This window comes from Cervus canadensis, chromosome 20 (genome assembly GCF_019320065.1).
Source record: "Cervus canadensis isolate Bull #8, Minnesota chromosome 20, ASM1932006v1, whole genome shotgun sequence".
Classification (NCBI taxonomy): Eukaryota; Metazoa; Chordata; class Mammalia; order Artiodactyla; family Cervidae; genus Cervus; species Cervus canadensis.
This window is the reverse complement of record NC_057405.1, coordinates 6,184,986-6,257,074: the sequence shown is the minus strand read 5'-3', so window position 1 is coordinate 6,257,074 and position 72,089 is coordinate 6,184,986.

Below are 72,089 nucleotides of genomic sequence, written 5' to 3'. Positions count from 1 at the left end.
CTACGGACTGATCTTAGCCATAGAGCCGCCAACACTTGAGCCTTGAGGGGAAAAGATAAACACTACCTGAAAGTCTTTTGGTTGTATATCAGGAAGACCTGGGCAGGCAGAACCCTTTTTCTGGATTGACTCCACCCATGCTTTTTCCCTGAAGTCAGCAAGTCTCTTGCCAGTAAGGGGATTCCTTTTGAAGTTTTGTTGTTTTTCATTTGTTTGTTTGTTTTGCTTTAATTAGTCAATGCACCTGGCCAGCCAGCACTTCATGAGCTTAATATCAAAGGGGCTGAAGTCCTCTACTTGCCCCAAACACGGTTCTCTGATTCAGACTCTAGGTCAGGGGGCCACAAGGACCTTTAAGATTCATTACACACAATGCTCTATGGAAAAGATTCTCAACATTGTGGGAGAGAACCCTGATAGAGCGTCATGAAATATCTGAAGTGATGACACCATTGAGAGTGTTGTTGTTTTAGAAAAAGCCACGAACGTCATTAAGCCCAAAACAATAGATTATTGCTGAAGAAAGCTGTGTCCAGATGTGCATCACTCTACTGGATTTAGGACACAGTTCATCAAGGAAATTATGAATGAGATTGTGAATATGTAAAATATATATATATATATATATGTGTGTGTGTGTGTGTGTGTGTAAGTGTTAATCGCTCAGTTGTGCCTGACTCTTTGCGATCCCATGGACTAAAGCCCACCAGGGTCCTCTGTCCATGAGATTTTCCAGGCAAGGATACTGGAGTGGGTTGCCATTTCCTTCTCCAGTATATATATATACTGGAGATATATATATATATATATATATATGGAGGCCAAAGTGTTTCAAGATATGGATCTTGGAGAAATTCAAGAGCTGATAGACATCACATCACAGGAGTTTACAAAAGATAGGTTGGTGAAGATGAGTGCTTCCAAACCAATGCCAGATGAGGAGGAAGAAGACAGAGAGAAAACGGGGCCAGAAAAAAAAAAAAACCCTGACACTAGAAAATCAACTTCTTTTATGATATAAATCTTTCTGTGAAATGAGCACTGAAACTAAAGCAAATAGTGGAAGGAGTGGTATCATGTAGAAATATTTTTAGAGAAATGAAAAACCAAAACTTTCAGGCAGAAATTATAATGTATTTATTTCAAGTTATACCAAGTGTGCCTACTCTCCTATCTCCCCATTTAACTCTTCCACTTCTTCTATGCATGAAACAGCAAGATCAGGTCTTCCTCTTCCTCCGCATTCTCAAGATGAAGTCTATGAGGATGAAGACCTTTAGGATGGCCCACTATTTAAGTAATAATCATCATGTCCTACAGTTAATAAACTTATCTGTTGTGTATGTGTGTGAGTGTCTTCCTATGAAAATCTAATAACTGTATGTCAAGAACTGTATGAGACATTACTGTGTCATCATCATTGTCTAAGTATTCATCCTGTAGAAGATCTTGTGCAAATATTTACATTGAAGTGGATAGCCTGTTCTTACATAGGCATATTCTTACATAGCTGCCATTTCACTCAAATGAATAATGTTTTAGCTTTCTTACTGTTTATAACTTGACTTTCAAAGAATTAAATTATTATAGAGTATGCCTCTCTCTTGTAATTGAAGGGACTATCAGCCTATTATCACAGGTGTTTTTTAAAATGTAGCAATGTTTTCAATATTGCATTATGGATAAGATTCTATGCTATAGAGCTTTATTCACAGAAAAACCAACACAACATTGTAAAGCAATTATCCACCAATTAAAAATAAATGAAAAACGATTCTATGCCATAAAAATGTTGCAACAATTCATTTACTAGTCTATAGGCTAGTGTACCGTGAATCATTATACCTGTAAATACATATGAAGTTATTTTTCACAGTACCCTATGTCTAGTATTAGTAATTACATATAAAGTGTACCGTGTTTTGTATCATATAAGACAATATTGATGTAGGTACTGACAGATGATTCATCTTGTAAACAGATTACATAAATGGCATAAACACAGAGTGTGCATGCTGTCACTTCGGTCATGTTCAACTCTGTGTACAATGCTGTAATTGTGTATTCTCTTCCTTATGATTTGGTAATATTTTCTTTTATTTAGCTTCTTTTCTTTATACAATTCTTTATATTGTAAGAAATCTTTTCTTTATACAATTCTTTATATTGTAAGAATATAGTATGGCTATAAGCAGTTTGCCAACATCCATTCGGTCATCAAAAAAGCAAGAGAGTCCCAGAAAAACATCTACTTCTGCTTTATCGACTATGCCAAAGCCTTTGACTGTGTGGATCACATCAAACTGGAAAATTCTTCAGGAGATGGGAATACCAGACCACCTGACCTGCCTCCAGAAAAATCTGTATGCAGGCCAAAAAGCAACAGTTAGAACTGAACATCGAACAACAGACTGGTTCCAAATCAGGAAAGGGGTACATCAAGGCTGTATGTTATCACCCTGCTTATTTAACTTCTATGCAGAGTACATCTTGTGGAATGCCAGGCCGGATGAAGCACAAGCTGGAATTGACACTGCTGGGAGAAATATCAATAACCTCAGATACGCAGATGACACCACCCTTGTGGCAGAAAGTGAAGAAGAACTAAAGAGCCTCTTGATGAAGTGAAAGAGAAGAGTGAAAAGTTGGCTTAAAACTCAGCATTCAAAAAACTAAGATCTTGGCATCTGGTCCCATCACTTCATGGCAAATAGATGGGGAAACAATGGAAACAGTGACAGACTTTATTTTTGGGGGCTCCAAAATCACTGCAGATGGTGATTGCAGCCATGAAATTAAAAGACGCTTGCTCTTTGGTAGAAAAGTTATGACCAACCTAGACAGCATATTAAAAAACAGAGACATTACTTTGCCATCAAAGGTCCATCTAGTCAAAGCTATGATTTTTCCAGTGGTCATGTATGGATATGAGAGTTGGACTATAAGGAAAGCTGAGCATGGAAGAATTGATGCTTTTGAACTGTGGTGCTGGAGAAGACTCCTGAGAGTCCCTTGGACTGCAAGGAGATCCAACCAGTCCATCCTAAAGGAGGTCAGTCCTGAATATTCATTGGAAGGACTGATGCTGAAGCTGAAACTCCAATACTTTGGCTACCTGAAGCAAAGAACTGACTCATTCGAACTGGGAAAGAGTGAAGGTGGGAGAAGAAGGGGACGGCAGAGGATGAGATGGTGGGAGGGCATCACTGACTCGATGGACATGAGTCTGAGTAAGCTCCAGGGACTGGTGATGCACAGGGAAGCTTGTCGTGCTGCAGTCCATGGGGTTGCAAAGGGACGACATGGATGAGTGACTAAACTGAACTGAACTGGTAAGCAGTTAAGTTTTTAGAGAGTCAACATTTATACATAGATTTTTGACAGCATGAAGGTCAGTGCCATAACCATGTTGTTATTTAAGTAAGTAAGTAAGTAAAGTCACTCAGTCGTGTCTGACTCTCTGCGACCCCATGGACTGTAGCCTACCAGGCTCCTCTGTCCATGGGATTTTCCAGGCAAGAATACTGGAGTGGGCTGCCATTTCCTTCTCCAGGGGATCTTACCGACCCAGGGATCGAATCTGGGTCTCCAGTTTTGGAGACAGACTCTTTACCAACAAGGGTCAACTATAAATTGAAATTAAAAAAAAAAAAAACAGCAATTTTTATTGAAAATATACTGTAAAAATTAAAAGTGAATTGTGATGGTTTATACTACAGGTGTTCTGCCCATAGTCCGAGTCCCCTGTCGGGAAAGAAGACTCCTCGAAACAATGCAACTCGCAATAGGGGAATTTATTACTGACTCGAGCCAGGGCCTCCCGCCCTCACCAGGTGTGTGAGGACGAAAGGCCCCGAGCCCCAGTTCTCTCGGGTATTTATTAGGTCAAAATAAGCAGCAGGTAGTTGGTGCAATCGGATTGGTTACACAGTGGGTAGTTGGCGCAAGCTGATAGGTTACACAGTTGCAAGGTAATTTTTGTTGGCCCAACGTGGGGCTTTCAGCTTTCCCCTGATAGGTTCCCTTTTCTCTGGCTAGGCATATGTTGATTGGCTGGCTCTAGGAGGCCTGATTATTATGTTACCCTGGGAAACCAGGCCTACTCCTAATCTAGGCTGCCTGCCATGGCGTTTGCCGTGACAGCCTCACACAGGCAGGACCTTTTCTAGTATCTAAGCATGGTGGTGGGAAAAATTGGATCAGATCATACCTAGAACATACTATTTCTTTCCAGCAATGAGATTTTAAGGGAAATACTGATATAAACAGGACTCTCTACACAGCCAGGCTGATGAAGGGATCAGACACTAAGCCATAATAGAATTTGGGGTGTTTATTCTATCCCAGGGCATAAATTGTAGCTGTATTTAAATATTCTCAGAGTTGACATAAAGACAGAAATTAAAATTGTTCTATATATCTTAGAAGGAGCTGGACTTTACCCCAAGCAAATTAAAATATCATGCAAGGTGAAAAAAAACTGGCCTGTATAAAGAAGATATTTTTAATATTCAGAATTTAATGAAGATTGGACAAGTTTTCAGAAATATTGGGCTCCCCCATCTTGAAAATATGTGAATTTAGAAAGTTACTGTACATAACATTTAAAGCAATTTATTATTTTATTCTGAATTTTATGATACTAAAATGAAAATATTTTATTGCATTCAAATTTTTATGTATTTTTGCCTATCACCTCAAAGAATTAGGGAACTTTTCCCTTATTTATTGAGCAAAATGACATCAAAATGTTATCATTCAGTGAAATTATGCATACTTTTTCAGCAAACATGCATTGCCATTAAGAAATATCTGGGAAAATGATGACTGTTTTGTTTGACACTAAAAAATACTGCCTTTTGAAGCCAGGAGTAAGCAAAATTCTCATCACAAAAATGTCCAAATATTATCATTGCCATAAAAGAAGAACTGATAGAAATGGTGTAAGCCTATATCCTCATTCTTGAGAGCTGCAGCTTATTTGCATCAAGTAGAGATAATGTTGTAAAGGGAAGGGAAATAACCAAGTAATTTCTCTTGAGCACAGTAAGTCCTTCTTACCATTGTAACTAAGACTTAATGCTATGGACCAAAATGATATTTTATGAATAAATTGTTCAGAACATGCATACTTTTGACATTAACCCTTGATTAGATTCTGTGCTAAGATGAAGATGACCAAGGAATATATATATATATATATACACATATATATATGTATATATATAAGGTACAGCGTTCCTTATAAAATTCCCACTCTACACACCCAAAGAAGTATTTCTGTGTGAAATATAAGTTTTATATAATTTTCATGAGGCATGATGATGGGTGGTAGGTAGATAAGTACTCCCCTCCTTACCCTAGGGAAAACATCCTTATATCAATTTCTAAAACCTGGAAATATGCGTGTTACCTGGTAAGGGGGGATTAAGATTTCTAATGGAATTAAGTTTATCAATCTGATAACCTTCAAGAGATTGTTGTTGTTTAGTCATTCAGTCCTGTCCAACTCTTGGATTGCAGCATGCCAGGCTTCTTTATCCTTCACTATATCCCAGAGTTTGCTCAAACTCATGTCCATTGAGTTGATGATGCCATCCAACTCATCCTCTGTTGCCCACTTTTCCTGCATTCAATCTTTCCCAGCATCAGGGTCTTTTCCAATGAGTTGGCTCTTGGCATCAGGTGGCCAAAGTATTGGAGCTTCAGCTTAAAGAGATTATCCTTGATTATTTGGGTGGATTCCAATGTCATTATAAGAGAAAGAGAGAAGTGGGAGAGTCAGGGCCAGGATGCAGCTTGGTAAATACCCCACTGGCCATTGCGACTTTGAAGGAAGAAAGCCAGGAGCCAAGAAATGTGGGACTCCTTAGAAGATGGAAAACACAAGGCAATGGATCCTTCTTTAGAGCCTCCAGAAAGGAATTTAGACCTGCTAACACTGATTTTTAGCCCAGTGAGATGTGTGTCAGACTTCTGACCTCTAGCACTGTTAATAAATTCATGTAGTTTTGAGTCCTAAGTTTGTGACAATTTGTTACAAGAGATATAGGAAATGAATACAGGGGCTAATAATAGCAGAGTGACTTTGGTTTCTGTTCCCCACTTTAATTTCTTTTCTCAGAGACTCTAAGTTTTCTGCAGTAGCCTTTTTACCAGTAATTCACTTGACATCATGAAAAAAAAAGAGAATGTTTTACAGCATGGATTGTCTACTAAACAACCTAATCAAAATATTATTAAACAATTACACTGCAGTGGGCTGTTTAATGAAGTGTTTTTAGTGTGGTTTGAACACTAATATCAACCGTGTTAAGCAGCTTTGTGCTCTGTGTATCAAAGAACTTGTAATAATGTGAGTCAATGAAGAGCCAAATAAATCTTGAAGCACCTTTTACAGACAATAGGCTTGTGCCAGTCTAAATCTTGTCAGGTATTGTTATTGTGCATGAAAATGGGGGAAAAAAAACAAAAACAAAAACACAAGACTCTCAAGAGCTTCCATGTCCTGTATATCATGTTAAACTCCCTGATAACTAGGTACTTTCCACCCTTCTCTCATCAGATGACAGGCCTATTGGCTGGATCTGAATTTGAATCTGAGAATAAATGTAAAAGAACATAATCTAAAGTTAAGCCAAGTTCCCTAGAACTAATCTTTATATCAGGACCTCATTTAGAAGCAGTGGTATCCCCTGGATTGAAAAAAAAAAATTTAGAATTGAGGAAATAAAGTATAATATGATTGATGAGTAAGTCTAAATAAAACTAATACAGATAAACTTGAAGATACACTAACAGTGTGCTTTGGCTGGTTTTCCATATGACCAATTATGTTTTTTCTTTGTTTTGTACTTTTTCATGTTTTAAAAGTTCCAAGTCAGAAAGTCTTACTACTATATTCTCTTCATTGAAAAGATCAAATGTAAATTTAAAAATAACCACAAAACTAAGAAAATCCCATGGATAGAGGAGCCTGGCAGGCTACAGTCCATGGGGTTGCAAAAGAGTCAGACACAACTTAGCAGGTAAACAAAAACACAATAGTAAACACTGTTGATAGTCACAGAGAAATGTAATTAAGGATTGAATTTAAAATTCATGCAAATGGCTTCAAAATTATGAACTTAAAACTCTCTCTAGTCTAGTTCTCTGGTTTTTCCGGTAGTTCTTTTTATGAACAAGAAACTGTATTAATGTTGTTACCCTAAAAAGAAAAACCCAAAAACCTTTTCTGAATGAAAGAGACTTTTATTTCTCATCAATGTTCTGAGAGAAGTGACTCCTTTGGGAGATAATACTTTAGGAGTATATTGGAGCGCATATTGGATTATAGAACTTGAAGACTGAAATTCATCCCATCCAAGACTTGGAGAACCTTCTGGAGTGGCATAGACTAGTGATGTTTTCTGCTATGGGTCATTGCCTGACTACAGCCCCTTGGAAGAAATCTGTGTAAATTCTTTGCATTTTCTGCATTCACTGGTGCTCCAACAGAACACTGCCTGCCCCTCCCACTCCCTGCAATTTATCTGCTATGTAAGAGTAACAGGAGATTACTGCTTGGCGGTCTGTCAGTTCTCTCTGTTTGGCCCTCTTGATCCCTCTCTTCTGGATGTTTGAGCCCACTCAGCTGCTCTCCAAGCAGCCATCTCCACCTATCTTTGTCTTTGTTTCTCCTTTCCATCGCCTGTCATCCTAAATGCAGAGGTATTTTGACAAGTGGGATGAATTCTGATTAGTTGTGATTATTGAGAAGCGGACAAGAAAAGTTGAGGGCAGTGGATGATACTCTCACATTTTCCTCTCATCTAATTCATAACTATCAAGCAGATCTTAGAGTGTTATCCACTCAGCATTCTCCAAATTGAGTCATTTTCCTTAATAGTATCAGTTCTGCTGACGTTTCTCTAAGTCCAGATGATTATTGAAGAACCAGGCTTCAATTGTTAATGAATAAAGAGCTTTTTGTTTTGAAACTAGTGGAGAAAATTTTTGTTTATTTTTCAAATCAGATGGCAGAATTTTCCTATAATCCTCCATATTTGTCAAGCTCAACTTTGCCTTTTAAGTAAATGTTAAACTATGAACCCAAAGATAATCTAACAGTGTCTGAGCTTCTGTTAGCAATGGAAATGCTATTAGAAGAATCACAGATTATTCACTTATACCTTTGATGTTTCACAGAAACAAAAAAAAACCAGCTTATTACTAAATGTGAGGATCCAAGATATTAATATCTACCTAAACATGCACACTAGTATATATAATCTTTCTAGAAGAAAATCAAATGAAACCAGCAAATTAACTTTTAAATGAATAATAAATACATATGTATCACTACATCTTACCAGATGCTGAGATCTAATATATTTTGTGGAGGTTTAAAAATATTTACTATTGCTCTAAGGGATTCAATATTTACAAGTTACTAAAATATATAATTTAAAACATAATTAAAGAATGCCAAAAGCCAAATGTTTATTTTATTATATATATTAACTAAATACAACTAGGGCTTGATGTCTTTTAACTCCTCTTTCTTCCCAGAATTTGGAACTCCATGAAATCACAACAAAAAAAGAGCTTCTTGATTCCAAAATATTTTATTGAAAGTCTTCCATATAGACATATAATTTCCTAAAGTTGTTTATAAATTTCTTATGTATTTGCTCCCTTGAAGTTCCAGTGTTCTTTTTTACTTACTTTCTTTTTTTTTAGTTTGTGCACACACCAATTCCATGTTATGTTAATAAATTGATGTTTTGGTGATGGTAGAAACAAAAGATAGTATGATTTTCTAATTGTCTTAAAAGACTTTACTGGGCAAATATATATTTAGCTAAAATAAATGTTCTTTTTTTTTCTTATAGATTAGTTGGGCCTGAGGTCAGCTCCACAAACTCTGAGAGTCTGGTTTTCAAATGAATCTTCTCATTCTCAAAACACACACAGCATAGTTCATTCTTTTTTTTTTTTTTTTTCCAGTGGGTTTTGTCATACATTGACATGAATCCAGTTCTAATGAGATGGATGAAACTGGAGCCCATTATACAGAGTGAAGTAAGCCAGAAAGATAAAGATCATTACAGCATACTAACACATATATATGGAATTTAGAAAGATGGTAACGACAACCCTATATGCATAGTTCATTCTTAAAAGTCATAAGTCCACAGTAAGTAGTTGCTGTTTTAATTTCTGTTAGGTTCCAAATGTATTCTGTGTTGAAACGTTTTAAATAAGCCTTAGTTCTTTACAAATGCCAGTATCAATGACTATAGACTACTTCTTTTCAAGTTTTGAAATTGGCATCTGTTCATTATATATTGATAATTTATTTTCAAGCAGAGGTACTATTGAAACCACGTGTTTATAGATTAGTGTGGGTCTCCGAGGACAAACATTAACTGTAGTATTTTAGAGGGAATAGAAATCTTATTTTGTTTTCCTTGTTTGAGTTTAAGAAACTTTTATTTTAGAAGATAAAGAAATTAATGTGTTCAATTACTGCCATGATGAATTTGAGTGCTAATATTTACTAGTTTCTATGCTGCTTTTGTAAATCTGTGAACTTTGTGATTTAGATAACCAAAACCAAAATTTAAAAATATGTGTATATATATATTATTACTTTTAATAAAGTACCTAAGGTGTTATGAATGTATGCAACATGGGTAGTGTTTTTATACAAAGAAATATATGATATATCCAAAAAATTACTCAGAACCAGACCTAAAGTCTGGCAAAATCTCCTACATAACTGGAATGCAACAATTTTTGTTTAATTATGATCTTTAAATTTTTTTAATGTAAATCCCCTCATAATATTTAAATTTTTAATGTATTCACAAAATTCTGAGCCTATAATAAATGAGGAGAAATTTCTTTACACTTTGCCATATTGATCTTATAGTAAGAATAATTGTATTAATCTTTGTGGGTGTATTTATTTGCTTTAATTAAAATTAGAAGCATAAGCCCAAAGATGTTTTCCCAAAGAAAATGTGCAGGGGCACAGAGCATATCTTTAAAAAGTTATTTGGTGAGTGTTCAATGTGTATGGATCTTCTCTTACATATCCTTTTTCTAGATTAAAAAATGTGGAAATATCTAGTGACATGGAAATGTCTGTGGTATATATGTGGAGTTTCCTTATGCAGGAAGAATCAATAACGTGAAATAATTGAAATGACAGGTCTTTTATGTTGATGCTGAAAGAGGAAGGTGCTAGTCTTTATGTTGAATATGAGTTTTTAAAGCTGAAAGGGACTAGAAAGAAATGTTTTGAAATTATAAACTCAAAAAATGTCACCACAGAAAGTTTATACAGGTTTAGTACCTCTTTGAAAAGAAAAAAAGAAAAAAATTAGGACATTCGTTAGAAGAAAAAGAAAAGAAGACAAAATACTGGAAATATGAAAATAGCTAAAATAATAGAGAAGGATCTTCCCTGGTGGCTGAGTAGTAAAGAATCATCCTGCCAATGCAGGAGGCACAGGTTTAATCCCTGGTCCAGGAAGATCCCACATGCCTAGGATCAACCAAGCCTGAGTACCACAGCTACTAAGCCTGTGCTCCATAGCCTGGAAACTGCGACTACTGAGCCCCTGATCGCCAATACCGAAGCGGGACACCCTGGAGCCCACACTCTGTAACAAAAGAAGAGTAGCCCCCCCTTCCACAACTGGAGAAAAGTCCACGCAGAAACGAAGACCCACATAGTCAACGGTAAACAAAGAGACAAATCAATAATATGAAATGTGTATAGTGTGCATTAATTGTTTCTTTTCCGTTTTATTGAGATATAATTGATACGTAGCGTGGCATCATTTTAAGGTGTACAGCATAAAAAGTTCACTTATATAGATTATAAGTGAGTACCACAATAAGTTTAATTAATATCCACCATCTCATATAATTAACCAAAAAAAGAATAAAATTTTTTTTTCTTGTGCCAAGAAATGTTAGGATTTACTATCTTAGTAACTTTCAAATATATTATACATCAATGTTATCTATAGTCCTCACATTGTATATCTCTACTACGTATTTATTAGATAACTGAAAATTTATGCTTTTTGATAACCTTCATTTAATTACCACACTCCACCTTTGATAACCACAAATCTGATCTCTAATATTTATGAGTTTTGTTTTTTACTTTTTCAGTTCAGTTCAGTTCATTTCAGTCACTCAGTCGTGTCCGACTCTTTGCGACCCCATGAACCGCAGCATATCAGGCCTCCCTGTCCTTCACCAATTCCCGGAGTCCACCCAAACCCACGTCCATCGAGGCGGTGATGCCATTCAGCCATCTCATCCTCTGTTGTCCCCTTCTCCTCCTACCCCCAACCCCTCTCAGCATCAGGATCTTTTCCAATGACTCAGCTCTTTGCAACAGGTGGCCAAAGTATTGGAGTTTCAGCTTCAGCATCAGTCCTTCCAGTGAACACCCAGGACTGATCTGCTTTAGGATGGACTGGTTGGATCTCCTTGCAGTCCAAGGGACTCTCAAGAGCCTTCTCCAACACCACAGTTCAAAAGCATCAATTCTTTGGCGCTCAGCTTTCTTCACAGTCCAACTCTCACGTCCATACATGACCACTGGAAAAACCATAGCCTTGACTAGATGGACCTTTGTTGGCAAAGTAATGTCTCTGCTTTATAATATGCTGTCTAGGTTGGTCATAACTTTCCTTCCAAAGAGTAAGCGTCTTTTAATTTCATGGCTACAATCACCATCTGCAGTGATTTTGGAGCCCCCTCCAAATAAAGTCTGACACTGTTTCCACTGTTTCCCCATCTATCTGCCATGAAGTGATGGGACTGGATACCATGATCTTAGTTTTCTGAATGTTGAGCTTTAAGCCAGCTTTTTCACTCTCCTCTTTCACTTTCATCAGAGGCTCTTTAGTTCTTCTTCACTTTCTGCCATAAGGGTGGTGCCATCTGCATATCTGAGGTTATTGATATTTCCACCAGCAATCTTGATTCCAGCTTGTGCTTCCTCCAGCCCAGCATTTCTCATGATGTACTCTGCATATAAGTTAAATAAGCAGGGTGACAATATACAGCCTTGACATACTCCTTTTCCTATTTGGAACCAGTATGTTTTTCCATGTCCAGTTCTAACTGTTGCTTCCTGACCTACATACAGGTTTCTCAAGAGGCAGGTCAGGTGGTCTGGTATTCCCATCTCTTTCAGAATTTTCCACAGGTTTTTGTGATCCACACAGTCAAAGGCTTTGGCATAGTAATAAAGCAGATATAGATGTTTTTCTGGAACTCTCTTGCTTATTCAATGATCCAAAAAATGTTGGCAATTTGATCTCTGGTTCCTCTGCCTTTTCTAAATCCAGCTTGAACATCTGCAAGTCCACCTATTGCTGAAGCCTGGCTTGGAGAATTTTGAGCATTATTTTGCTAGTGTGTGAGATGAGTGCAATTGTGCGGTAGCTTGAGAATTCTTTGGGATTGCCTTTCTTTGAGATTGGAATGAAAACTGAGCTTTTCCAGTCCTGTGGCCAGTGCTGGGTTTTCATTTTTGCTGGCATATTAACTGCAGCACTTTCACAGCATCATCTTTGCTTTTTAATTCCTCACATAAGTGAGATCATATATCATTTGTCTTTTCCTGTCTGACTTATTTCACTTAGCATAATGCCCTTGGTATTCATCCATGTTGTCCCAAAAGGCACATTCTTTCTTCATTCATCTGTTGATGGACACTTGGGTTGTTTCCATGTCTTGGTTATTGGAAGACAATACTGCAATAAATATGGGCATGAAGATATCTCTTTAACATAGTGATATTGTTTCCCTCATATATTATTTCACAGAAATGGAACTGCTGAATCATATGGTAGTTTTATTATCAATTTTTTGAAAAACTTCCATGCTGTAAACTGCTTCTCACTGACAATGCACAAAGATTGTCTTTCCTCCACATCTTCACCAATACTTGTTATTTCCTGCCTTTTTGATAATAGTCGTTCTAACAGGTGTGAGATAATATCTCACTATGGTTCTGTGTTGCATTTATCAATGATTAGTGACATTGAGCACCATTTCACGTACCTGCTGGCCATCTGGGAAAATGTCCGTTTAAATCCTCTGCCCATTTTTAGATTTGGATCTTTGCTTTATTTATTTATTTTTTGCTCTTGCATCATATGATTTCTTTATATATTATGAGGTATTGTTGTTGCTTTGTCACTAAGTTGCGTCTGACTCTGTTGTGCCCCCATGGACTGTAACCCACCAGGCTCCTTTGTCCATGGGAATTCCCGGGCAGGAATACTGGAGAGGGTTGCCATTTCCTTCTCCAGGGGATCTTCCTGACCCAAGGGATTGAACCCAAGTCCCGCTGCCTGAGCCACCAGTGAAGCCCATATTAGCCCCTTATCCTATATATGATTTGCAGGGATTTTTTTCTTCCATTTTATAGGTTGTCTTTTCTTTTTGTTGATGGCACTTTCAATATCTTAATTTTGTCTATTTGACTTGACATTTAAACTGGATTGTCTAAACTTTATCGCTTTTGATTCTACTCTATCACTGAAAAAATTAAAATGGATGAGAGTACCTCTGAAAAGAAATACAGAAATACTTGAATATTCTCCTGTTAAAATGATTCATGCAGAACGCCGAGTCTTTGGCCCCTTTAGGAGGAAAATGTAACAATTCTGATGGTACTACAGATTACCTTGCCTCATAAGCTGGAGATGACCCAGGGAGCCTTCTCCTGGTATAAATTTCTGAATGGCTAACCTTTTTACCCCAATTGTTTGGTTAAAATATTGGATATAAGTTCCAGTGGGGAAATTCATGAATATAAATAGAACCCACAGATATTCTAATGCCATATGTTTAAAGGCACAAAAAATAAGCTTTCTAGAAAATTTTAAAATGAGAAAATAATTATTTATGAAGGCAAAGTAACTAGGGAATTTTCCTTCACATTTTGCTCAGTTATATATGGATTTTTTAAAGCACACTTTTTCATATACTCTAAAATCACTTCTCTTATTTTCACCCAACAATCAACAAATACTTTTTGTGTGGCTATTTGTCAGGAGGATTTGATGTTAATAGTGATGATGGCATCTAGTAGGCAATGAGCACTTGGCATGTGCTAGGCATGATGCTCAGGTTTTGCTGAAGTACTTTTCACTTAGAACATCCACCTGGATTAAGCACTAGGATTATTCGACTTGACAGATAATTGATTCTTAGAAAAGTAAACTTCTCTCATTTTCACACAGTTATTCAGTATGGGCTACATTTGAAGACAAGCAGAATTCTCCTTACTTTATGGAAATGACAGCATTTTTAAAACTACAAAAAAAAATTTACACTGCAGTGAAATTCCATGGATCTATTATCTAATTTTAGATATGAACTAAAAAAAATCTATGAGAATTTGAGTAAATGTATTTCATATATTTTAAGCCTTAGTTTCTTTAGCTGTACTATGATAGATTGAGAATTGTCTGTTCCCTATGTCACTTCTAGACAGAATATTCCAACTCTTTTGTTAAAGGAAATTAGTGATACAAGGATAACATTTAAAAATGTATTAGTAGAAAAAAGAAAGATAAAGTTATTTCATAAAATATGCAGTTACTTTTATTGACTCATGCATTTGCACATTAAATGGAGTACAACCTCAAATATATACTTTTTCAAATCTTTTGTATATTAAATTATATACTGTAGAGTGAGTTCTTTGTAATATACTATAATGACATAGCTAATGAATAATTACTACCAAAATTGCAGAATCAGTGGTAAATTCAACATTGTAAAAGTGGCCTGGATTAACTTGGGTAATAAGGCTACTGTGCAATTAAAATCTTGTTTTAGGCTTCATAAATCTTGTTATATCCCTAACTTACATAGTAGAAATTCATTTTATGCTGTGAAGGTTAGAATTAAATCTTTCAAAAATGCATTTTGCTATAAAATCAAAACATCCCCATTTTTCTCTCTCCGTGTACCTATTTGCTTTAATATACAACTTTAGAAACACTTTTAATTTACAGACCTCTTTGAGAAACTGCAAGTTTTCTTAATGAACTTATAGATTTTCTTTCTCAACTCTCCATGGAATTACACAGCCTATTAATCTTAGGTGATTTTAGTATCCATATTGACAATGTTGAAGATGGGTTTGGTATAAATGTTATTTCCCTCTTTGATTCTCTGGGCTTCACTTAGCCCATCTCACAAATGACTATCTGGCGAGGGACAGACCATTTCCAGCATTTCCAGCTACTCACATTTACTGAGTCCTATTTGCAAGTAAGTCTCTACTCAATACTCCATAAGCTGCCCTAGTTTTAGATATTTTATTTATCCTTGTGAATTCATGTAAATTGATGTCTTTAGCACAGAATATTTATTATGCATTTGATTTCAAAATAATCCATCTCTCTTAGTGATATTTCAGTCCAAAATAATTGTTGGTTTCCCATGTCATCCACCCCTGATTTGTCAATAATTCCCATTGTACATTCTAACAGGATACATTTCTCAGTATCTTTGCTTTGGAAAAAAAAAGAAAAAAACTCATCTTGTTTCTGATGCTATAGGTATTTATGCAATTATGTACTTTAAATTTATCTGCCCTAGCCAAATAGTGAAAGTATTTTTCTGGTATATATTACACTCATAAATTTGCCATCACAGCTGTCTAATAGAATAATAAAGATGTGCTTCAATTTTTAGGAGATATGGGAACATTTTATGTTTTTTTTTTTTAATTAGAATGTTTTCTATGAGGAAACTATCAGATATCCATTCACAGAGGAGTGTGTGTGTGTGTGTGTGTGTGAGATTTCTTTGCAACATGTAATTATGGGCTCATAAGTTTGAAGAATTTCTATGGTTCTGTTCCATGCCCACAGTAGAAATCTAGGTGAATGAGAACTCAATTTATTGGTTTAGTAACACTCATTTTCAGGGTAAAAAAAAGTAATATTGGGATGCACGTTAATCTACAGAGTAGAATTTTAACTCTAGCCTCATGAGGAACAATTGTTTCTAATCATTATCAAGTTATTAACTTTTCCTAATTCTTAAATGCCTTAATTAACATTTACAGCCACCATTGTCCCTTTACTTTTATTTATATTATTCTTAAGGTTCTTCTTAGATATAGAAAACAAACAGCCTAAGTCATATTCCTTTAGCAAGTCATCTAAATACCACAGATGAAAAATTCAGGATATTCAGGTTCTTTCTCGCTTTTCCTACCAGTACAATTTCCAGCATACTAGTGCTATGGAAATATTTGATTTTTATTTGATATGAAGTATTAGATCATTTATATGTATTTGAGTAATGTGGTAATACTTTCTATTTATATTAAATAATTTCCCCCTGGAGACTGCAGAATGAATTTCTATGTTTTTTCATTTATCCTCACAATATCTCATAGATGTTAGGGACTAATTTTTATCATCTTTATTGCTTGGGAAATATAGAATTTATTATTACTATTCCTGTGTACAGAAACAAAGTGACTAACTCTATATAGGCAAGTCTCTAGGATTGAAAATAAGGGGTTTGGTGATGACAGTTAACTGAGAATATAAAATGTGTATTAGAGCTCTCTGGAGAAATACAACCCATGGGTGATCTCTTTCTTTCTCTTTCTCTATATGTAACATGACAGAGATGAAGAAAGAGAGAGACAGAGAGAGAAATTCTTTTAAGGAATTGATTCACAAGACTGTGGAGGCTGACAGATCCAAAAGGGGTAGGATATTCTGACAGGCTGGACGCTGAGGTAAGAGTTGTTGCAGTCTTGGATCTGGTTCTGCCAGGCAGCAGGCTAGCATCTCAGGCAGGGTTTCTATGTTTCTGTCTTGAGGAAGATTCCTTCTTCTTCTGAAAACCTCAGTATTTGCTCGAAAGGCCTTTAACTCATTGGATGAGGCTCACCCATATTATGGAAAATGATCTACTTTACTCAACGTCTACTAATTCAAATATTAATCACATCTAAAACTGCCTCAACATCTCCGAATTTAAATACTAATCACATCTAAAAAATGCCTTCACAGTAACATCTAGACTTTATTGAAAAAAAAAATTTTGTTTTTCAATGCTTGATCAACCTACCAGGTATCATAGCCTAGACAAGTTGATACATAAAATAATCCTAATATGATAAGTTCTAGATTATCTTTTCAAACATGTGACACATTTGATATATTCAGAACATCTCTACAGTTAATTTAATGATGTTCTTGAAACACCTACAGCAGTATGCATCTATACACTCATGCTGTATTATTGTGAATGTATGATGAAAATGCATGTGTATTTGTGAATTTAAAAGGTCTAGCTCATCCACACAAAATATGTGCCTGACATTTTATCAGTTCTGGTCGTATAATACGCAGTTTTTGAGAGCCAGGTGCTCTGCTAGGAAGAGGAAACCATGAGTAGGAGAATGGATGCAATCTTGTACAAGTGGACCCTGCTGCTTGTTATTCAGATTCAGAATAATTACTTATATAAACATATATAAACATATTTCACTCCCAGAAATTTTCTGAAGACTGGTCACATTCTGGACACCAAGAGGGTAATATGCTGGACTAATGTAAATATCTTAAATATATTTTAAAATTATATTAAAACACAGGACCGAAAGGGAACAGACGTGTTTACTTAACAATTAGAATTTGTGTACCATGGCTGTGGTCTTCTTTAATCATCATACTCTTTTCCCATTAGCAAATGTTTTAACCAGGGATAATTGGAGACAAATCATCTTGCCTGACTTTTTATGTGTATATATTTTCTTGTGTCTTAGCCCGAAGTTATCTGTTTCTTGGACCATACTGAGAACTTTGCTGGTTTACCATTGATATGTCTGGGCTGTTTCTGCATTCTTTGTGTCTGATTACTACCCTGACCACAAAAAAGCACCAGCCTTGATTGTTATTGCTACATATACAGTTCTTACTCTGCTTTTCCTGGGCTTCTGTATGTTTCTGTGTTGGAGCATGCAGTGTTGAGGTCTTCCTTGTGTTCTGATTTGCTTTTGCTTTGACTGGCATTCAAGTCTGCACCTACTAGACATGGGTAAGGGCTCAAGCATGTTGTCCTATTCAGAATCTTGGCACCAAGTTGTCATGGAATCACTAGTCTCAGAGGTTGCACTTCTGAATATACTGCCTATACTCTACAGTCTTGTTCTTGTCCTGTGAATTTACTTATTGTCCTGTCCTTCCTTATTCCATCTCCCAGAATAATTGGCCTCTGTATAGGATGGTATGTGGCACCCACGGCTGGGCTAGTATGCATCTCAGCATTTGCTTCTGTGTTTTAAGCCCAAAAAGATAGCTCTCAAGCAGAGGACATCATTATTAAGGAGATGGCCTCAGAACAAAACTAAGAATGGGTAATTTTATTTATTGTCTTTCACTGTTACCTTTTCAAACTTTACCAACTGCTGCACTCACAGTCAAGAAGTGTACAGTATATGTAACTGATAAGCATATAGTTCTGGTTTTGGTGTCATCAAATAGTGCTCCCAATATCCACTATTTTTCTTCTTGCCTGCTTTCTATAACCAAGGGAATGGATTTCAATTAATATTGGGGAGAAATAGAATCATTTAGTACCCAGAAAAGTGCTCAGCATTATTAGCCATCAAAAAGTCAAACTTCCCATTCCTGATAACTTGAATTTATTCTTAAGTCATAGGTGTGATAGTGTTTTTATTTTTCTTAATGACATAATATCTCTTCTCTTTTTAATAAAATAAACATTTATTTTTAAATAACTTTTTATTTAAAAACTTTTATTTTTCACAATAATTTAACTGGACACAGTTAAATATTATCCTGGGAGAAGAGTTCTTTCTACATTTAATTTTAACAGTGGTGTGTTCATAGATAGAATTAAACATTACCTTCAAGCCATGTTTCACATCCATCCATTTCTCTCCATTTTAACTGACAAAATTTCAATATTACCATTATCCCTCACCTCTCTAGAAGGATAATGATGACGGAAACATTTTATATCATTGTTGCCCCACTAAGTGTTAGCTACAGGTGGTCACTGGGAACTTGAAAGGTGGTCAATGTGACCAAGATTCTGAAATTTTTAAAACTTTATTATTACGTATTTAAATTTAACTAGCCACATTGGATAGAGCAAGCCTAGATTTCACTGTCAGTACTCCTGAACCTCTTCCAGTCCATTGAGTACCTCAAGGGAAAGATAGATTCCTGACAGTTCTTCTGCTGTTGTTCAATGTGCCCCAGACCATGTGGCCATCATTAAATGCTTCTCATGTCATCCTCATCACTACCTCTGACACTCCTGGGCATTGATAAGTACATACTGTGAGGAAGACACTGTGGCAATATTTTCATATGTGTGTGTAAATGAAGTGGTTCTCTGACCTCAAAATATAGCCTATACATAATGGTTGATCAAAATTTCATATAAACAGTTTATAAATCGATAAAGGGCTTCCAAGTTAGTGCAAGTGGTAGAGAACCCACCTGCCAATGCGGGAGATATAGGAGATGTGGGTTCAGTCTCTGGGTCAGAAGGATCCCCTGGAGGAAGGCATGGCAACCCACTCCAGTATTCTTGCCTGAAGAATCTTCATGGATTCTCCAGAGTAGCCTGAATGGCTTTAGTCCATAGCGGCACAAAGAATTGGACATGACTGAAGTGACTGAGCATGCATGTGTTAAAAACTTTTGTGCTTTGCACATAATACATGCTTAGTAAATGTTAGCGATTGCTTTTTTGTTTTTAATTTATTCTTGATTCAAATTTGGAAAACCTTGCAGGAGAGAATATGTGTATAAGTGTATGTGATTACTAAATAGTAGTTGGTTAATGTGCTGAATCAATTAGGGTCTAATACGATGTCTCAGAGAACATCTGGCACATACAGGTACTAATTTTTAAAAATTAGTATTGAAAGAATAATTATCTTCCAGGAAGTAATGACTTTTGTATTATAGACTGATAATATTAACTTTTACTTTCAGATTAGTGGTAAAATATAATAATATCCTGATTTTAATTTTCTCGGATGTATGTTATGAGCTTTAAAGAAAAACAAGAAATTGGGAAATTGGGATTGACATATATACACATGTATACATAGATGCTATGTATAAAATAGAGGAATAATGAGACCCTACTGTATGGCACAGGGAACCTACTCAGTGCTCAATGGTGACTAAATGGGAAGGAAATCCAAGGAAGAGGGTGTATATGCATACATTTGGCTGATTCACTTTTCTATACAGCAAAAGTAGCACAACAATATAAAGTAACTATACTCCAATAACAATGAAAAACAAGGGGAAAAAAGAGATGAAAATACTTTAAAAGTAGAGCTACTGGCAGAGTATTAATACTTGAAATGAATGTTCCTAGTTTTCCTCTACTGCTACATCATAACATGCTCATTTATTTGTGGATGTACTCAGAGAAATTTAGCTATATCATAACCTATTTGGTGGTATGAGTAAAAAAAAAATAATGTTTCTTATAACTCTCAAGATATGGTCTAGAAGTCATAGATCTTCCCTTATCTGGATCATAATTGTTTAGCTTCCTAAAATGGTGATTTTCTATTGTACAGATTAAGAAATGTCCTTGGCTTCAACAAAACTAGAGTCAAGGACATAATCCACTGCGTTACTCAGTGATCTGCATGACACATCCTTTAAATACCTATGAAAATATCGATTTTTAAAGAGGAGCTTGCAGATTTTCTTTCCCAGACAAGGATCATAGCACATCTCTTCCTATCATTCTTACATGTTAAGTACTTGGATGATGTAATGGACTGAATTGTGTCCCCACTGAAGTCATATGTTGGAGCCCTAATCCCAGTGTGACTGAGTCTGGAGGTAAAGTTCAATGGTCATAAGGATGAGGCCCACATTTTATCAGGCTGGTGTCCTTATAAGAGTCGTCACCAGAGTCTCGTGCACTCTCTCCCCGTTCACAAGCACACAGAGGAAAAGCATACAAAGATGCAGCGAGAAGGTGACTGTCCACAAACTAGAAAGAGAGGCTTCACAGGGAACTGAATCAGCTGTCACCTCCATCTGAGACTTCCCGCCTCCAGAACCGTAAAAAAATGTCTCTCGTGTAAGCACAACATGGCATTTTATCATGGCACCACGCTGACCCATACAAATAGGGAGAGTTACATGGAATTCAGACCACACTGCTCATTCTTGGAGCCATCATTTCTTCTTTCTAAATGTTCTCTATCCCATTTTACGTTTATCTTTTTGAAAACTGGACTTTCTGCATGTGAGTATTTGAATGGCATAAGACACGTAGTCGGGTGGACAGGAGATTTTGTATGTCTCTGAATCTTCCTTGCCTTATCTGTGGGAGAAATAACAGTTCTCATTGAAGGGGTGTTTGTGAGGCCTGAGATGTGCACAAGAGCACTTTGTGGCTGGGACATACTAAATATCATGCTAAGTTGGCACTTTAGCAATTGTTATTTGGCAAAAATAATTTTGTACCTCAAGTCATTATTCTTACTAGGTTTTAAGATTAAATTTACAATATAAAAATGTGTTCTTGGAAAAAAAGTCTATTCCATCCTGGATTTTGTTTTCAGTTTGATATATTTTGCACCTAAATGCCTTTTATGAAGAAATGAGTATAGATGGGACCCTTTCTCTCCCAGACACACACACATGAACACTTGAGAGAAAGGGTGACTTTATAGTTAAAACTGTGCACTTTGGAACCAGAGTACCTAGATTTGAATACATCTCTGAGCTGGGTGAGCTGGGATTGCTTAATCCCTCCATCTCAGTTTTTAAAAGTCTGTAAGTTAGAAATAATAATAGTACTTACTTTGGGGACTGTTAAGTGAATTAATGCATTAAACATACTTTGAATAGTACCTAACATATAATAAGTATCATAAACACTTAGTTACTCTTTGCAGGTAAAAGTCCTGAGATCTTTTTATATGTCCTGATTTGGAAACTGTTCAGTTAATTTAGTTCTGACTAAATTTTACTTAATTTAGTGAATAACACACTGTTTTAAAAAGTGACTGTTTCCTTTTGCAGAAGTCACTGACTAAATGTATTTTATTTATGAACTCAAAGGAGAAAAATAATTTTATTCTAATGTGTATCTGTGATACTGCCAACACATAATGTTTGCTAATGAATTATTCCAGAATAATGGAAAACACACAGCAAGAGCCTTGGTCTTTGCCAAACTCCCAAGGAAAGCGTTTTGAGTTCTTTATGTCTGTACAAGTCTTCAGTAAAAGGACATTTGCCCTGTATAACCCCAGTTGAGGCTCTGTTTGAGTGCATTTTCTAAGTGTGATCTATATTGGCATGCCTTGATTATGTTAAATGAATTCCAGTCATCCCTCTGGCCTTAATGTTACTTACTGAAAAGACAGTGACCTAATGGTCATAGTGAATTGTGTTTAATTGCACTTATTACAGCTTGTATGTAATTTGCAATTATTGAAGAGTTTTTATTGTGGATATTGTTATTGTTGCTTAGGGCAATTTAAGGAACAGATTCTGCCAGGCAAAAATGACATAAAATTGTCCAGATGTTATTTTCTGTCCTAAGCTGGGGATGGTGGGAGGTAGGTAAAAAATGGTGTGGAAAAGATACACTGAACAGTAAGATGCAGCAAATCAATTGGCAGAAAACTTTATTGCAATTAACCTGGAATAAAACAAGTTTGGTGGATAGTGATGCTTATTTGCAGGAAAAGGTATAGATAAGGCAATGATTATTCAGTAACAGTCAACTATGACAGGATAAATAATATAGCTGTTTTCTACCTGCACATGAATTTAGGAGAAAATCACTGAGGATAGCTTCCTCTTTTAAAACACTGAGCTTTTTAGAAAGTTTTAATTTTCTTTTAATCTAAAGAACTCATTATAAATATAGAAGCATTGCCTCTACCACACCACAGCAGCACAAGGACTACCACTGCCTTGGGTGAGTTTACCATCTTATGAAATGATGAAATGTGAAATCTACAGAACAGCAAGCAGCTAGGGAAACATCATGGTACTGACGAGAATTTCAGCCAGCAGGGACAGCTGTTTTCAGGAGAAATGGTCAGACAGCTTCAGAATGTGACCAAAAGATAAAGGCAAGAAATCTTCACCCACAAGTATCTTCAAACTTTTGAATAATCCTTGAAGCTGTAGGGTAGGTAGCAGTTCTATTTTGTTGAACTGGAAAGTCAGAACTAGCTGTTAATTATTTAGATACTGGTACTTTTCTGAATGTCCACTCTTTCTAAGAGAATCAAAGAGTCTCTCCAAGTGCTAACAGTACTATAACGTTTGCTATTATGTGTGTTGGCTTGAGATCGTTCTATACATTTAACATTTCAACTTTTCAAAAAGATGGTGCATTCATCAGTAGTAGTGGTGGCTTAGCATATAGCACATAGTGTAGACACAAAAATACATTTAAATTGTTGGCCAAATGTATTACACAAAAATACTGAAGTCTGGATACTGAGCAACCACGGTCTTGACATATATCATTAAATATATTGTAATACACACATATTAGAATATTATTATACTTGATTAGATTGATTACAATAATCAAAAGAAAATATATTATTAAATTCACCACTAGGACAACTGACCAAACATTTCTAATGCTTTTGTTTTACTCTAAAATAGAGCAGTGATAATTGTGCAGTGTTTGTGAAATTTCAACACAAATAAGGAATATAGAAATTATTAATACTTTCATCTGCTGCTAATGACCACTTAAAATTTTTGTGGTTTTACTCTAATATATATAGAAGAAGTAATTTTACAAGTATATGAGTTATTGGCAAAATTGGAATAATACACTGTCTAAAACTTGCTTGGCCTTCTTCTGTGGCTCGGCTGGTAAGGAATCCACCTGCAATGCAGGAGACCTAGGTTTGATCCCTGGGTTGGGAAGATCCCCTGGAGAAGGGAAAGGCTACCCACTCTAGTATTCTAGCCTGGAGAATTCCATGGTCTGTGTAGTCTGTGGGATTGCAAAGAGTCGGACATGTCACATAAGTGTCTTTCACTTCACAAAACTTGTTTTGATTTTTATTATTTGTTCAATAATATTATACATTCTGTGTACTGCCTCATGTGATTATTTCTCCAAATACCACATTACAAGCTGCAATAATTGATGATATGCACATCTTTATTCAACTCTATGTATATTGTTAAATATTTATTTTATAAATAGTTTTTATTGTAAAGTTTGATAAGCATTCCAACATATAGATATTGATTGTTTTAAGGTAGACTTCTAACAATGAAAACAGCTGTCTTGAGATGAATATATTTTTAAGGGCTTTGAAATATACCTAATACTCTCATGTTACTCAGCATATGCGTTCTTGGATGAGGGGCTTTCTTCAACTGAATCAGAGCTACATAGGTCCTTATTGCATCGATGCCATTGAAAACCTTTCTTGATATCTTGTGTTGTCAATTGATCTCCCATTCTACATTCCTCAGGTTATAATTTCCCAGCTTCTCTTCATATGATTGTTGATCAGATCTCCCATCTGAGCTCAGATGTGATGTGCTTCAAAATGTTAAAGAATCCTCACCTATCCTGCTGCTGCTAAGTCACTTCAGTCGTGTCCGACTCTGCGCGATCCCATAGACGGCAGCCCACCAGGCTCCCCCACCCCTGGGATTCTCCAGGCAAGAACACTGGAGTGGGTTGCCATCTCCTTGTCCAACGCAGGAAAGTGAAAAGTGAAAGTGAAGTCGCTCAGTCGTGTCCCACACTAGAGACCCCATGGACCACAGCCTACCAGGCTCCTCCGTCCATGGGATTTTTCCAGGCAAGAGGACTGGAGTGGGCTGCCATTGCCTTCTCCATCACCTATCCTAATTGCTTGCTAATCTGTATCTTCTGTTTCTTCCTCCATATCCTAAAAGATATCAGACTTAATGTTTCAGTTAATTAACATAAAGACTTGTAGATTTATACACTTTCTTTGCTCTTTTGTATTACCTACTTTCATGGCTTTATCAATCAATATGGGAGAAAAAGAAGTAAATATTGGAATGAAAAGTCATAGTAAGGTATACATTGCAAATTTCAAATTACATGCAACTCCAGATAGGATAATGCAGAGCTTTTGTGAGTAATAGTGCTTGTGACGCTCTAATACTTATTGGAAAAAAAGCATATATTAGTGTCTGCCTTGCTAACTTTCATTGACTCAAAGCATTAAGTATCATCCAGAACACACACACACACACACACATATATATATATATACAATAAAGTGAAGAAGAAGTGAAGTACCTCAGTCATGTTTGACTCCTTGCGACCCCATGAACTGTAGCCTGCCAGGCTCCTCTGGGTCCATGGGATTTTCCAGGCAAGAATACTGGAGTGGGTCACCAAATTAACATTATGCTAAAAATGGTGTATCCGATAGGGACAGAATGAAGGGACAAAATAGTTGATTAAATAGTTAATCCCACTAGGGGATTATAAGTAGAAAAATATGGGAAACTCCTGTAAGTTAATGATTACTCTAGAAAGCAGGTTTCCTTAACCACAAAACCAAGCAGTCTTGCTTAGCAGGAGAACCATGCAACAGAAGCATGGAACATACCCTGAAACATTAAAGCGATGATGGCATGAAGCCTACATCTGCCCAATTTGCTCAATAAGTTCATGACCCCCCAGATAGGCTCTGTGCACACAGAAAACAATCATTTATGGGAAGATGACTTTTGCAAAATGGAGGACCCTCATTGTGCTGAGACCTGAAAATATTTTTCTGAAGTGCTATGAAGGTCCTGGCTAACCATATAGAGAGTGACAAGTAAATTTTCTTGCCTTATCTGGAGGAGGAACTGATGGTGGAAATGTGATGTATACTCAGGAAAGACAAAGAAGGGCTTCCCCACTTTTTCTTTGATTATAAAAATGTAGCCCACTAAGTTCTCAGCGTGGCATTTCTCACTTGGCCCCTTGTAAACCTCACGAGTGTCCTATTCTACAATAATAAATCACCTACAAATTTGCTCTCACTGAATTCTGTGCATTAAGGCATAAAGGACTGTGGTGCCAAAGCTCTTCGGAGACCCCCTGAAATGACACCTATCGGTTTCATATCTACTTCTATTTATAGTTATATCTATTTCTCTTTCTCTCATCTTTCCAAGGAAATTACCTTAGAAACAGATACATTTACAGATTCACATGGTGAGGTCTCATATTAAACAGAGTATGCCTGATTTGCTGGAATAGTTCCAAAAAGTTCTTATCTTCACTCCTGCCAATAATACATGAGAGCTTATCTCACTGAACTCTTTCAAGAATATTTATTATAGTTTTGTCCTGTTTGCTTCAACCTGAAGGATAAAAAGCAATAGAAAGCAAAACAACAAAGCATTTTCTTGATGACTATTGGTAGAAGTTGAGTCCTTTTTATGCTTATTAGCTGTTTGCATATCTTCACCTCTAATTCCTGTATTTGTGGCTTTGCTCATTGTAATTAAAATTTTATTAAAGTGTGTGGTATTAGATTTATCAGAAATTAACCCAAAGAATATTTTCAGGCGTTGTTTTTAAGATTTTCTTCATAATGTAAGAATAAATGTTATGGATTGCTTTTCAGTCAAATTTGTAAAAATTTTAATGACATTATACTTATAAGTACTTCCATGACCCAGAGAATAAATATAGAATCATAAGCACATGTTTTATCTTTTTCTTGTTTTTAACTTGCAAGGACTATTTTCCAAATGGTCAATGAGATGTTCTTCACGTGTGATAGTTGGCCCAGTGCTACTTTTGTGTTCAATACATTGTCATTTTTCCTGCAGGAATTCTCAAAGATAATAAAAAAAAAAATCATAGGCTGAGCACTTGCTATGAAAAAGTTTACAAGCTTGATTACCAACTCACATGAAGTTTGAAAAATAGAAAGTAGTAATGATTTTCTTAATAATTAAAATAAAATAAATTAGTATTTTTCTAAATTTTAATAGTAATTACACATTACTCACTAATTTCACAGATATATTTGTATTTGCTCTAAAAATTATTTAAAAAACCCAATGCTTCACCATGGCTGTCAATTTCACCTCTTCCTCCATGTAGAATGTCTCAAAAGCTATTAGAATCTTTGGTCATTAAATTCAGGTATAAGTTCTGGCACTTGGGATTTGGGCTAGAACCATAGAAAACTCCAGTGAAGCTGCCTCTACTTTGATCCCATATTAAGAAACATTGAACTATGTAAAAAAATGAATTTAGAGACATTCAGAAAAAGAAAAATATTCAGAACAACATTTTCCAGTTACAAGTTAAAATCAACTTTATTATACTTCTTTTAGAGCAAGGAAATGAAAGTTCTCGGGTAAGATCTGATATTATGGATTAATGAGAATTCTATGCTCAATGAATCAAATACATGTATATTCTTCCCCTTCCATATGTTTTCTATTTAACATTTTACTTTCCAGTCAGTTAGATGTGTTTTTAGTTGTTTTATTACTTAAGCAAAGGTTTAAAAACCTTCAACATCCCTTACAGTATTAAAACTATAGATATCATCTTTACTATATGTGTTGTGTGTTTATATTTATATATATACTGAAAATCATCTAAGTGTTGTGCCTTTAGGTCTGAAAAGATAAACATGTGTAGAAAGAATAGTTTTTATAGTATGTATTTGCATATATGCAGGTTAAAAATATTGACATTTTGAGCTTAGTGGCATGAAGAACGATGATCCTAGTGAAGAAATGAGGCAATTTCAGATGGTTGCTGGGAGAAGAATTTGTAAATAATTGTCTCCCTACCAGTAGGATAGTTGCCTTCAAAGTCATTTGACATGTATTTCTTTTCAATTTTCCTCTTCCTGTCTGGATGGGGAATTATCTATTGGATATGCAGCTTGAGGGAGAGAAGCATTGTAAAAGACAACCTTTTCTAGTCCACCCCATCGCTGCTGGGAAAACCTTTCAAATATCCAGATTTATATAATGACATTGGGGTGGATTCCCCATCTTATCTCCGTCTCCTACAACCACTGGGCAACTGAACCAAAGCCCCCATGATTCTGGGGAAGGCACGCCTCCTCGGGGTACCTCAGCGCCACATGATCGCTCTCTGCTTTGATGTTTCTCTAATTTGGGGCCTCTGGGACTTTTCTTTCAGAAAGATCATCTATGCCTTTTAAGGATGCTTGTTACATTTTAGGCAGTTTTTCTAAGTTTTTATTCTGTTTTATTTGTTCTTCTTATTTTTCTATCACAAATATTTGTAGGTAATCTTTTCACTATTATCATCAGAACATATGGAGGGTTTTGACCATTTTTCTCAGCCAACCATTTGAATGTAACTCATGCTGGTTTGGCCCTCATCATTTCCATAAGAACCTAACCTCTACTTTATTTATTTACTTTTAAAGTTTGAGGATCTGCCTTTGAGTGTCGGCACAGAATGCCTGCAATCCAGGTTCTTGCAAGAGCACATAACCTTGAATCACTTTTGCCTGCCTGGGAGAAACAACAGTCGAGGATGAGTGCAAGGAAAGTAACCCAGAGCTCTCAAAATTCAAAACTTTAACCACAGTCCAAATCAGATCATCGGGGAGTACAAATTCAAAACTCTTGTTTCACTTTTATGATGTTTGATTTTTATATCTCACTCTTCAATTGTATCAATGGATGCTATTAATAACTGCATGGAAATCTTTTTTTGGTATTATAGGCAGGATATTGAGGTTATTTTCCACAAGATCACTTTTGCTGAGCAATTTGATTGCTGTTATTTCATGGACACAACGAATCTTAAAAGTGATCATGTTTTCCTTATTCTTTGCCTATATAGAAGTACAACTTATTTAGCTTTTTAGGCCTTATGAATGCATTTATGCATTATAAAAATATCTTTGTCCTATTATAAATGCATCTTTTACTTATTAGTTTATTAATTATTAATACTAATATTTATGGCTTCCATGGTGGCTCAGATGGTAAGGGATCTGCCTTCAGTGCAGGAGACCTGGGTTCAATCCCTGTGTTGGAAAGAGCCCCTAGAGGAGGGCATGGCAACCCACTGCAGTATTCTTGCCTGGAGAATTCCGTGGACGGGGAGACTGGTGGGTTATAGTCCATGGGGTTGCAAAGAGTCAGACATGACCAACACTTTCAATACAAATATTTAAAACATTTTATACTTATAAATGACTTCAAATACTGCATAAAGTAGAATAACTGTAAATAAAATATTGGCATCATATAATATCACAAATCTGAGCTTGTTGGGGAATTATAATAGAAAACAATATCTTCCCTCAACCCGAAATTCGTCTCCATAAAGAGAGTAAACAAAAACAACACACATTTGTGATTGAATAAACATTAAACCAGAATGTGATGTGTATCACAGACAATCTAAGAAGAGATTGTCAAACTGAAAGATTACAGAGACACTCCCTTACATAGACAAGAAGATACAACCCATTGCATACATGTTTTCAAATAACCGTAACTAGTCCTCAGGAAAGAGGACTTGATGGCACCACTGATAACATATAGTTTATCCTGATTTTACCTGGTAACTGGAGGAAAATCTGTTAGTTGGTTTTAATCAGAGGAAAAACAAGCTTCTCAAATGTTTATGACAGGAGGTAGTTTTGCATCAGTTCAGTTCAGTTCAGTCACTCAATTGTGTCCAACTCTTTGCAACGCCATGGACTGCAGCACGCCAGGCCTCCCTGTCCATCATTAACTCCCGGAGTCCACCCAAACCCATGTCCATTGAGTCGGTGATGCCATCCAACCATCTCATCCTCTGACATCCCCTTCTCCTCCCACCTTCAATCTTTCCCAGCATCAGGGTCTTTTCAAATGAGTCAGCTCTTCACATCAGGTGGCCAAAGTATTGAAATTTCAACTTCAACATTAGTCCTTCCAATGAACACCAAGAACTGATCTCCTTTAGGATGGACTGGTTGGAGATCCAATCAGTTTTGCATAGTTAGGTTCTTAACCTTCTTCACAAACTGGAAGATAAGGGGACTATCTTCCTTGAAGTTTGCATTTCAAAGAGATGGATCCTATGTTCTTGAGAAAGACATTTCTGAGTCCCAAAGCTAACAAGGCAGGAGGAGAAGGGGATGACAGAGGATGAGATGGTTGGATGGCATCATCAATGGACAGGAGTTTGAGCAAACTCTGGGAGATAGTGAAAGACACGGAAGCCTGGTTTCCTGCAGTCCATGGGGCCACAGAGTTGAACTGAGCCACTGAACAAAGACAAGAGCCAACAAAGGCCTATGTAATCTTAAGCTTTTTCTAAGGTAACTGCTCTAAAACAAGGAAGGGAGGAAAGTCTTTCCTTATTTTCAACAGAGAGGATTAAGCTTGTTGTTTTTAATTTGCACTTTTACCCTTACGAATTCTTAAAGAATATGTGCTTAGTCATGTTCAACTCTTTGGGACTCCTTGTACTGTAGCCCAACAGGCTTCTCTGTCCATGGCATTCTCTTGGCAAGATTACTGGAGTGAGTTGCCTTGCCCTCCTCTAGGGGATCTTTCAAATCCAGAGATCGAATCCAGGTCTCCCACACTGCAGGTAGATTCTTTTCTGTCTGAGTGAATAAATATTGTGTTGGCCAAAAAGTTCATTGGGGTTTTCTGTAACATCTTATGGAAAAAACTGGATGAACTTTTTGACCATCCCAATAAATAAAACTAATTATATATTTCACAAAATGTAGTTAATTACTTAAGTAGTTAAATTAGCACAAAATAACAGACTACAGGTAATTTCATAATATTATTACCTCATTAAAAAACAGCATTAAATGGTCTGGAATATTGGGCACATTTTTCACTTACAAATGAGAACATAATCAATTGATTGGATCATAGGCCAATCCAAAGATGACCTAATCTACAACTTGAATGAATGATATCAATAGCTCAAATTCTGGTTGCTAACAGGAGAGGTTAATGCTACAATGGCCTGGTGATAAGGAAACTCTCCTTGTTACTCCCTGGCACAAAACTTGAGAATATGAAAAGTGGGAGTTTGTCACAGCGTACCGCCATTTCTCTTTCTGTGTTCCTCCATCACTTTCTCAAAAGATAAACTGAGGCATATTAATATGTTTACAAATTATTTGAGCAAAAGTTGATTTGAATAGGGCAGTTCACTCTGCCGATGGAAACTGCGGGAACATTTTTATAAAGATAAAGCAGAAGAAAGTTAAAAAAAAAAAAAGACTATTGACTGGCTATAGCTTAAACCTTTGCTGGCTCTTTGTGATTGATTGTCTTTAGGTTTCAATTTCATAACCTTGAGGCATTTACAGGCTTGGATTTTGGTTTGCTTATGTACCTGTCATGGCATTAGAGACATCTGACTCCTGTGGCCTCCTTGTTTAACAACTTCTTTTCATGCCTCATTTCAATACCTTATCATATTATGTGAAACTCAATTTGTGTTCTACTATCCCCCATTTGAGCTTCCCTGATGGATCAACGGGTAAAGAATTCACCTGCAATGCAGGAGACACAGGAAACATGGGTCGATCTCTGAGTAGGTAACATCTCCTGGGGGAGCAATGGTGACCCACTCCAACATTCTTGCCCGAAAATTCCATTGACAGAGGTGTCTTATGGCCTACAGTCCAAAGGGTTGCGGAGAGTCAGACTCAACAAAACACACGCGCACATTCCCCCCTCAACTATTCCATGTACGTAATAACTAAATGTGCCTGCTACCCTTTTCTATGTTAATCCTCCCCCTTTTTCTCTGTGCATCTATCTAGGCTAAGTACGGGAAGAAAAGCAATCTAATTAAACAAATTCAAATATATGTTTGAATGGCTGAAAGAAACCTATACTCCTCCCACACATATTTTTTTATTTTCAAAAGAAAGATTCACTACACCAAATGAATCCTCAAGCTTTAAAAATATAGCAGTATATGAAAAGGATGCAGACAATTAAAGATAAGTGTCAGAAGATATTGTGGGTGCAGCGGTGTTACCAAGAAGACACATTAACTCCATTTGGTATCTCCTTTGTCTTCAGTTAAGTTTGTCTAAATTATTTCTGGCTTTCCTGGCTTATAGGCATGTGTTTCTTTCCTACTCTTGTGCTTGAAACACAGATTTGCCCAAGATTTTTCTTGCTTGTTAGTTTCATTGCTTTTCCAATGGAGAGGCAAGGCTTGTGCAGTCAGAAAGCAGGGCAGAGTGGAAGTGGTTATTTGTGTGAGCACATTTTTGGTAAGTGACTGTAAGTAAATGACTCATCAAACACATACCCAAGAAAATGAGTTTTTCTATCAAAACTTGAGTAAATGCTGCTGGGAAGTTTTTTTTTTTTTCCTAGAAAAATTACATATAGTTGGTCCTCTGTCAAAATTAATTTAATTGAAGGATAGAAAACATTACCCTTCAGTTCCACTTTAGAGTACAAAAAATGGTAACTGCTTTCCTTTGTAATTGTCTTTATCACTCATGTTGCAATTAGTTTAGACTAATCCACCTCTCCCTTATTAAGAGCAGATATATTACAAAGCAGAGAGAAAAGAGCACTCATGTGTTGAAAAATTATTATGTATGAAATTAACTGTCTAAATCTAAATTCTCTTTTGTTTTAATAATAATAAATAAATAAGCTTAAGTTTCCATTATTTCCAAAGAAATAGAAAGATGCTGCTGAGTTTTTGAAGGTATATCAAGAGATGAGACTTCATTTACTAGACAATTAAAAATGATGTAGTGAATGAAGAACCATGCTAATAATGTTTTTCTCCCCTTGAGGCAAGAAAATGAAAAAAATTAGTGCAGGCTGATGAAAATTAGATTTTCACCCTATCCTTTCACCAACACAATTTTTGTACACATAAGATGCCATAGAATGAAAATTAAATCACAACATAATTTCTTTCACTGTTTTAAATGTATAGTGTTTTATTATTTATAAGTTTAATTGAAATCCATATATTGGGGCTCTTTCATCTGCATGAGAAATGGCACATTTTGCTATTAAAAACAAAATTTGGAAGTATAAGTTTTCTACTTCCTAGCTCATTTTAAACTCTTTCTTAGAGTCTTTTAAAAAGATAGACAAATATCAGAAGAAACATTTTTATATGTATGTAGAAGGCAATAGATGCAATAATTGAAATGCAAACAAAAATGTAAATGTTGATTACAGTTGAATGGTCAGGTGACTTTTATGGACCGTCCTGTGAGTAACAGGTTTAATTTTAGAAGCACAGATGGGGATGCTGAGTGTTGCAGGCAAGTGTATTGGAGGCCGCAGTGCAGAGTGAAGCGTTGAATGGCTTCACGAGTCTGCTTGGTGCTTCTACTTCTAGGCTTGTACACATCCTCTGCCTCAGACAGAGTGCCTTCCAACAGCAGAGACTGTGCTTCCTTCCCACAGCACTTCAGTGGGCTGCTCTCATCCTTGCAATAAAATTCTCTGGACAATAAGATCCTGCATGATTCAGCTCTTCCCAACCTCCCCTTCCAGCTTGCAGCCTCCCTCTTTCTCTGTACTCCAACCACACCCAGACTCTTTCATTTCCTCTTATATAAGAGTTTTGTATACTTTCTTTCTTTGTAATACTCTACCCCCTCCTCTGTGCTTGGTTTTCTCTACTTTTGTTTAATTTTCATTGTTCAGCTTAACCTTAACCTCCTCAGAAAAGGGGTTAGCTCACTTTCAAGGCAGCTACCACCATTTATTGTCCTCCTAAGTACTCATTCACTTATTGATTAATTGGCTGATTGACAGATTCATTGCTTTCCTGTCCCTCTCACAAGATGTGTAGCTCCATAAATACAGGCAACATCTTTGTCCGGTTAGTTCAAGATTTAGTTCAGCACTACCATGGAGTCAGGGTTCTGAGGATATGTGGAGATTTAACTATATCACTGTATTTAGACAATGATGACTTAGACTATAGAGAGGTTTTAGAATCTGTCCAGTGAAACACTGTTCTATCTATTTAAGACAGAAAATGACTCTAGGGATTGAAATGAGAGCGAAGGCCTCAGAGAAACCACCAAGATAATCCCCAGAATGTTCATCAAGGGTTCCCCAAGAGACACAGATTACAGTCTTGTCCAGTCAGGCAAAAAGGAGAATGGCTCTGCCTATAATCCACACAGAGATTCCAGGAGAATAAGCAGGTTTAATTTACAAAGATCAAAGCCGCTTTTCCTTTTTACCTCAAAACTGAGATTCCGGCAGTAAATCCAGGCAGAGATATCCACAGGTGTTTGGCATTAGGAAGTAGATTCTCAGGTAAGTGGGTAAATTAGAAAACAATTGGATATTGTGTTGAACAAGTGAAATGCCCCTAAAGGTAATTTTCTGTAGTTTAATGTAACTTCAGCAGAGTTCAAGAAACAGTGTTCACTGGTTTGTATATAATTCTGTTGTTATTTTGTCGCTAAGTCATGTCCAACTCTTGTGCTTCACCATTGACTGCAGCCTGCCAGCCAGCCTGCTACTGGAGTGGGTTGCCATTTCCTTCTTCAGGGGATCTTCCCAACCCAGGAACTGAACCTGCATCTCTTGTATTGACAGGCAGATTCTTTACCACTGAACCACCACGGAAGCCGTACATAACTACAGGCTTGTAGTATTTCTGATCTAGTCGACTCAGATTCTGTTAATTATATGTGCAAATGTGAATAGATGTAAAAACATTCCCCTTAAATTTTTTTGTACTTTCTTTGGCAGGATGTTTGGGAAAACTGAAACATCTATGTTGCTGCTGCTGCTGCTAAGTCGCTTCAGTTGTGTCCGACTCTGTGCAACCCCATAGATGGCAGCCCACCAGGTTCCTCTGTCCCTGGGATTCTCCAGGCAAGAACATTGGAGTGGGTTAGGTATGCTTAAAAATTTGGACTTCAGTTAGAGGATCTGGGTTAATGCCACCCACGTCATCCTTCTTGTTCCCACTTGTCAATCTGCAGATCAGTGCCTTACTGTTCAAGACTGTTCAGAAGCTGAAGGCTGCGCTTGCCAAAGACATACGTAAAGACAAAAGACTAAAGATGCCATGTTGTGCATTTGTTACAAGGCAAAGGCATATGTCAGTAGCAAAATTAGTAGAAATGTGGGCACTTACTAAGGAATAATTGAGGTCAACAAAGGCAGGCTTCTAAGAGCACAGTAAGGACCTGGAAGTTGGGGTCCCAGTGAGTGCTGCATTCTGAAGAACATCAGATTCGGGAAGAAAATTCAATGCATTTTGAATGTTTTTAAAACTCGGCAAAGTCCGTTTTCTTGTGTAGTGCAATTCTGCATCCTGCTGGAAAAAAAGAATGCTTAAGATTAAGGGTCACAGAAAGAGCAGTTAAAGGAGCAAATTGCACAAGAAAAGGCTGAACAAAGGAAGATGTGGCATGCCTAGGAAAACCACATGTCTCCTAGGTAATCTGTCTTGCACCAGTTTTATCAAAACTAGATATGCCATGTATGATTGGTAGATACAGAGATAGCAATGCTGCTTGTATGGTTTTCTTCACATAAAACTAATTTTTGTGGTGCCAGTTTCTCTAGAGCACCTGCTCACATTTATTGATGTGCAACTCATTTGAATTTGGGGGAAAATAACATTTTGTCTCTTTCCTTTTTAAATTTACTAGTTTAGGTTCAGAAGAATGGTCTTGTTTATATTCTGTGTTTGTGGGTATGCATGAACATGCCATGTGTTGTATTTATCCTCTACCTGACTTTTTCTTTATAACCAAAACTCAGTTAAGTAACCATGGCTTGTTTGCCCTTTCTTATTAGTGTGAAGTCCTTTCTACCCTGAATCTGTTAAAATATTTTTCTCCTAATGACTCTTCCCTCTTGTAACTAGCATTTCTCTCCTAGGTACCTGATATTTTCATTTTTTTCCCTTTGAACTCACAACTCCAGGGGTCAGAGCCCAACTGAACTGCATTCAAGGCCGTGTTTTCTTTGCCCTTCCCATGTGTTACTTCTGACAATAATTCTGTGAGGCAGTGTGAAAGAATCTTTCAAACTCTTTAAGCTCAACCTGAAGATAAGTTACGTGTGGGTACATTCTCAGTAGCTTCAGTTGTGTCCAACTCTTTATGACCCCGTGAACCATAGTCTGCAGGCTTCTCTGTCCATGGAACTTTCCTGGCAAGAATACTAGAGTGGGTTTCCATGCCCTCCTCAGGGGATCTTCCCAACCCGGGTATTGAACCCATATCTCCTGCATCTCTTGCATTGCAGGAGGATTCTTTACCGCTGAACCACCAGGGAAGCCCTACGATACTGACATCATATTTCTTTGCTCTACAAGTCCTTGCTTTCTTCCCTTCTACACTTAGATCTTTTCCTCTCTTACTTTTCTTAAAGATTAAGCTTACTTTATTTTGTTACTTTTCTTAGAGATTAAAGCCTTTAGAAAGCTGTTTTATAAAATTGTTTTGTTCTTAAATTATGCAAGTTTACTTTCTACATTATGCAAGGCAACTTTCATCCCAGTCAACCCATGTCAGAGGGAAACAGAAAATATTCTTCCTAGGTTTGATGATTGGTTTAGATTTAGAAACACACAGAAAAGTGGACATACTTTGGAGAATTTTATCTGATTCAGTTAAATAAGTGTTGTCTACTTGTTTAGCGTTGTTGTCATCGTTCAGTCACTCAGTCATGTCCGACTCTCTGTGGCCCCTTGGACTGCAGCTTGCCAGGCTTCCCTGTCCATCACCATCTCCCAGAGCTTGCTCAAACTCATGTCCATTGAGTTGGTGATGCCATCCAACCATCTCATCCTCAGGTTTATCTCTCAGTAAGCAAATTCTAAGCTGACTTCAAGATACAGACCTAAAGTCTCCATACTTGCTGCATGAACAAATCTGGGACTTAGGTCTTTAACTTCTGCAGTTAATAGCTCCAATGGATTTCATATTGTTATTATATTATAATAAATGTTTTCTTATCTTCATCATTTTTCAAGGCAGTTTCTTTCCACAACTGTTCTGCTTTATCACCACTTTATTGTCACATTATTTTTCCACAGTTAACTTCTTGGACAAATAAATGTGGTGGATTTATGCAACTGTACTTTGGAGCAAGACTGGCCATTTTGGCTAAGACTGCGCTCACTGGTCATCCTGTGAGAAATGGCATATTCTTTGGCAGGAGTTTCTGAGGCTTTTGCGATTCATCACCCTGACTCAGTATGGTCTCCATCACCTTATGGTTTTCGGATGATATAGAATATTGAAGTGGAGACAGAAACAGATAACTAGGAAAAAAAGACAAATTGCAGAACCCTATACAAAAGTCTTATGATTATGATACTTTCATATTTATTATCAGTCAATTAAGAACACTTTACTAGTAAAAAAAAGATCTTTCAAATGTTCTTTCAGTTGGAAAATACTTTGAGTATTTTGAAAAATCTTTGGCATTATCATTATGTGAAGAAAAAATAACCAGACCACAACTTTAGAAGATAGAGTGTATTTACATGGCTTAAAGATAAAACATCTGCAAGATCATTTTCTAGTTTTCTTGAATATCATTACTTGATACCCTGCCAAGCTCTAATGTTAGTTTCCTTTAATACAAATGGACCTTAGCTGTGCCTCAGAAAACATAAATGGGGCTATATAGCTTTAAAAAAATCAAGAAATGTTTTTCTATTCAAATCTATGATCTATTATCATGAATTTGTTTGGATTTTTTATCTAGTAGAGGAAAGCCAGTCCATCCACGAAGCTAGACAGGTTTCAAAACACTGCAAAGTGGTTCTTCCTCTCTAATGTGGACCTGGGAACGTGTGACAGTTTGGCACTGTAGGAAAGATTAATGACACACGGATCCGCCAGCGTGGTCCTTGCTGTGCCTTTTCTATATTAAGGCAAAACTATTTGTTTTCCCTTCTGCGTTACTCTCTGCTTCTTGATTTAGTTGGAATTTCAAATAGCTGATGAGACTACCATTTTTCCTTCATGACTGATGTCCAGCAAAACAAATTTCCCTTGAAAGGAGTAAAAGAATTTCTATTCACAAGGATTTTTAAGAATATGTCTCCTTATCCTCACTTATAAACTTGATCTTTGGTAATCTCTAAATTAGCCTCCAATCTCAAAGGGAAAAAATGAGGCTAGCCCTAAACTAAAATGCTAGACCCATTTCAGCCTTCAGTATATGTAACCAAATGTGTTTGTATCTCTAAAAGATACAAACTCTCTAAAAGAATTTCTAGGGGAGCTAGTTATTTCTGTGCCACTCTAAAAATAACATGAAATACAAAGGAGTTAGTAACAGAATATGATTACCAGAAAGAAACGTGGAATGTTGTATTCAATAAAGTTAGAGGAGATGCTCTTTAGAGCTTTCTGGTTACTGGCTGCACTCACGTCTAATACAAACGGGGGTCCATTTAGTCACATATTTGCACTTGTAATGGATTTGGTGAGTGAAACAGCATTCTGTCTGTGTAAACGGAATAGCTTGACAAAACACGGCACACTTGTCACTAACCACCCTTCAGAATTGTAATTGGGAGGGAAGGTTGTAAAACCAACAGGACTTTAGATGTCTTAACAGCCAGAGGATGACTGTGACATACTTTATAATAAAGTGTCATTTTCCAAGATACATAAAAATCAGTTGTATTTACTGTGCACCAAATCTTTTTTTTAGAACAAGCTAAATGACAGTGTCATGCCTGTACTGTTGCATGCATAATTCAGATCATTTTTTACCGTGCCTTACTCTAGGCAGACCGAGGTGGGTGGTCCCTCAGGGAGCGCTGCTTTCTCTTTGACCTTGGTCATGCATTACCTGCCAAAGGTGAGACTTGATATTTTAGCAGAGATTGTGCAAGGTTTTCCATAAATAAGATCTGGACAAATTGAAGCCATACCTTTACATTTCTAAAGCTTTCTGTAAATTGAATTTGGTATTAATCAAAAGGATCATCAGAACTCCTAGAGATAAACAAGAGAATGCTGTGCCCTGGGGAATTTTTAATACATATATGAATTACACTGAATATCAGTGGCCTGTGTAACTGCAGAAAAGAAAATTGGAAAGGACTAGAGCTTACCTTACAATCATTCTGCTCATTTCCTTGCTCTTCTCATTAGTCACACAAGAAAGTGTAAAATGAAAGTAAGTAATGTTAAATGGCCAACAATGTTAAATGATGCAAAGAGACTTCTAATAAAATAGTCTACTACATGAAGACAGAAGATTTTCATTGGTATTCTTCATATTTCAGCTTTCAAAAATTATATTTGCATTTTCAAGAATTCATAGTACAAATTCCTTTTGTTCCTGAGTGTTGACATGATGGTGATATGTAAACACTTGGTACCAGAAATTCTGCAATTAAGAGGTCCCAAGTTCACTGTAATTTTTGTTAGGTGTCTACCTGTTATGTACTACCAGTTTAAGGTGCATTTCTTAATGTAGGAACATGAGTTTAAATATTCATTGTAAATCAAAAGAATAAAGTTTTATTTTTTGTATGAAAATATTATATCATGCTAAAAATTTCAGCAAGTATATGTCAAATGTAAGTTCCAAATATTTTTCAAGTGCTATGACAAGGCCACATTCAAAGGCCAGGATTAGAAATTATTTCATCTATACATGCTTACCTGATGAGTGATAGATGCTTTGGTGCTAATGTTCATGTTAATACCTGTTGCATTGTTAATAATGTTATTGTTTGGAAAATATTTGTATGGATTAATCAGTACAAGATCCACGCTACTGAGGTTAACAAATTAGCTTTTGCTTAATGTAACAAATGAAGTAGTATTTAAAAGTTTAGGTTTGTCCAAAAGGAGACACCATATAAAAAGTTGCTCAACCCCAAGGGTGATAAAGGAATGTAAAATAAATTAAGGGGATACTTTTCTTATTAGACTTTTAATATGCAAATATATATGTGTGTGTGTGTGTGTGTGTATATATATATATATCTATATCTCAGTTCAATTCAGTTCAGTCGCTCAGTCGTGTCCGACTCTTTATGACCCCACGGACTGCAGCACGCCAGGCCTCCCTGTCCATCACCAACTCCCAGAGTTTACCCAAATTCATGTCCATTGACTTGGTAATTCCAACCAACCATCTCATCCTCTGTCATCCCCTTCTCCTCACGCCTTCAATCTTTCCCAGGATCAGGGTTTTTTCAAATGAGTCAGTTCTTCACATCAGGTGGCCAAAGTATTGGAGTTTCAGCTTCAGCACCAGTCCTCCCAATGAATATCGAGGAACAATTTCCTTTAGGATGGACTGGTTGGATCTCCTTGCAGTCCAAGGGACTCTCAGGAGTCTTCTCCAACACCACAGTTCAAAAGCATCCATTCCTCAGCACTCAGCTTTCTTTATAGTCCAGCTCTCACGTCCATACATGACCCCTGGAAAAACCATAGCCTTGACTAGACGGAGCTTTGCTGGCAAAGTAATGTCTCTGCTTTTTAATATGCTGTCTAGGTTGGTCATAACTTTCCTTCCAAGGAGCAACTGTCTTTTAATTTCATGACTGCAGTCACCATCTGCAGTGATTTTGGAGCCCCCAAAAATAAAGTCAGCCACTGTTTCCACTGTTTCCCCATCTATTTGCCGTGAAGTGATGGGACCAGATGCCATGATCTTAGTTTTCTGAATGTTGAGTTTTAAGCCAACTTTTTCACTCTCCTCTTTCACTTTCATCAAGAGGCTCTTTAGTTCTTCACTTTCTGCCATAAGGGTGGTGTCATCTGCATATCTGAGGTTATTGATATTTTGCTGGCAATTTTGATTCTAGCTTGTATAAATTCAAATTTTGGTAACCATTTGGGAAGAGAAGGTCATTCACAGTGCTGGTGAAATGTAAATTGGAATAGTACGTATAGAGAGCAATTAGTAAGATTCATAAAGCTAAAAATCAGCATTCTCTCAACAAACAAAAATTTTAGTTGTCAGTACATAATGCTATGGTTTTTTTCCCCAATCTTGCCCAATTTGATGGGTGAAAAGTAATTTTTTGGCTTGAATATTTGTCCCCCTCCCTAAAACTCATTTACTGAAAATCCACCCCTCAGTGTGATGACATCAAGAGGTAATAAGATTAGATGAGGTGATGAGGACCGACCCTCATGAATAGGGTTGGTGTCCTTCTGAGAGTCACGAGAGAGCTTACTTCCTTTTTCTCTCTTCCATTACATTAGGATACAAGTCAGCCATCTGTCGCCTGAAGAGGACTCTCTGGAGACCCTGACGAAACTGGTACCATGATCTTAGACTTCTAGACTACAGAACTGTGAGAAGTGATATCTTGATTCTGTTTCAGATTTCTTAGTTTTAATTAAATTATAATCTTTACACATTTGTTATATATTAGTATTTACTCCTCTTTGTTTTATTTGCTCATTTTTATACTGAGCTTTCCTTATAATTTCTTAATGTTTGGCAAATTACATTTTATGAAAGAAAGCCTCTAGGAACATACTCTTTCAGATGGACACTTTTTTTTCATAATCAATTTTTACGCTTGGTTACATAATCTATTTCATTAAGCATCAGAATCTTTATTTTTTAAAGAAAATTTTTATTATAGAGAAATTTCAAACATAAAAAAATAATGCATTGTGTTGTATTGTATTAGTGGTGTAATTACTGTGCTTCATAAAACTTATTAACCTCTCCTAAATTTGTTTCTTATATACTCTCCTGTATGAGCCCTTTCAATATTATTTCAAATTCAAAATATCACATCATTGATCATTGTCCCATCAATATATTTGGTTTCTATCTCTAAGTAACAGGGACTCTTAGTTTTTTCTTTTAACATAATTATAACATCATTTAAATATACCTGAAAAAATTACCAATAATTCCTAACATTATCCATAGAGATTCAGTGTTCATATTTCCCCATTGTCATATATATTTTTTTTACATTTTATTTAATTTAAGTTAAAATTTAGGTTCATATATTAGGAGTCATTTAGCATATCTCTTAAACTAAAGGTTTACATTCATCACTTTTCTATTTTAAATTATTTTGTTATCACCGGCTCAATGGACATGGGTTTGGGTGGACTCCAGCAGTTGGTGATGGATAGGGAGGCCTGGCATGCTATGGTTCATGGGATCACAAAGAGTCGGACATGACTGAGCGACTGAACTGAACTGAACTGTTACATCAAAATAATTGTTTTCAGTGTAGAGACTGCCATAGACTGCATGTAGGGGCTTATAAATCTTGGCATTGTTTACCATATTTTTCTGTCATCTGTATGTTCCTTACATGGGTAGTTTAGTTAGTCCTAGAGGATTGATCAGAATCAGGTTTGATTAATAAGTGTGTACCTCCATAAGAAGACACATGATTTTCCATTATTATTAATATTTATAATTTATATTACTACTTTCATTTGATATCTGTAAGTAATGATTATATATTTCCCATGACTTGTTACAAAAATCACTTTATGTATGGAGTAACAAAAATATTCTTTATCTTTTTCCAATATATATACTTTTGCTCTTTTATTATTCTGTAATTTTTTCTTTTTATTAACATTTTTGTTGAAGTATAATTGGCACATAATACCTACACAAAGTGTACAATTCTTTAAGTTTTAATGCCAGTATGTACCTTTGAAACCATGACCACATAACCATCATCCTCAGATTTTTTAAAGCTCCTTTGTAATCTCCTAATCTCCATTCTATTGCTATATACTAACTGACATTTTCTAGAATTTTCATAAATGGAAGCACAGCATTTTCCATTTAAATATTTACAATATTTTCTCAATTTTTTCCTGGTTACTTTCACTCAGCATAACTATTTTGAGATTTAGCCATTGTAGCATGCAACAATAATTTATTCCTTTTTATTGCTGAGAGGTATTGCATGGATGCATCACTCTGTTTATTTGTTCAGGTGTTGCTGAGCATTTTAGTTGATTCCAGCTTTAGGCTGTTATAAATAAAGCTACTATCAACATTAGGTACAAGTCTTTGTATGAACATATGCTCTTATTCCTCTTGGGTAAATACCTAGCAGTGAAATGGTTAGATCAAATGAAGGGTGAATGTTTAACTTCTTAAGAAAATACCAAACTATTCCAAAGTGATTGTACCATTTTAACAGCAATGTATGAGAGTTTTAGTCCCTCCAAATCTTTGCCAACACTTGTAATGATCCACAGTTGTCTGCAATCATTCTGATAGGTGTGTCTTACATAATCTACTTAATTTGCATCTTTTAAAATGTTGAACCTATTTTCATCTGTGTGTTCGTGTGTGTGTGTGTGTGTGTGTATTCTTGTATATTATATGTATGTTTGCTCAGTCACTGAATTTTGTGTGACTCTCTGCAGCCCCAGGGACCATAGCCTGCCAGAATCCTCTGTTCGTGGGATTCTTCAGGCAAGAGTACTTGAGTGGGTTGTCCTGTCCTCCTCCAGGAGATCTTCCTGACCCAGGGATTGAACCTGGGTCTGCTGTATTTCAGGCAGATTCTTTAGTGCTGGAGCCACCAGAAACTCAATATTCTTGTATATTTCCATGTAAGTAAATATTTAGGGGAAACCTACATTCAGAAAATAAGACATAAGTTTGTGGTTTCATATGTCTAAGCAAGTTTTTTATTTTTTTTATTACTTTTTAAATTTTTTTCCCCAAATCTTTGGTAACATTTTAAAGTGAAAGTGAAAGTCACTCAGTCATGTCTGACTCTTTGTGACCCCATGTACTATACAGTCCATGGAATTCTCCAGGCCAGAATACTAGAGCGGGTAGCCTTTCCCTTCTCCAGAGGATCTTCCCAACCCAGGGCTTGAACCCAGGTCTCCTGCATTACTAGTGGCTTCTTTACCAGCTGAGCCACAAAGGAAGCCCCGGAATACTGGAGTGGGTAGCCTCTCCCTTCTCCTGGGGACCTTCCCGACCCAGGAATCAAACCGGGGTCTCTTGCATTGCAGGTGGATTCTTTAGCAGCTGAGCTACTAGGGAAGCCTCTAACATTTTAAAGAGTATTTCATTTCTGAAAATCATTATTGTATAAAGTTTTCAGGTGGTATAGATCCCACCAATTTATTTGGGAGATTACTGCATTTTGTTGAGAGAGTTTCTGATATCCAGCCTAATTTTATCTTAATTTCTTTTCCAGAACATTATGCTGCCTCTATCATAAATCATTCTGCTCCCTGCTGAGTACTTAATGTTTCCAGTATAGGTAGAAAATTATATCTCTTCTTTGTTTTAGCAAAACTAGTATGTAGCACTTTTTCACTTAACTGGCAAGCCTAGAGTCTTAATCTTTGTTGTGTGGAAATCTGGGTTATGATTTACGTGCAGTATGTCTCTATTTTAAATAAAATACTAAGTTCATAAATGTTATTTGACTCATTTAAAATTCCAAAATTTCGTTTCTACTAAGTAATCCACAATTATAAAGATTCCTATTTTTTATGTGAAATTGAATTTACTGATTAGATTACCAACTGATATGAGTATATTAATCTCAGGTTTATGACAATTTATGATCTAAATTGTTTACCATAATTATATTACACTGCTATTTTAACATCCACAAAAAATTTTTAAAGGTCTGGTGATAAAAATGTTATATTAGTTTTCTAATGTTGCTTTAAAAAATTACCACAACTTCAGTGGCTTAAGAGAACACAAAAGTGTTATGTAGGTTATTGTAGGTTTTTAATAGTTTTGTAGGTTATTATCCTGCGATCATGAAATTAAAAGATGCTTTCTCCTTGAAAAGAAAGCTATGGCAAACCTAGACAGTGTATTAAAAAGCAGAGGCATCACTTTGCCAACAAAGGTCCATGTAGTCAAAGCTATGGTTTTTCTAGTAGTCATGTGTGAATGTCAGAGTTGGACTATAAAGAAGGTTGAGTGCCAAAGAATTGATTCTTTTGAATTGTGGTGCTGGAGAAGACTCTTGAGAGTCCCTTGGACTGCAAGGAGATCAAACCAGTCAATCCTAAAGGAAATCAACCCTGAATATTCATTGGAAGTACTGATGCTGAAGTTGAAGCTCCAATACTTTGACCACCTGATGCAGAGCTGACTCATTGGAAAAGACCCTGCTGCTGGGAAAGATTGAGGACAGCAGGAGAAGGGGACAGCAGAGGATGAGATGGTTAAATAGCATCACTGACTAAATGTACAAGAATCTGAGCAAATCTCATGTGAGATAATGAAGGACAGGGAAGTCTGGCATTCTACAGTCCTTGCAGTCACAAAGAGTCAGATACAACTTCTGTGAAAAAGTCACAGAAGAATAAAAGTTATTCATCCAAACCTTACAGGACTCAAATCTTTCTGGGATAAAACAATGTTTTAGAAGGGGCGTGTTCCTTTCTTGAAGTCATAGGAACAAATCTCTTTCTTTGCCTTTTCTACCTTTTAGAGGCCATCACATTCCTTGACTCATAGCACCCTTCCTTCATCTTCAAAACCAATAACGTTGACCCCGTTTCTGTCATCACATCTTTTTCTCTGACTCCCTTTTGCCTCTGTCTTCCACTTCTCAGGGCCCTTGTGATTATTCTGTGCCCATCTGCATAATCTAGTATAATTTCTCTATTTTTAGGTCTGCTGCTTAGCAACTTTAATTCTCCTTTGCTGTGCAAACTATGCAGTTTCCAAGGATTAGGACATGATCATCTTGGGAGGGGTGGCATTATTTTGCTTACCACAGTAACTGAGTAGAAAACCCCACTTGAGGAACATAGGTAAGTCAGGAAGTAGCCTCTCTGTAGCAACTCATGACAGATTAATGCTGTGGGAATTTAAGTTTATTTTTAATTTGTTATTTATTTTAGTTTTAGTCCTTTTATGAATAAACACTCTAGTTTATTGGTTTATGATTCAACTGTATCAGGTCAACACTAGGTGTTACAAATCTCAGTCAAAGTAAAATAGAATTTCTGGGAATGGGGCTTAATTCCTCAAGTGATTAAAATTTGTCTCCAAGGTGAAGAATTTAGGAATGATATAGTAGATAATATGGATGGTGACTCTTCTCTAGTTAGTCAGCTTTAGTCATTGCATCAAGGGCAAATAATAGCACAGATATACAAATTAAATATATTATGATCCTCAAATATATGGAGTAGAGTTAAAATCCTGTTAAAAGCTACAACATCTGCCTCTATCTGATTCATGAAACTGGAGAATTTTCTTCTGAATTTCATGGAATGCTTTCACATGTTTTGATGAATTGTGGAGATGAGATGAAGAATCACAGTTGAAACATACAAACCTGGAGTGAAGAGAATTTTTTGTTTTGCTTTTTGAGTTGTTTTGAATCACTCATTGTAGGTTACAGCGTCAGTTCTACTCATATACTTTTCTTATGCAGGAACCTTTGCTTCCTCCTTTAGAAAAAAATGTATCTACCGATAGATTTAGTATTTTCTTCCTTGTTTGACAAACAATAAGGAATTAAACATGCAAATGTGAGTCTGTTGTAAACAGAGATCTCTGGAAGCTTTCAGAAATCAAGCATGCCCAGTAGGTTCAAGACCAAAACAGGCAGGCTACAGATCTGCAGCCAAGAAAGCTGGCAGTCCAAATTCTCGACTGAATGGAACACAGTGAGAGGAAGTCTTGCCTATGGTAGACAGCGGGAGAGCTGGCAGATAAAAACTAGAACACCAGTGTGTGACATGATGGGGAAAGTATGTTGGCTATGAGGATAGAAATTCTTTCTTTCCTTCTGTTTCAAACTTTCTTATAATATTGAGTGTTTTTATCCCCAACACATAAAGGGGACTAGGAATGGAAATTCATTTCTAAAATATCCACATTTTAACAATCTCCAAAATCCGAATATTTGTATACTTCTTATAATTTTTTTTTTCAGTAATTGAGGTTTGCTTTATAGCCCTAGGAATGTATTAAGCTCTTATGAAAAATACTTTTTTTTTCCTTTTAAACTTTTGCATAGTAACATGAATGCTTGTACTTTTCTTCTGATTTTCTTCATTTCAAAAATTGTTATTTGGCCTCTTGGGAATAAGTTAGATTTTAACATGTTCACTTTTTCTACAACTTTATTTGTGTGTAGCAAGCAAAGAAGCTATTTCTACAACGTGAGGAAAAGTTTCTCCTATGAGGTTTATGACGGATGAACACCAGCAGGAAGGTTGTTGTTCTTGAAATATTCTACAGAATAAAGGGATATGTATCAGTATTTTGTACATATCTTTTCTCAGTGTTGAGAAACCTAGAAAGATGAGGAAAACATTTGAAAAAATAAATGTGAATCCAGATACGCAGATACAATAGGTCAAAATAAAAGCCCAACTCAACAAACCAGCAAAGATTATACACATAGTCCTCGCTACAAATGTCTATAGCAATATGTAGATACGTTTCTATCTGAGTAGATATAGAGACTGATACTTTTCTACCTGAATATTTCTTGTTCTTTATGGGTAACCATACTCATTTTCAAGTTATACAATAAAAATTTAAATATGAATGTGCAGTATTTATATGACTTCTTGCTTAACTTTGCTTCCCCGGTGGCTCAGAGGGTAAAGCGTCTACCCGCAATGTGGGAGACCCGGGTTCGATCCCTAGGTCGGGAAGATCCCCTGGAGAAGGACATGGTAACCCACTCCGGTATTCTTGCCTGGAGAATCTCATGGCCGGAGGAGTCTGGTGGGCTATATGTATAGTCCATGGGGTCACAGAGAGTCAGACACGACTGAGCGAGATGCCATCCAATGGTACCTTGGCTTACCTGGTGTAAACTACCTTATTCTTTCCTTTTCTTTTATATCCACATCTTCTGACTGTGACTCTCAGAAAGGACTTTCACTTTCCTGACCTTTTACTTGCTTCAGTGACAACAGCTCAGAGAATGAAGTGAGGAACGCAGATCTTCCTTTCAGTTCAACAGTTACTAATTTCATATCCCTAAAACTGGTAGTATTGTGCAAAGAAGATGCAGATTCAGTTAGAATGCCTGCAGCTCTGGGTCAGGTAGGGTTACTATATTAATATTAATACAGATTGGAGAAGTGGATATAAAGCTTGGAGCTGAATGTCAAAGAAAATCTATCTGAGCATAATTCTAATCATCACTTTTTACTCATTGCAAGGAGAACATGGTTTCTTTAGAATTACAGGCACAGTCAGTAATGGAATTCTGAATGTCACATATATTTCCATAATGCTAGCTTTGTGTAATCTCTTTAATAGATAGATGGATGGATGGAGAGAGGATAGATACATAGATAGATAGGTATTAGTGATGGCTAGATAAACTGAAAGTCGGGCGTTTTATTATACAAGCATAATTTTATGTATTCTTTGGCTTCTCTTGTGGTTCAGCAGTAAAATAATCTGCCTGCAATGCAGGAGACACAGGAGATGCGGGTTTGATCCCCAGCTTGGGAAGATCCCTTGGAGGAGAGCATGGCAACCCACTCCAGTATTCTTGCCTGGAGAATCCCACGGACAGAGGAGCCTGGTAGATTTCAATCCATGGGGTTGCAAAGGGTTGGACATGACTTAGCAACGGAGCACACATGCTCACAGCTTTTATAAAGGTTAGTTGGGTTACGAATTTTTTTTATCTTATTCCACATATAATGATGATTTTATATTCTCAGTTATCAGACAAAGACAAACCTTAATTTCATTGCTCTCTTAATCAAGGGATTCCCTAGTAGCTCCGACAGTAAAGAATCTGCCTGCAATAATGCAAGAGACCACGTTTGATCCCTGGGTGGGAAAGATCCTCTGGTGAAAGGAATGGCTGCCCACTCCAGTATTCATGCCTGGAGAATCTCATGGACAGAGAAACCTGGTGGGCTAGAGTCAGAAAGGACTGAGGGACTAACACATTCACTTTTCTTTTTTTTAATCTTCTGTTGGTCAAATAACATGAGACTTCTAAGAAATTCAGATTTATCTGTAGCTAAGTTCTCCATTTGTCAGAAATCTTAAGATTGCTGGAATTCACACATGATGAATTGGTTGTTACAATGTTAGAATGTAGGGAATGTTAGGGAATCATCCTTTCCTCTGCCTGAGGTGTGAGCATCTTTCATCTCTGTCTCTTTCATCCTGGCCCACACCGCTTCTAGAATGCCACAGGTACCCTGAGAGATAGGGAGCAGATCTAACTTCTTAGGAATTCTTATATCAGCCAATGTGCCTTTGCCTGGAGAAGATTCCCTCACTTCTCCATGACACCTTGAGTACTGCCACTATCGAGGGGGGAGCAAAGCCTATAAAATTTCATTAATACAATGCTTACAGTTTTCCAGAAAAAAAAAAAAAAAAGACAATTATTCTTCTACTCTTTTGTAGTTCAACCTAATAATTCAAACTTAATCATGTCTAAAATTATGCCATTTTATCCTATGGGTTTAAGAATGAATTCTGATGGATAAGAAAATGATATACATTTTCTTAAGTAACCATGACATACTATTTATATTTTATGTAGTTTTCTAAAGTTCTTGGTTCTCAGTTTAAAGGTGTTTCTGGCCTGTATGTGAAAAATTGACTTTAATATGAATGTAGTAAATATCTTTTAAGTTTGTGTTTTCTTTCAAATTATATTCTGTTGGATTCTGAAATTTGCTAGAATAGAAGATGATACTTCTTGAACTGTTTATGTAAGAACATTCTATGAGTGGCTTGGGAGACATAAAACAAAGTCAGCTTGGTCAATAGAAAATCACTTTTGTATCTTCAATAAACTCATTTGTCAAGAAAACACTCAATGTTTGTGGCCCTACATGCCAGGAACATTACAGCATGTCTAAGAATTTGAAATAACATATTTTCATATTTAATTAGAAGCCAGTCATTTCCCTTCTCTACAATTTATAGAAAGTGTTCTTCTCAATTTTGTACTATTTTTAGTTCTCATACCGCACACATAATCTTCCAACATGTCTTACAATGTTTGGAAATACTTTTAGCCCTAATATTTTTATTTCATTTTAGTTATTTGTCAATGAATCTCTTAAATGTTTCTGGAATCATCACCCTTAAGGAAAGCATTGTCATCAGTAAGCAGCAAGTATGCTCTAATAGCCTGGGAATTCCATGTCACAAAAGTTTATCAACCAGAAATTTTCATGAATGCTGGGAGAAACTGTGATTGGGAAAAATAGCACCATTAAGAGGATAGCAATCGTCCAGTTTAACAAATAAATGTAATTAAATGTCTGTTTTATTCCACATTTGGTGAAGAAGAAACATACATTTAAATGTCAGCAAGTATTTCCTAGGCCCAGATCTTTTTAACAGAGAAATTTCTTTGACTAATGTTTGTCATCTGAAGTCAAACAAATATTTCATTAGTCAATATCATTATTCAAAATCAGAATATGTATAAATAGCAACTATATTTTACTGAAAGTAGATAGTAATTTTATCTTTATAGGTCAGCTCAACATTCAGAATACTAAGATCATGGCATCTGGTCCCATCACTTCATGGGAAATAGATGGGGAAACAATGGAAACAGTGACAGACTTTATTTTCTGGGGCTCCAAAATCGCTGCAGATGGTGACTGCAGCCATGAAATTAAAAGACAGTTGCTCCTTGGAAGAAAAGTTATGACCAACCTAGACAGCATATTAAAAAGCAGAGACATTACTTTGCCAACAAAGGTCTGTCTAGTCAAGGCTGTGGTTTTTCTGGTAGTCATGTATGGATGTGAGAGCTGGACTATAAAGAAAGCTGAGCGCTGAAGAAGTGATGCTTTTGAACTGTGGTGTTGGAGAAGACTCTTGAGAGTCCCTTGGACTGCAAGGAGATCCAACCAGTCCATCCTAAAGGAAATTGTTCCTCGATAGTTATTGGGAGGACTGGTGCTGAAGCTGAAACTCCAATACTTTGGCCACCTGATGTGAAGAACTGACTCACTGGAACAGACCCTGATGCTGGGAAATACTGAAGGTGGGAGGAGAAAGGGATGACAGAGGATGAGCTGGTTGGATGGTATCACTGACTTAATGGACATGACTTTGAGTAAGCTCCGGGAGTTGGTGATGGACAGGGAGGACTGGCGTGCTGCAGTCCATGGGGCCACAAAGAGTCAGACATGACTGAGCAACTGAACTGAAAGGTTATTATATTTATAAATCACTTTAGGTACTATACTAGCATTTGTTGCAGGTCTAGAATTCCAAGCAAAAGGTTTATTTTAATGTGATTATTCCAGAGGATTTACTATATTATGCTTAAGAATTTTTATTATCTGACTTAATACTAAAGGGAATGCAATTGTCACCTTGTGCTTTTCAAGTTTGCAGAAAAATTCAAGGTTTATGTAATTATTTAATCACTGGGTTTTTAAAAAAATTCTCATCAGAAAGAGCTGACCAATACTTGCTTACTTAGTTTTTATTTCTCTGAGGAGGCATCTGTGAACAGCAGTGTTTTAATTCTGTCATGCACATTGAGATTTATAAATGTGAGTACATCTCACCATTATTGCTGTTTCTCAACAAAATATATTTTAATGGTAAATCTATGCTGCAAAATGTCAATGGCCTCATCATATACTCTTTGATAACACTTAAAGTGAAAGAAAGGAGGCTTATTTGTTTTGTTCAAGGAAAAATGCATCAATTCATGTCATATGTATTTATAGGGCATTCAGCATGCCAGCTGTCACGCTAGTTGCTGCGGTAATGATTTATTTCATCCAAAACCTTGAAATCAAGTAGAGGTCTTAAGATGTATATGCAAATAATTATAAAGTAGAGTAATATGTTTAAAATGATATATTCATTATACTGAAATAATTTCATAAGCAGCTAAAAGGAAACAATCTATGAGTGGGGAGACACTTTGTCTGGACTTCGAAAAATGAGTGGGATTTATATTCAGAGTATTGTGTGGGGAGTGTAGTGTTGAAGAAATTTTAAAGAAAGAAAGAAAACTAGTATGAAGAAAGACATGGAGGTTAAAAAAAAAAGCACAAACTATGTTTGAGGTTGGCAAATAGCTTGTTTGGAATGAGAAACTGTCAGAAAAACAGGCTGAAAATTAGATCTGCCATGTTTGTCCTTGAATGTCAACTATAAGAGTTCTATTGTTCCTGAAAATTATAGTGAGTCACAAAAGTTTTTGAGGAGGGGAATAAGAAAATCAAAAGTATGCTTTAGAAAACCAAGCAGGTAGCATCATGTAGTATTAATTGGATGGGATGAAGCCTTCAGTCAGAGAGGTCAGCCAGGGTCATACTGTAGTAGCCCAGATATTAAGCAATACCAGACAAAGCTAAGCTAGAGTAAGGAAGACTAGAAAGAAATTGATCATAAAATGATCATGAGTGTAGAAGCTCAACTGCCATTCTTTTTTGGGTTTTGTCTGAAGCAGAAGGGGTTGGAAAGCAGCAGAAATGATTCAGAAATCTGCAGTCTGGTTGCAGAATTAGATTAGAAAGCACTCTATCCCTCATTGAGTTAAAATCTCTAATTTTCCCTTTCAAATAACTAAAAAGGAAGAAATTGAACTGCATTCCAGAATCACACAACTTATGCTAAAGGTAGATGTGAACACAGTCTTATTTTTTAACACAATCTTTTTTTTTTAAGATTTATTTATTTACGTATTCAGCTTTGCTGTGTCTTCACTGCTGCTGGCGGGCTGCCTCTTGAGGCTTCGCTGTTGTGTGCGGGCTTCTTACAGCAGCGGCCTCTTTCGTGGAGCACTGGCTTTAGGCGCCTGGGCTTTAGCAGCTATGGCATGCAGGCTTAGTTCTTCTGTGGCATGTGGGATCTTCCTGGATCAGGGATGGAACCCATGTACCCTGTATTGCAGGGTAGATTCTTAACCACTAGACCATCAGGGTAGCCCTCACACAATCTGTTGATTCTATCTTAGAGTTAGTTTCATTACACTGAAATATTTCCCAAGGGCAAGAGTAGGTTAAAAGCCAAAAGATTTGGGTGAAACTATGAAGGAGACAGATGGAACTAGTGAACCAGAACTTAGGAGACATCGGAGATGAGAATGAAGGTTTTGTGACGACTCAGAGGAGGTGAAACTGACAGCATAAAGATTAATGTTAACTCGGAAAGAATGAGCGTAGCAACACGTTAATAATGGCTAGCTTCGTGTGCGTGCCAAGTTGCTTCAGCCGTGTCTGACACCTTGCAACCCTATGCACTGTGACCCTCCAGGCTTCTCTGTCCAAGGGATTCTCCAGGCAGGAATACTGGAGTGGGTTGCCGTTTCCTTCTCCAGGGAACCTCCTGACCCAGGGATCGAACCCACGTCTCTTAGGTCTGCTTCATTGACGGGCAGGTTCTTTACCACTAGCACGACCTGGGAAGCTCACTTAGCATTTATGAAACAGCTAATATGAGTCAGTTACTATCTCAGACCATTTATATTCATTATTTCTCAGTTCAGAAGAACACTGTAAATTATCAGCATACGCATTGCAACAACAAGCAAATGTAGATTTTGAATTAGTGAAGAGCCTGGGTTCTGGAGTTGTCTGGAAATGTAATTTGACTTGTAAAAATATTTTACCTTAAAAATAATATATAAATGCATTTTAAATGATAAGTAATTAAAAGGGATATTGAGAAAAAATTAAAAGCCCAATTTTACCCATTTTTCTTGCATCTAAAACACATGCTTTTCTTTCTCTCTGGTGGAGAAGGGGCTTATATGGAAACTTCCTGATGGGAGAGACTGACTGAGGGGGAAACTGGGTCTTGTTCTGAGGGCAGAGCCATGCTCAGTAAATCTTTAATCCAATATTCTGTTGATGGGTGGGGCTGTGTTCCCTCCCTGTTGTTTACCTGGGGCCCCACTACGGTGGAGGTGATGAAGACAGTAGTGACCTTCAGAAGGTCCCAGGCAGGCACTGCTACACTCAGCATAGCTGCCAACCCTGCAGCAGGCCACCACGTACCCACGCCTCCACTGAGACTCCTGGCACTCACGGGCAGGTCTGGGGCAGTCACTTGTGGGGTCACTGGTCCTTTCTCCTGGGTCCTGGTGCACACAGGGTTCTGTTTGCACCCTCCCAGAGTCTATTTCCCAGTCCTGTGTAAGTTCTGGCAGCTCTATGGTGGGGTTAACGGTGACCTCCTCCAAGAAAGCTTATGCCATACCCAAGTCTGCTGCACCCAGAGCCTCTGCCCCTGCGGCAGCCCACTGCTGACCCGGATCCCCACAGGAGACGCTCAGAGACAGCTCCGTCTCAGTCTCCGTGGCGTCTCTGGGTCCTGGTGTGCACAGGGTTTGTTTGAGCCCTCTGAGCATCTCTGGCTGGTATGGGGTTTGATTGTAGACACGATTTTGCCCCTCCTACCATCTTGCTGGGGCTTCTCTGCCCTTGGCCTTGGATGTGGGGAATCTCCTCACATTCCTCCAGCGCCATGCGCAGCCACAAATGTACTGGACATAACAAGCACCCTCTTCCAACAACACAAGAGAAGCCTACACATGGACATCACAGATGGTCAGCACCAACGTCAGATTGTCTGTATTCTTTGCAGCCAAAGATGGAGAAGCTCTATATAGTCAGCAAAAACAAGACAGGAGCTGACTGTGGCTCAGATCACAAACTCCTTATTGCCAAATTCAGACTTAAATTGAAGAAAGTAGGGAAAAACCACTAGACCATTCAAGTATGCCCTAAATCAAATCCTTTCGGATTATACAGTAGAAGTGAGAAATAGATTCAAGGGATTATATCTGATAGAGTGCCTGAAGAACTGTGGACATAGGTTTGTGACATTGTATGGGAGGCAGGGATCAAGACCATCACCAAGAAAAGAGATGAAAAAAGGCAAAATGGTTGTCTGAGGAGGCCTTACAAATATCTGTGAGAAAAGAAGTGAAAGGCAAAGGAGAAAAGGAAAGATATATGCAACTGAATGCAGAGTTCCAAAGAATAGCAAGGCTAGATAAGAAAGCCTTCCTCAGTGATCAGTGCAAAGAAATAGAGGAAAATAATAGAATGGGAAAGAGTAGAGATGTCTTCAAAAAAATTAGAGATACCAAGGGAATACTTCATGCAAAGATGGGCACAAAATTCCTGTGGAGTTATTTCAAATCCTAAAAGACAATGCTGTGAAAGTGCTGCACTCAATATGCCAGCAAATTTGGAAAACTCAGCAGTGGCCAAAGGACTGGGAAAGGTCAATTTTCATAACAATTCCAAAGAAAGGCAATGCCAAAGAATGTTCAAACTACCTCACAATTGCACTCATCTGACACGGTAGCAAAGTAAAGCTCAAAATTCTTCAAGCCAGGCTTCAACAGTACATGAACCGGGAACTTCCAGATGTTCAAGCTAGTTTTAGAAGAGGCAGAAGAACCAGAGATCAAATTGCCAACATCCTTTGGATCATCATAAAAGCAAGAGAGTTCCAGGAAACATCTATTTCTGCCTTATTGGCTAATGCCAAAGCCTTTGACTGTGGATCACAACAAACTGTTGAAAATTTTGAAAGAGATGGGAATACCAGACCACCTGACCTGCCTCTTGAGAAATCTGTATGCCAGGAAATCTGTAGGTCAGGAAACAACACTTAGAACTGGACATGGAAGAACAGACTGGTTCCAAATCAGGAACGGAGTATGTCAAGGCTGTATATTTTCACTCCGCTCATTTAACTTCTATGCAGAATACATCATGAGAAATGCTGGGCTGGATGAAGCACAAGCTGGAATCAAGATTGCCGGGAGAAATATCAATAACCTCAGATATGCAGATGACACCCCTCTCATGGCAGAGTGAAGAAGAACCAAAGAGCTTCTTGATGAAAGTGAAAGAGGGGAGGGTAAAAGTTCGCTTAAAACTCTACATCCAGAAAACTAAGATCATGCCATCTTGTCTCATCACTTCATGGCAAATAGATGGGGAAATAGTGACAGACTTTATTTTGGGGGCTCCAAAATTACTGCAGATGGTGATTGCAGACATGAAATTAAAAGACACTTGCTCATTGGGAAGAAAAGTTATGACCAACCTAGACAGCATATTAAAAAGCAGAGGCATTACTTTGCCAACACAGGTCCATCTAGTCAAAGCTATGGTTTTTGCAGTGGCCATGTAAGGATGTGAGAGTTGGACTATAAAGAAAGCTGAGTGCCAAAGAATTGATGCTTTTGTTGGAGAAGACTCTTGAGAGTCCCTTTTACTGCAAGGAGATTCAACCAGTCCTTCCTAATGGACATCAGTCCTGAATATTCATTGGAAGGACTCATGTTGAAGCTGAAACTCCAGTACTTTGGCATCCTGATTCAAAGAACTGACTCATTGAAAAGATCCTGATGCTGGGAAAGATTGAAGGTGGGAGGAGAAGGGGATGACAGAGGATGAGATGGTTGGATGGCATCACTGACTCAGTGGACATGAGTTTAAATAAACTCTGGGAATTGGTGATGGACAGAGAGGCCTGGTGTGCTGCAGTCCATGGGTCGCTAAGAGTCGGACACGGCTGAGTGACTGAACTGAAAACACTTGCAAATATATACACACACACACATTTATACAACCTTCCCTTCTCTTCCCATCAGTGCACATTCGAGAGGCAACGACACTGTTGCTTTGGTAGGCATTTTTTTCTGTGCTTTTACATGCATTTACGTGATGGAAAGGGAGAAATCACAGATGATTCTTAGATTGCTGTGATATGAGCAGGATTGAGCGTGTGACGTGAATGCAATAGTTCTATTTAGACATATTATGTTCGGAATGCCTTTTAGAAATCTATGTTGAAATTGCAAGAAAGTATTTGGATATAAACGTTTAGCTTTCAAGGTAGAGATGAAGACCAGTGATATAAATATTTACATTATTAGCATTTGGATGCTATATAAAGCCCAGGTCTCAGATGCGTTTACTCTGGGAAGGAATGTACATACAGACAAGAGTGAGATGCGTGAGAGAGGTCCAGTGAACTTCAGTATAAATAGATCAGACAGTGAAGTAAAACCTACTAAAGGGGGCCTAAGGGGACCGGCCACTGGGAAAACAGGGCAATCGGAAGTTGGGCATGTAACAGATATCAGCGAGATAAAGGTTCCAGAAGCAGACTGTGTTCAACTGGTTCTGCAAGCTCTTGAAACACTCACTGTAGAGGAGCCTGAGAATTAGAGCTCTGATCGGGTGACATAAGTCACTAGTGACCTTGGACACGTTATTAACCTCTCCGTGTCTCATTGAGCCACTGTAGTGTAGAAGCAATGATGTTCTGTTATTGGCACAGACTATTGTTGACATCTAAGTACCTCCTGGGTTTCACATGGGTTAATTCATGGAAAGCTCTTAGAGCAGTCCCCGGCGCATAGCACTCACTAAACCTTAGTGAATGAAGGGTAGGGGGAGCCCAGGGGTGTTGTGACATGCGTATCCCTACCCACAAAATGAACTGGGAGGAAAGAAGAGTAAGTGTTTGCAAACATTTCCAACTTTGTGTTGTCTTATCAACTTGAACTTGACCACTGTGTTGAGGACAATGACAGCTGTGTGTCCTCATCCTGAAAGGAGGAAATCAGCAAAGTGCACGGCAGCCGTTTTCCCACTTCCGCAAAGTGCTTCCCTAACGCCAACTATCTCTTGTTCAGTGATATTGAGGCTGTATAGATTTTGGCCTTAGGAGGCTTCACTGTGGGTCAAAAATATAATGTTAATTAAATTACCCAAGGCTGAAAATCCATTCCCTATTATATGGCTCATCACAAATTGTACCCAGTCATGTTAACTGATAGAACCTCTCAGAGATACTAAAGTGAAATTAAATGACAACATTAATACACTCCAAATGTATAAAGATTCTTCAATAATAAAGTACTAACAAAGTAGATTGCTTCAAATTCAAATGTAATGTCCTCAAATTAATTCCAGAAAGAAAATAAAGTTCAGAAATTAAATTCTTTTGAGTTAACATCCAAAAACCTTAAAATCAAAGGTATTAAAGTCTGAAATCATACACCATTGTTCTTATGAGTTAAAGTTCAAAGAAATTAAAGCACAAAATTCTTAATCCCAATTTCTTATTCTATTTTTAAGCAAAAGTATTTGGGATGTCTGGGTCAAGATATCCTTTACAGATTCATGCATGACTCTTTCAGGCCTCTTAGGTCAGTGTTGATTCAATATCAAGTCATCAGTGAAGGAGGTACATCCAAGACCACAAGAAAAGAAAGCAAGTGGTTTGATGTCGTGAACTTTGAAAATTTGCATGTTTTTTTGAGGAAAGTTGCTGGAAAATGGTTTGAAAGAAGCAAAAGACAGTACTTTCCACTGCAGATTCTGAGTTTCTCTGTTTGGGAAAGGAGGAGTAAAAGAGCCTTACTCTGGGAGATTTCAAGGGAAATAATCTCACTGGGAAGCAGCCAGGTTTATGTCATGGCAACAATGTGAAATAAACAGGGCAGTGTTTAAGCATTAACTGTACATTTCAAAGAGCGCAGGACAATAGTTTTGGAGAATGAAGACGTGTGGGAGATGAGAAAAAATTTTCAGGGGCCAGTGATCACAGGTGACTGGGAAAGCAGAATGGAGGTCATATTAGATAGAACATATCTTAGAGGAAGATCAATATTTACTTAAACCCTAAGCTTCATCAGCACTGGTGAACATAGGTCTTATTTTCCCAGGGCAGTCTCATTTCGTGTTTATTGTCAAGGTTTCCTACCCTTTTTATCACGGGTCTAGATTTTTCATGGTTTTAAATTTATTAATAGTTTTATGGAAGTGTATCAAAATTGGTCTGGTATTTTATATTTTCAGTTTCTGATGTGGTCATTTCTATTAATATATGCAAACACGTGTGCAGAAATCGAATGCTTACTCTGACACATGATTAAATCTGAAAGACAATTAGCATTAGCCAGCTTCTCTCCAGTACTTTCCGAATGTAGTATATTTGACTTTTCCCTTCAATGACAGCACTGTAAAGTATAGACTGATCAAATGAGTGGCCCTTGAACAGCAGTGGTTACAGAGAGTCAGCTCTAATGCAGAGGATGATGGGAGAAGCATTAGACACTGCTATCGCTGTCAGTCACTTGAAATACTGACCAATGATGCTATGACCCGTGCTGTCCTGGAGAGATGCAAGAAGGCTGCCAGGAGGGTGAGTTGTAAAACAATCACTGGTTGAAGGCAGGTGTGAAGTAGAAGCTGGTCAGGCTTCTAGCTAGTTCATATTGATATTACTGAGCACTGCATACTCAGAATACAAAAATTTTATAAAAATAGAAGCAACACCACCCTGAAAGTCAGTAGTTACTATAGTTGCTGTTCAGTTGCTAAGTCATGTCTGACTCTTCGTGACCCCTGAACTGCAGCATGCCAGGCTTCCCTGTCCTTCACTATCTCCCTGAGTTTGCTCAAATTCATGACCATTGAGTCAGTGATGCCATCCAATCATCTCATCTTCTGTTGCCCCCTTCTTCTACTTCCCTCAATCTTTTCCAGAATCAGGGTATTTTCCTAATGATGCAACTTTTCACATCAGGTGGTCAAAGTATTGGAGCTTCAAATTTAGCATCAATCATTCCAATGAGTATTCAGGGTTGATTTCCTATAGGATTGACTGGTTTGATATCCTTGCAGTCCAAGGGACTCTTAGGAGTCTTCTCTAGCACCACAGTTCAAAAGCATCAGTTCTTTGGTGCTCAGCCTTCTTTATGATCCAACTGTCACATTCATACATGGCTACTGGTAGACCATAGCTTTGACTGCACATGATATAGACATATACAGACATCAAAGTGATATCTCTGCTTTTTAATACACTGTCTAGGTTTGTCATAGCTTTTCTTCCAAGGAGTAAGCATCTGTTAATTTCATGGCTGCAGTCACCATCTGCAGTGACTTTGGAGCCCAAGAAAATGAAATCTGTCACTGTTTCCACTTTTTCCCATGTATTTTCCATGAAGTGATGGAACCAGATGCCATGGTCTTAGTTTTTTTGAATGTTGAGTTTTAAGCCAGTCGTTTTCATTTTCCTGTTTCACTCTCATCAAAAGGCTCTTTAGTTTCTCTTTGCTCTATGCCATTAATGTGGTAACCTCTGTAGTTAATTTAGGATCAGTCTAAATGGCCACCAAAAATATGCAGCTGCAGAAAGTGTGATGTATTTCACTCTATGAAGCATGACCTTTCACTTAGATCAAACTATTTCATCTGTATCAAACTACTCAGATATGCAGATGACACCACCCTTATGGCAGAAAATGAATAGGAACTAAAGAACCTCTTGATGAAGGTGAAAGATGAGAGTGAAAACCCTGGCTTAAAATTCAACATTCAGAAAACTAAGATCATGGCATCCAGTCCCATCACTTCATGGGAAATAGATGGGGAACAATGGAAACAGTGACAGACTTTATTTTCTCAGGCTCCAAAATCCCTGCGGATGGTGATTGCAGCCATGAAATTAAAAGACGCTTGCTCCTTGGAAGAAAAGTTATGACAAACCTAGACAGCATATTAAAGAGCAGAGATGTCACTTTCATGATAACGGTCCATATAATCAAAGCTATGGTTTTTCCAGTAGTCATGTACGGATGTGAGATTTGGACCATAACAAAAGATGAGCACCAAAGAATTGATGCTTCTGAACTGTGGTGTTAGAGAAGACTCTTGAGAGTCCCTTGGACAGCAAGGAGATCCAACCAGTCCACCCTAAAGAAAAGCAACCCTGAATATTCATTGGAAGAACTGATGCTAAATTTGAAGCTCCGATGCTTTGGCCACCTGATGTGAAAAGCTGACTTATTAGAAAAAGACCATGATGCTGGGAAGGATTGAGGGAAGGAAGAGCAGGAGACACCAGAGGATGAGATGGTTGAATGGCATCACTGACTGAATGGACATTGAATTTGAGCAAACTCAGGGAGATAGTGAAGGACAGGAAGGCCTGGCGAGCTGCAGTTCTTGGGGCCTCAAAGGGTCAGACACAACTGAGCAACTGAGCAACAACAACTTCATCCAAATTAATTTTGTCCATTTTCAATTCCTAAATTTTCTTATACATTTATGAAACATGAGGCAATAACTGTGAATATATTGTCTATCTCAGGAGCAGAAAATATGTAGTTAAATACACTAGCAATTCTGTGGCATCAGAGGCTCCAAATAGAGAAACCATTTATATTAATTCTGATGATTGACATATTTAATTCAAATTAGAGTGTTACAGCAAAGCTTTTTGAAATTAATTCTGTTGAAAATGAATGTTGAAATATTTTTCCTAATATTTCTTTATATGGAATGACGCTCTGGGTGAAATCACTTAATTATTATATGTTTTTTAAAAAAATTTATTTTATCATTTTCTTTCCTTCTTTATATGAAAACATATCTGTCTTACAACAAATTCTGTAGTATTATGCAAATAAAGAAAACCAGAAGATTTTAATTTAAGAAATTTTTTGCCTCTCCTTTGTTCCTAAAAAAAATAAAAAAAATAAACTTACAGGAGTTGCTCAATTCCTCCATTTCATTTGTAACTTGAAGTTAAATACACAGATGTAGTTTAAATAGCTTGAACACAGTGTTGGGCTCTCTATGAGAATTCTCTTCATGGTCAAAGATCTGCTTTCCTAATAATTGCCTTTTCCTTTTTCTCTTGTCAGAGGTTTCTTTGGCTGTGGGAAATGTGAGACAGTACTGGAGGTATTTATCATGGGTACAGACAGCGTGAACATTTCTGGAAGGAGAGATTTGAGAGAAGTGCTCATTGCAATGTTTGTTGTATTACAATGTCCCTTTTTATCTTTACTATGAAAATATTTGATTGGTCTCAAATTAAGACTGTATCGCTAAAGAACAGATACTTTATTAAGACTGAATAAAATGTTATGTTATAAAAATATGTTATTTGTGTTTATCATAAGTTGGTATGGAATATCATGCTATTGTTTTAGAACCTGCAGATATGTTACTTGTTTTTTTCAGTATCAAAAATTGAATTGCTCACCCCTGTGCAAGATAGATAAATTGGTCCAGGATCATAAGTCCATCAATTTTGGTTGAGTTACATTGATCTCCTTGACAGCTACATGAATAGACCCTGAAAATACCGATTTCCTCTGCAGTGATATAGTTAAATACTATTCTTCCTCCCAATTCCTCACTATTGCGTTCCTCAAAACTCACTTTTGCAAATACAATGGTAACTTAGTTGTAACTTAAAAGAGTTTTGATTCACCTTGTTGTATGGCAGAAGCCAGCACAATATTGTAAAGCAATTATCCTCCAATTAAAAATTTTAAAAAATAGAGTTCTGGATAGTAAGTAGAATATATTTGTACTATTGTCAATGGAAATAAATCTGTAAGCAGTAAGATTTACAGATGTGCATAAACAACAAAATGAGTCTTAATATCATCTGGGGAAGCCTTTTAAGTGTCCTAAATCTGAGGAGCATATTGAATATTTTGTTTCTACAAAAAAAAATCAATAGTATTCAATACTTCACCTTAATTATTTTCATGCTCAAGTATTTAGAGTTCAGGGAACTATTCCAAAACAAAGTATAGCAACAGATTTCAAACAATTATGTTACACTTATTGAGCGATCAGCTAGTGTGAGATATAAAAGAACATAACCAAATTAGACACAGCCTGGAAAACAAAAGGTAATACACTTGGGGAAAACTAATCTCAAGAAAGAGCTCAACTGGGGTTTGAATCTGGAGACACATGATGATATAGATGAAGCAGTGAAAATAGTAGATACCAAATTTGATACAAACATGATACACGGTGACAATAAAGGCAGTGCAATTTGGAGCTACAAAAGGCAGGCACATCCTACCAAGATTTAAAGATAATAGCTTTCTGTACACTGCATCTGAAATGTTGACCCGAATTAGGTCTCAGCCAACAACCGAGACAAGTATGGAATAACAGCGTAGAGTCCAAGAGGTAGAGCAATAATTTAGGGCTTGATCTAGCAATGGGCAATGTGGCTGCGATGATGGGCCTTAATCACGTGGCACTCACTAAAGGTTCACTTCTTTTCCCTTTTCAAATATCGGATTCTCTTCCACTAAGTATGTTTTACCTATTCATGGTGAAATCTGATCATAGCCCTCCCTGATAACTTTGAATTATTGCGAATATCCATCTTCAATTCCCCTGTATGCCTAGGAGAGACTTGAATACTTTCTTAAGTAATTAGTTTAGTGTATGTAGTTTAGTAAATTATAAAATATAAATATAATATTTATATTTATATTATATTATATAAAGTTTATTTATATAGTATATAAATATAAAATATAATGTTTAGTAAATTAAATTTCACTGCCTATTTTGTTTATATTTTTTGACCTAGGATTCTCATATTGAGGATTTTATAGTAAGGAATTAATTTAACAGTAGCAAAAAACTTTATCTGGAATATGTTCACTTCAGTATTATCTGAAATTGCAAAAATAAATTGGAAACAATTTGAAAAACAAATGATATAAAGAAAAGCTTAGTAAATTTTATAGTACAACAATATGAAAACAGATTGAAAATTTGAAGGCATATGTTCATTTAAAGTGGAAAAAATAAGTGATGTTGAAGTGTTGTTGTAGATATTTGTAGATGCCTGCTTTGGAGTTTTATTTTTGTAATGCTAGTTTGATTTTTTGGAAATATACCTGATGTGTTCCATTATTAAAGTAATATACGCTAATTTTAGATATGGAAAATAAAAGAATACATGAAAAAATAATACATAAAATCAACTCCTTACTCAGAGAAAGAGGAGTTTACCTTCATATATAGTAAACGCAGTCTTATATGAAGTATGATTTTAATCACTTTGTATACTGCTTTGTATACCGCACAATTGCACTCATTTCACACGCTAGTAAGGTAATGCTCAAAATTCTCCAAGCCAGGCTTCAACATGTGTGAATCATGGACTTCCACATGTTCAAGCTGGTTTTAGAAAACGCAGAGGAACCAGATATCAAATTGCCAATATCCGCTGGATCATCAAAAAAGCAAGAGTAGTGTTCCAGAAAAACATCTATTTCTGCTTTATTGACTACGCCAAAGCCTTCGACTGTGTGGATCACAATAAACTGTGGAAAATTCTGAAGGAGATGGGTATACCAGATCACCTGACCTGCCTCTTGAGAAACCTGTATGCAGGTCAGGAAGCAACAGTTAGAACTGGACATGGAACAACAGACTGGTTCCAAATAGGAAAAGGAGTATGTCAAGGCTGTATATTGTCACCCTGTTTATTTAATTTATATGCAGAGTACATCATGAGAAATGCTGGGCTGAGTGAAGCACAAGCTGGAATCAAGATTGCTGGGAGAAATATCAATAACCTCAGATATGCAGATGACGCCACCCTTATGACAGAAAGTGAAGAGGAACAAAAATGCTTCTTGATGAAAATGAAAGAAAAGGGTGAAAAAGTTGGCTTAAAGCTCAACATTCAGAAAACAAAGATCATGGCATCTGGTCCCATCACCTCATGGGAAATATATGGAGAAACAGTGGAAACAGTGTCAGTGTTATTATAAACAGTGTTGTTTTTTTGGGCTCCAAAATCACTGCAGATGGTGATTGCAGCCATGAAATTAAAAGACACTCCTTGGAAGGAAAGTGATGACCAACCTAGACAGCATATTAAAAAGCAGAGACATTACTTTGCCAACAAAGGTTCATCTGGTCAAGGCTATGGTTTTTCCAGTGGTCATGTATGGATGTGAGAGTTGGACTGTGAAGAAAGCTGAGTGCCGAAAAATTGATGCTTTTGAACTGTGGTGTTGGAGAAGACTCTTGAGAGTCCCTTGGACTGCAAGGAGATCCAACCAGTCCATCCTAAAGGAGATCAGTCCTGGGTGTTCACTGGAAGGACTGACGCTGAAGCTGAAACTCCAATACTTTGGCCACCTCATGAGAAGAGTTGACTCATTGGAAAAGACCCTGATGCTGGGAGGGATTAGGGGCAGGAGGAGAAGGGGAGGACAGAGGATGAGATGGCTGGATGGCATCACTGACTCGATGGGCATGAGTTTGAGTAAACTCCGGGAGTTGGTGATGGACAGGGAGGCCTGGCATGCTGTGATTCACGGGGTCGCAAAGAGTCAGACACGACTGAGAGACTGAACTGAACTGAACTGATACTGCTTTGTAACCAGCTTATCATTTAGTATTTTAAGATTGTGCTGGTCAGAAAATGCTGTATGAATGAGTGAATTTAAATGGCTTTGAACCCTCCATCAAAATTCAAAATATGATATATGCATTTAATCCCTAAATAATTAAGTTTCTAATGTCTAGATAAAGAAATATTGCTATGTGAAATACTCTTTCACATAAGGTTATTTTCATATCTCTGATTAGTTTTATAGGAGAAAACCCTGGAAACTGCAATATTTGATAAATCTTTTTTTATATGAGTGTGTTAGTCGTTCAGTCATGTTCGACTCTTTGAGACCCAATGGACTATAACCCTCCAGGCTCCTCTGTCCATGGGATGTCCCAGGCAAGAATACTTGGTAGCCATTCCCTTCTTTGGAGTTCCCTGTTGGCTCAGATGGTAAAGAATCTGCCTGCAATGCAGGAGACCTGGGTTCGGTGCCTGGGTTGGGAAGATCCCCTGGAGGACCTTCCATGGCAACCCACGTCAGTGTTCTTGCCTGGAGAATCTCCATGGACAGAGGAGCCTGGTGGACTGCAGTCCATGGGGTCGCAAAGAGTCAGACGACTGGGTGACTAAGCATAGCACATTCTCTTCTCTAGAGAATCTTCCCAATCCAGAGGTCTAACCCAAGTTTCCTGCATTGCAGGCATATTCTTTACCATCTGAGCTACCAGGGAAGATCCCCTGGAGAAGGGAATGGCTACCCACTCCAGTATTCTTGCCTGGAGAATTCCGTGAATGAAGGAGCCTGACAGGCTACAGCCCATGGGGTCACAAAGAGTTGGATATGACTGAGTGACTTACATTTTCTTTCCTTTTTAAAGCTTTTTTTAATAGATATTATCCAATTTTTTCCAGAAAATTAGCATCAATTTCTGTTCCTTTAAGTGAAATTACAAAATATTTTTTTCCTCATTTCTGACTACAGATATTGTCCTAAAAAAAATCAAGTTGATAGCTAGAAAATTGTATTCCATTGAATGTTCTTCCTTTTAAAAATTTAGATGTTATATCATATGCTTATAACTCCATGGGTTTTATAAAGTGAATACACCTGTGTAACCACTATTGATATCAAGAGTTAGAATATTGCTAGCATCCTGATGTCTTTTGCTGCCATTTCGTAGTTACTGCCTTGAAAGCTAATGGTTATTCTGACTTCTAACTCCATTAGTTTCCACTGCTATTGAATCAAAAGTCATATAAAATGAAATCATACAGTGTGTTTTCATTGGTGTCTGGCTTCTTTCACCTAGCATTATAATTATGAAATTCATCCACGTTGTTACATGTAGTCACAGAGAATTGCTCTGCATGAAAATACACAGTTTATCTGTTATTGGACATTTGTGTTGTATCTAGATTTTGTCTATAAAGAATTGTGATTCTCTGAGTGCTCTCATATATATGTCATTTGGTGAACATATGTATACATTTCTTCTAGTACATATTTAGAGTAGGACTGCTGGGTGATAGTTTACATGTATATTCAGATAAACTAAATAATACCAAACAGTTTACCAAAGAGCTTTAAGCAGTATATGAGGATTCCACATGTTCTATATCTTTGCCATCACTTAATATTGTCTATTATGTTCAATATAAACATTCTGGCATGCATGTGATGTTTCATCTCCTTGTGTCTTTTAATGTGGCTATCCTATAATTAATGAAAGTGAGCTACATTTCAATGTATTTATTGGACACTTGGATATTCTTTTGTACGAACCATCTGTTCAAACACATTTCTCTACTGTATTACCTATCTTTTAAAATTGATTTATAGGAACATATTAAATACTCTAGATATGAATCGGGTGAGTTATGTTTTGCAAATATCTGTCACTTTTTATGACTTGCTTTTTTTTTTTTGATCCCTCTTAAGAAACCTTAGCCTACTTCAGTACATAAATATATTCATTATGTTCTCTTCAAAAAATCATGATAGTTTTAAATGCAGTTTATATGTAATTTGTTAGATTTAATTTATATGTAATTTATTTTTTTGTACTGCGTGGAGTAGCTTAAGATTTATTTTTTTATATAAGGGAGGATATTGTGGGAACTAAAATGTTAAAGTTGTACTGGCATCACTGATAGAAAGTTCCACCCGTTCCCTACTGCATCACAGCTGCACTCAATAAAGGAAAACAAAGAACAAAATGAAACCAAGGTGATTGTTTACATGGATCTTATTTATTTTATCCCTTTCATTAGTAGTACTCTACTGTCCTAATTAATGTATTCTGGAAGTTATTCTGAATGCCTAGGGCATAATTCTTCAAGTTTTGTTCTTTTTTCTTCACTATCGCCTTGGTAATCATTGTCTCTATATATTTTAGGTGAGTTTTAGAATCAGCTTATTAACTTATGACTTTTATTATTTATGTTGAAAAATCAGCTCTTACTGTTATTGTTGCTACTTTGCAGTTAATATGCTCCCCCACCCCAGCCCCAATGCCTGAAGATCTTCATTTTTACTTTGGTTTTCAATTTTTTTTCAAAAAAAGATTTGCATTTATTTCATTACTAGAAAAGCAAGCATTTTATAATTTCTATGATCATTTGCGTACCCTTTAAGTTTTTGCTATGTAGGAATATTTTATGATGATTAAAATTTATCATAGATATAGCAATATGTTGGAAATTTTCCATTTGTGTTTAATTTGTGCTTAAGTTTTGCCTAAGAAAAAGATATATTTGTAAAATAATTTATGCTTTCATATAAAGTCACTCAACTCTATAGGAAAATGTAAAGGAAAGAACAACAACAACAAAAAAATCCACAAACCCACCATCCAGAGACAATTATCATTAACATTATGTGAACATTATTCCAAGCATCCCTTTGTATATAAAAACTTAGAGAAAAAAATATAGAAAGAGGTCCTGGGGCTGGATAGTGTTATCCATTAATTCCTACTGCGAGAGAAAACCAAAGACTCTACATACGTGACTGAGCATCTGTGCAGAGCTTTTGAATTTTCCAATTACTTTCAAAGCAGCCATTCTATTTACATTTTACTATGACATGCTGAATATGTGGCAGCCTCAGTACTGTCATAAAAACAGAGATGATGAACCTGAGACATGAGAACTTGGTGGCTGGCCTATGGTCCTGCAGCAAGGCAAAGGGCTGCTCTGGGATCAGACAAGAGTATTCTGACTGATAGATCATGCTCCTACATGGAATGTGTCTTTAGAATATGAAGAGTAGCAGACTATGCCACCCCACAATATTTTAACTTATTAATTATTTGGAGCACTGAAGAATTGATCGTTTTGAACTGTGGTGTTGGAGAAGACTCTTGAGAGTCCCTTGGACTGCAAGGAGTTCCACCCAGTCCATCCTAAAGGAGATCAGTCCTGGGTGTTCATTGAAAGGACGGATGCTGAAGCTGAAACTCCAGTACTTTGGCCACCTGATGCAAAGAGTTGACTCACTGGAAAAGACCCTGATGCTGGGAGGGATTAGGGGCAGGAGGAGAAGGGGAGGACAGAGGATGAGATGGCTGGATGGCATCACCGACTAGATGGGCATGAGTTTGAGTAAACTCCGGGAGTTGGTGATGGACAGGGAGGCCTGGCGTGCTGATTCACGGGGTCGCAAAGAGTTGGACACAACTGAGCAACTGAACTGAACTGATAGGCTCTTGAAAAACAGTAAATGAGGGAAAAGGTCTTCTCTGAACTAACCCTAACCCTAACCCAAACCCTAACCCTAACCCTAACCCAATCTCTTTATTGGCCTGAAGACAGATCCTCCAAAGAGAACTGGTTGTCATTATTCCCCTCTTTGGGAGTTTTATCAACAGAGTCTGATCAGAGAAGAGGAGATTACAAGTTGACACCACACCTAGACAAAGTTCATTACAAACTGTCCTACCTTCTACCTTCTACCTACCCTTCCTCTTTCCTAAAAATCATTGATTCTCCTAAAAGGCATGCACTCACCCCAATATTTCCTCTTAAACTGGTGCTTAATCCTGAATTCTAAGCCCCTCAAAGACTTATTCATTTTTCCCTATCTCCCATGTACAGATCAGGATATTCGTTTAAAAAGTTCTGTTTGTTTCCTTCTTGTTGAGGATGGGATGGTTGGATGGCATCACCAACTCAGTGGACAAGAGTTTGAGTAAACTCCAGAAATCGGTGATGGACAGGGAGGCCTGGGGTGCTGCGGTTCTTGGGGTCACAAAGAGTCAGACATGACTGAGTGACTGAACTGAACTGAATGTCCTTAATTACTGTGGTCTCAGCTAAGAACTCAGCAGAATTAAGGTTAATGTACAGGATTCTTCTTCCCTTACATTACCTATTTTACGTGGGTCACTAATTGAGATGTCAGGATTCATTCTCCTGGCAATTACTTTTATAAAATTAAAAACTAGACATCTGCATATTTAACCACTTTATTTGTATTTATATTTTTGTTTCATTTATTAGGTTTAGAGGGGGAGAGCAAAGCTGATAGTTTTCTCTTCACTTCAAGCTTGCAAACAAAAGGAAAACACACTCTGGACACATATGTGTGTACTTGTGTGTGTTTAGTCACTAAGTTGAGTCTGACACTTTTGCAACCCCGTGGACTGTAGCCCACCAGGCTCTTCTGTCCATGGAATTTTCCAAGCAAGAATACTGGAGTGAGTTGCCATTTGTTTCTTCAGGGAATCTTCCCGACGCCAGGATTGAACCCATGTTTCCTGCATTGCAGGTGGATTCTTTAGTGCTAACGCTACCAAGGAAGTCCCCAACACATGCATATTTCCTTAATATCCATGTTAAAGAATGAAACATAAATTGTAAAAAGAAAAGAGTTTTTTCTAGTTGCCAACATTAACATAAATGAGTTTTCTTTGTTCCCGAGTCACAATGCATCACTATGTGTCACTGATTTCAGAATTATTTTTGCTATTTCCTTTCAAATCTGGAGATGCCTAGTGGATGTGTGAATCTTAAGTGTTTGTAATAATTTTAATATTTAAAGGAAAAATGGGCTCAATAGAAAATTATGCTAAAACTTGAAAACTTAATGAACTGAAATCATTCTGACTCATGTCTATATTAAGAAGCACTGAGGTTATTTTTCTTGAGTTTTGGCCATTCCCCCTTCACACTTATTTAAAAAAACACTTGGGAGTAAGGTATCTGTAAATATACATTGGGATGACGCGGTGTCGTTTTTGTGACACACATTTTAAACTGGTGTACTGTGCATTTAAACGCAAGAAAATGTGGACTTTTCTTCCCTGAGGTAAGCAGATGGTGCCAGAAACACTAAGAGTACTTTGGAAATAAATAATTGTTGAAAGTATCCAATTTTATATTGTAAAGCAACCATATTTATACCATTTTGAATTTAAGTGATTGCAGTTTTAGGGCTTTCCATTTTTCTTCTTGTGTTAATTAAAATTTTTGTAAAATCTTTATGGTAAAAGGAAGGCTTTATAACAGATTACTTTCATATTTAAGTCGGGAGTTTTATAGGTTAGAGCAGCCTGAAATTTAGGAGACTAAAAAGATGATCTTATAAAATAATCTTCCTCCTTAGGGACAGCCCCAGAGCTTGCAGCAGAATCTGAGTGCTGGCAGAACATAGATAATATTCATTTAAACTTACCCCTGAAGGAAAGACCCAATTTTGAGCAGAAGTATGAGGAACACATTTGAGGTCCAATGGAACAGAGCAGTGGGTACTGGAAAGTAAGACAAACACAAATACACACATGAAACCTAGTGCTCCCATCCCCCACCCCAAAAGCAAAGCAAAATGTCAAAATATGAAGGGATGTCAGAATACAGAGTGAACTTCATCCAAGGAAGATATGGTTGAGGCAACTTCAACAGAAAAACTGACAGTAAGCATTAATAATGTTTAGTTGAGAATCTAAGACTAAAATAAACATGGGTATGAGGATGGGAGAGTAATATGTTATTTGTTGTATAAAGTGTTAGTCACTCAGTTGTGTCTGACTCTTTGTGACCCTATGGGCTGTAGCCCACCAGGCTCCTCTGTCCATGGAACTCTCCAGGCAAGAATACTAGATTGAGTTGCCGTTTCCTTCTTCAGGGGATCTTCCCGACCCAGGGACTGAACCCAGGTCTCCCACAGTGCAGGCAGACTCTTTACCTAGTGACCCACCAGGGAAGACCATTAGTTGTATAATCTAAGAAAAATATTGCAACTAAAAAATAAAGGAAGAGGAGAGAGAAGATATAGAAAGCAGAATTAGCTATATTGTCTCTGAGATAAAAGATGAAAATTAAAGGAAATAGTTAAAAGTTAAGACAAGAAGTAGAAGCCTAAGTAAAGAGGTCACCAAGCTCTATGTAATGGCATTATGTAAAGGTAACATTAAAATAAAAATATTAACTTTCTTAAAGTCAGAAGAAATTCAAAGAAAACTAAAGACATTTATCAAAAAGAAAAAAGAAACAAAAAAACAAAAAAAAAAGCAGGGAAAATAAGCCTATAGTCAGAGAACCAAAGTAAATATTGTGTGAAAGAGCAAAATAAAACTTGAGGCCAAGCATATGCATTATATAAATAAATACATAATATAACTGGCTTAACACACCTAATAAGTAAAGGGTTTCAGATTGGGTCAAAAAGCAGAACACAGCTGTATGATTTATGCCATAAATGCATCTAACAGTGATTTCAAAGGCCTAGAAATGAAGCAATGAGTCAAAGTTAACTGACAATGAGACAAAATGAAACCAAGGCTTGTGATCTTCACATCTGACACAGCAGAATGCAGCACCAAGAGCAATAAAAAAGATAAAGGATTATTTATAATGTGAAGAAAGCTTCCTTTCAACATGAAGATGTGAGACTTACCCATGCAACAAATAACAGATTTTTGGTGTCACATTAATAATAATGCAACCAAAGGAGAGACA